The sequence below is a fragment of the Otolemur garnettii genome, unplaced genomic scaffold (genome assembly GCF_000181295.1).
Source record: "Otolemur garnettii isolate 467f Iridium unplaced genomic scaffold, OtoGar3 scaffold00043, whole genome shotgun sequence".
Taxonomy (NCBI): Eukaryota; Metazoa; Chordata; class Mammalia; order Primates; family Galagidae; genus Otolemur; species Otolemur garnettii.
In genome coordinates this window covers 9,024,095-9,091,157 of record NW_003852438.1, presented here as the reverse complement: position 1 = coordinate 9,091,157, position 67,063 = coordinate 9,024,095, and the positions used below count along the sequence as shown (strand labels likewise).

Below are 67,063 nucleotides of genomic sequence, written 5' to 3'. Positions count from 1 at the left end.
CTATGTCCAAGAGAGTAGCCACTAACCACATGTAACTATCAAATATTTAAAATATTGACATATGCAACAGAGGGACTGAATTTTAAATTTTATTTTTTAGTAATTAATTTTAATTTAAATACTTACATGTGTCTGATGGCTCTTATCTCAGACAGCACATGCCCAGGTCTGTATTATAACACATGGTATACTAGAGAATAGCCCCCACTACAAAGAAAGGAGAACGAACATTAGTGGAGGCTGTTTGGGCTGCAATCCCCTCCCATGCCACTGAACCAGCTGTGAGAATTACAGTAACATTTTTTTCTTTACACCACTCTGAGACTCATTGGTCTCATCTATAAGATTATAATTATACCAGATAATTGCTATAAATTTTAAAGAGGCACAGTACATGTATATAGTATTTGGGACTAATAATCACTAAACATGTTTCATTTGCTCCTTACAGATCTAAAATGGCTGGGAAGGAAATTGCATGAGCTCCACTTAGCTCCACTGAGCTTCCGATATTTGACAATCCAAGACTGACTGTATCTCTCCTATTGTGATGTAATTTGGTTTCTTTCTTTATATTCTTTCTTTAAAGTTGTTGTTAGGATTATAAATAGAATGACAGATATAAAATACTCTGCAGTTATCTCAGCGACCAGAACATGGTAATGCCCAATAAATGATTTTTTCTCCCCTCAACTACTTCAGGTAGGACTTAAATAATTTGTCTTTTAATGGGGGGGTGTGGTGGGGGGAGTAATTTACCTTTACTTCCTTGAGGTTAAAGGATAACAAATTCTTGCTGTTGGCTGGGGTATGTTCAATAAATAAGAGCTATATTGTCATTTGATAAATGAATACATGATGGAGTTGAAAAAAAAGTGTGAAAGTGCCTGGAGGGTGATGTGAAAAGGCTAGGCTCTAATTTTATTTTTATCTTAATCTGCTCTGTGGTAAGTCACTTTCTCATTCTGTGCCTGGATTTTCCATCTTGGAAGTGGATAGAATCACTTCAAATCTTCAAAATTCTGTTGTTAGGATTATGATATTTGATTATATGAATACTCTTATTGGTATAATTTATATTATCATATTAACAATCTCTCTTGATCAATCTAGCACAGCACCATACATTGTAGAAAGTATTTTAAAATACTTTTATAAACTGTAAAGAATTGATCATTCAATTCCACATCGTTGTACCAATGTGGAAATAGATTTTCAACAAATTGACTCATCAAACCACACTCAAGTCCAAAATCCTCATCCACACAATCACTAACATCATCACTCTCTTTTGGAGAAACATACTAAAACCAATCCACAGTGTGTTGAATGAAATTATTGATAGTAGGTTTAGCCTTTCACAAAAGTAACATGATTAATACCTCGAAAGAACTTTCTTAAATAAAAAGTGTTACAAGTCGTTGGACTCTAGTTGACTGGGGACTGATCAGGGAGGGTGGCTGGTAGACTGGCTGGCTGATGCCTGGTTTTTTGTTCTATTGGGTTTTGTTTTTTTCCTGGTCTCTCTCCCAGCATCCTGTGGAGGTTGAGGAACGGATTTTCCAAGGTGCAGTTCCCGAAGGCAGCCACTAGGTGGACACCCAGTCTGATCCTGCCGGGCTGGTGAAGACCGTGGAGGACTAAGGATTTTCAGCGTTAATGGCCCCAGAGGGAGGGTAGTGGGCCAGGGCTGCACGTGAGCAAACAGCTTGATTAAGCCCTGGGACTTAATCACTTGCTAGAAGCAGACTTGGAAACGAAACCATAGCAGACCCCCGTCCTTTCCACAATCCGGTCATTCCCACCACTGCAGGATCCTTCACTTGGACCCCAGAAATACAAATTTCAGAGGCCCCTCAGTGTCTTTCCAGCCCCAAAACACCAGCCTTCTAGAAATCCTGAGTCAGAGTCTCAGCCTGGGCCTGAGGGAGGTGTGGACCCCTTCCCAGAACTTGTGAGATAAGAAAAGACCCTTATGTGAAGTTACAAAAGGAGGCTGACCGGGAGGACACAGCAGGGACCAAGTAACCAGCCAAAGGCTTCTGAGGAGGGCAGGAAACGTGGAGAATATGACTTTGTCCAAGTAACAAGCTTTTCCAAGCTTACAAAAGCCTGTCTATAAAATAACCCATGATATTTATTAAGACACCATCCTTGGATCTTCTCCTCCACCCCGTAAGAAGGCCTGAGACTTGCCTTTCCTGGATTCCCCTCAGTGGCTCCCTCCTCCGACTGCTGCTGCTGCCCAGGTACACGTTCCCCTCACAGCCTCTGCAGCCCTCTCAGCAAGCTGTGGCCCAGGCTGGGGATCTCTGCTAAGGGGGGAGGGAAGAGAAGGAAAGAAGAGGCTCATTCTGAACTTCACAGAAGTAATAAAGATTGTAGACATTTGGTTCTAATTCAAATAAATATGTATGGAACAGATACCATGAGTAAGATTTTTATAAACTGGCCCCTACCCTTAGCAATCTGAAGTTATGCCCTTAAAGAAGGAGTTAGAAAAGACTAGAAATTCATAGCACTTTACCAATCAGTCAGTATGTTGGATAGCTAGCTGGAAATCTCAGCTCTCCTGGGCAAGGAGGACAAAGGCAAGGCCCACAGACCCCTATCTTGGTTCTTCCCACCTTAATTTTGTCCCAAGAGATTGCTCACACTGGGAAGGAGGGATCACCCTACCGAACTACCAATCAGAACTTACATGCCAACTGCAAAAAGATAAGAGGAGGCTCCAGCCTAACAAGGAGTGCACAGTCTCGAAGGTGACCCAGAACATCCTTAAGGCTGATTATCATGTCATTAGCTTAAATCTACATTGTGGGCCATATTACCCAACAGGCTCTCAGAGAAGCTCATGGAGGTCCACCTGCACAGTTAGACTCTGGTTCCAAGGTGACCCCTGAACCAGGAGGTAAGCCTGATCCAGACACTATAAAAGAGAACTGCTGGCCATAACCTTTGCCTCTTTGCCTATTTGCCATGGCCGTGGAGGCCCATTTGCTGTCTGTAGTGAATGTAATCGGCTTTGCAAACTTTCTTATTCTGTAAGCCTATGTTTCTCTTCCTCAATAAACTTGATCTCACACTTCCTTACTTTGAGGTGTCTGGTCATTTTTTTGATCAAGAGCATTCCAAGAACTAAGGATCCAGGCAGCCCCCTGACACCCTAACTTTTTAGGATGTAGGCAGAGGCTTTGAAAACCAACAAATACATGTTAAAGATCAACTGAATAAACCTCTTTAACTTTATATATGAATAAATTAAGATCCAAAGTTGGATGATGAAGAGATAATTCAATTCACTATATACGTGTGTACGTGTATGTATATGTGTGTGTGTGTACAGGGTGGGCATAAAGTTTGTGTTCAATTTAAAATAGTTTAACATAGTAAATTGTACATGAACTTTATATCCACTCTTTATAGTAAGGAGGGAGGAAAGTTCTCTGTCATCCCCAAAGGCCAACTCAAAATAAGGCAGATTAATAACAGAAAGAGATTACAAATTTATCTACCATATGCATAGGGAGAATAACAGGGTGATTACCCAATATCTCAATGAGATCCAGAAGTTTATATACCCTTATTTTAGAGGGGAAGGGGAGATAGGAATACAGGTAATTCTCTTAGGGCAATAAATGATTAGGGAGGGGGAGGATGAATAGATACTTGGGAGAATGAATGGGTGGAGGGGTAGAAACACATTGGTTTGTAAAAGATTCTCTTTGGGCATTAAATTAACCTGAGAGATAGGTATTGTCTTTAAAATTAGTTGGTTGGGCCAGATCTGGTTGAAGTCTTGATCTTCTTTTCTGTAATATACTGAGATAACAGGGAGGGGAAGGAAAGACAATTGTTCTTCTTGATGGGTGTGTCTGGTTTTTAAGATATCTGTCTGGTTTTTATCTGATATCTTGAAAGAAGAGAAGGCCCCTTCCAAAGTCGATCGATCTCTAAGTCTTGGGGGTCGGGGTTCCCCGAACCCAGCTGACCTGGTTTGATTACTCAGCTGAACTAGAAAGTTCAACCGAGGCATGGCAGGAACCAAAAGCAAAAGTGAGTAGAAACCAAAAGTAAAAGTGGAGCAGAGCCAGCAGCATGGACAGGAAGCAAAAGTGACTTGCACAAGCCTTGCCAGGGGGAAATTCTACCTATGAACAGAGAGAAAGCTCAGAGCACTTCCAAGGTGAGCTGGAAACAGATCCCTCTCATGAATGAGAAGAGGTGCGAGAGATGGAGACATAAAAGCAGTTAGAGGTATAAATACTCTTTGTCTCAGTTTGAAATTGGTTGCAACCCTTTCATTGGCCTCTCTGCACTATTGCCCTCTTCTATTGGTCTTTGGTTTCTTAGGTCACCTCATGCCCACATTCTTTTCCCTTTTTTGGTGAAAGTTGCTGAGTAGTGAATATTCCTATGGGCCCTCCAGGCTTCCTTGTTCAGCAGACTGGGCTTTCCTCCCATCTCCTTTGAAGCCCCTTTCTCTGTGTCCTTTCTTACAAAAGGTCAAATGCTCTATATGCCAAGGACTCATACCCTTCCCTTGTAGAATTTGTGGTGTAAAATACAATAAATGAGGGACTATTTCCACCACTTTCATGCTGATATCCTTAATGCTAACACCTGCATTGATGTATTGAGGATCACTAGCTATGAGATTGTTCTCTTTCAGTTTTCAGAGACTCAGAAATATGAAATTCTTCCCAAACAAAATTGTCTGTGACCTAGGCTAATAATTATATTGGTACGCCCTCATCCTTTATTAGCCTGAGCCACTGCCCATCCCTCTTGGTCTCTCTTCTGTTTTCCTATCCTGTCCTCTCTCAGGCATATGTGAAGGGCCAGAAACTGCCCTCCCCAATTGCTGTCCACACTGGAAGAAAATGAATAGGAGAGAGCAGAGCTATTCCCCCAGGGCTCCACATGGCTGATTTCCATAGGAAACAATCAACTTGACTCTGGTCTGATTGTTCGGGTGTTTAAGAGGCTGGATGCAGGGAGGTGGAGGTAACCCTGAAAGGGGCGGCCCTGCCCAGGCTCTAATGAGAGTCAGGACTGCAACTGGGATCATGACAGATGGGCTATGAATACCAGACTGGCACCTTGAAAAAGTTTCTCATAGGCCTGCAGAGGGATAGGAGTGGAGTCCAGATCAGGGGACAGAACACTGAGCCATCCCCGTCTCCAACCCACTCTTCATTCATCAAAGAGGCAAAGAGCAATCGTATCTCCCTACCCTGGTTTTGGTGAAAATATGCCACTGTTAGGACTCAACGAGCTTTCCTCAGGAAACCCTGGTTTGCTAAGAGCGCCATCACCAGAATGGATCACTCCCAGAGGCAGGATGCAGCCACCACACCCTTGACATCGTTCTGTATAAAGGTATCACAATGTCTCCCGGAGTCAGCAGGACCAGCTACAAATGTCTTAGGCTGATTCTATGTGGTCATAGTTTACCTAATCGCATCTTCAACCAGCCTCTTCCACGTGCACCCAATGTCTCCCAATCCTCTATACAAATCCCTTGGAACATTCCATTCCCAGGGAAGCCCAATTTCTTCCCAGCTTGTATTTCACCCTGCCATACTCACTGCATGCACTGCCTTTTTCCTATTTTCACTACTTATGTAGCACTTAAACTGCTTAATGTCTTTGTAATGTCGTCTTCTCTCTGTACAAACCTCCTCATCTGTGTCAGAGAGTCCTCAGTCAAAACTTACATTGTAGCAGATAACACATTCTTTCTGTGGTTAAGTAATGATCTGTTCTCTTAAAAGACAGAAATCTCAGGCAGTGCCTATGGCTCAAGGGAGTAGGGCGCTGGCTCCATATGCTGGAGGTGGCGGGGTTCAAACCCAGCCCCAGTCAAAAAGTGCAAAAAAAAAAAAAAAAAAAAAAAGACAGAAATCTCCTTGAAGGATTCAGCAGGGTCTTATGTCTTTATTCTAAGACTTGATCCCAGTGACAGTTTAAAAAATGCCTGTAAAATTGAATTTTTTTATTACAGCCGTCCCTAAAGATTCTAAGTATGTTTGAAACATGGGTTGTGCCATATTTTGAATTCTCTTTACTTTCAAAGCATAAGGCAGCTTATACAGTGGATGGTTAACAACTATATTTGCTTGCAGGCTACCATTTGCTTGGTAACTTCAGAGAGTCAGCTGTTTTATGTACAGAGTACAACCTTTATACTCCAAACCATCCTGTGAGGGTCATACCTCTCACAATTTACAGATGAGAAAAACCGAAGCATAGTGATGGAGCCTGCTTCCTACCACTCAAGACGTGACTATTAGGAGCATTTTTCACACTAAGAAAATGCCATGAAGGCTGTGTTAACCAGTTTGATGAAAACATTTCAAACTGTATGTAAAACCAGCACATTGTACCCCATGATTGCATTAATGTACACAGCTATGATTTAATAAAAAAAAAAAAAAAAAGCAGCAGCAGCATTACTGGAACCCTGATTCCAGCACTTTGTCCACTGACCCCCTGTTCTTACTAAGGTCATAGATTTACTAAAGAATTTATTCTAGGGCAGCACCTGTGGCTCAGTGAGTAGGGCGCCGGCCCCATATACCGAGGGTGGGGGGTTCAAACTCACCCCCAGCCAAACTGCAACAAAAAATAGCCAAGTGTTATGGCAGGTGCCTGTAGTCCCAGCTACTCGGGAGGCTGAGGCAAGAGAATCACCTAAGCCCAGGAGCTGGAGGTCGCTGTGAGCTGTGACACCAAGCACCCTACCAAGGGCAACAACTTGAGACTCTGTCTCAAAAAAGAAAAAAAGGAATTTATTCTTCACTTTCTATGATTGTGCTTTACATATGCCTCAGACAAAAGGGGGAGAAAATGTGAGGCTTTTAGTGAAATTTCTGATTGCTTTGAATAGCATGGAATGTTACATGGAGGAAGAAAACAAATGAGGACCAAATGTCCCGCCTTCACACTGAACTCTTTCTGTACAGGACAGGTAGATAAGTTGTAAGCACTGCAAATTTATAAGCTGTTAAAAAGTAACCAGAGAGAATATGAATTATGAAATAATTGTACACAGAGAGGTATATGAAAAGAATCCTGTCATGGGGTAAACGGTTGTATGGTATCGCTTTTTCATAAACACCTTGTTAAATATCTCATAAATTCATCTTACCCATCTTTCTCTACAGAAGGAATTCAACCAGATAAATTTATAGTAAGCCTAAATATATGACTGCTTTAAGTTCCAGGCTATTATATTCCAGTTACCTCCAATATATATTAACGATTTTAAAAGGGGTGATTAGAATAGCCTGACCTATATGTAGTAAGCATTAAAGAAGTATCTTTTGGAAGAATAAAAACAAAGGTAATGACGATAACAACTGATCCAAGTAAGTGGAGGGTACTGGAAAGTGAGAGTTATTTTGATGTTTCCTTGAAGAAATTAAGAGGAGTAAACAAACTTGTTTCAACTAAAATAGAAATATTTGGTGTTGGGTACCTATAGGGAAATGTGGCTGAAGGGAAATTCAGCAGAAAGAATAAAACAGAAGTATAGAGAGAAGGAAAATAAATTCTATTTCAGAGTTGCCAGAGCACCTGTAGATCCAGGGTCCCTATTCCCACCCCAGATTCTCAGGATGGAAAGGACCTCACTGTATGAAAAAGAAAAAGAAACCCTCTCACTCTTAGAGCTTCCTAAAATAAAGAAGAATAAAGAAGGTTAGATCCTCATCTGAGCCCTATTTTCTGCAAAGCTGGATGCATTAGACACTAATCCCCCAGGCCTTAGGGGGCTGCCAGGCTCAGTCTATGACCCCTAATCCCCTCTTTTGGGTCCCCTAGAGTAAGTGATACTGTGCTAACTGCCCGGATGGGACTTTGGCCACATCTGGTCCCAGGCCCCTCTGTTCTGCATTGAAACAGAAGGATGGCTAAACAATTTGGACTTTCTCTTATTCTCCCTTTGAAGGGTGCAACCTTATTACACAAAGTGCTGGGCTCCTGCCTCAATTAGTCTGTTAATGTGATTATATGCTAATCTGGGTTTTATTTTGCATCTGATTTTCATGTTATTTACTTGATTTTAAAATAACCAGTGGCTCTCCCATCCCTGGATCCTACTCCCTGATAGACTGCACCAGTCCTTACACCCTGCGTGACCCCAGTGCTCTTCAGCTCGAGTCAGATTAGTCTGATGGGAGTGCCCTTGTGAAGGTGCAGGTCTAACTCACTTTTCTAACATTTCATAAATCCTCAAAACATTGGTTTAGTCTCTGACATATATGTATCTACTGAAAGAAGAAAGAGAATTTTTACCCATTAAAAAAAAATTCTCTAAGGAAATGTGGGCACACGGTAATGGATTATGCATGACCACTATAGATTTTTTAAATGTTTCTGGTTTCGATAATGTTTGACAATAATAGTAATAAATACAGTAGATGCATGTCACTTGCTATGTACAACATATTCACAAAAGATCTATAAGAAAGATAAAATTATTATACCCATTTTACAGATAAGAAAACTGAAGCATAGAGAAATCTTGTATGCTCAAGATTATATTGTTAGTAAGAGGCAGAGTTGGGGTGAAGGATACCTCTTATGACTTGTTTAAAGAAAATCAAATCTTTAAAAAGTGTACAAAGATGTTAGATATCTACTGCTCCCTAAACCTGTATTAAAGTAACATTGGCATATAGGTGGATGAATATTGAAACAGTATCGTCAAAATTCATATGAACTTCAAGAAAGCCAAATATTGTTATGGGTATCCCCAGACTTGTACTTTAAATTAAAGTATCTCAGGTAAGAAGAATTGTAGGTAGATCAAAGATCAAGGGAAGGGTAAATGACATGGCAAAAACAAAAAAAAGAAGAAATCTTCATTTTCTAAAATTTACTTTGTTTCTTAATTGGATTGCCTAATGTTGTCTTTGAAAAGGGAGATCAGTCAAAGAAGCTAGAAAGAAGGGCAACAATGAGGCCAAAGCAGGCAGAGAAAACAATCTCTCGCAAATAGATGTTTATTCTTCTCCATAAGCCTGTATTTAATGACCACTATGCTAATTAAAAATGGGCTTGGTGCAGAAAATATAGAATAGAGATTAGTAAAAATTAATCCCTGAAATTGAAGACTTGATAGTGTAATAAAAAAACATAAAAGTGAGTAAAATAAGTAGGCAAATATCTCTAAAGCAAGGCAGAATATGATAGATTTCATTGACAGAGTTGGGAAGTGCAATGGATCCTTAGGAAAGAAAAACAGATCACACTCTGCCCAAGCCTTCTGAGGATGAATTCTGAGGAAATACCCTTCCTTGGACCTTGAGACACAGACACAAATTTGCACCACAGACACACAAGAAGAATGAGTGGCCGTGAAGCTCTTTGGCAGAACTCACTGGGGTTCCAACTGAATGAGAGTCTCCTCAAAATCCCGAGGACAGGCTACCCATTGTCAAATTTCACACCATTTAGGAAGAAATGGAGGATTAAAGGTGAGCATCCAGGGGGCTTCATAGAGATGCACAATTCAGAGCCGTGCAGGCTCTGGGGACACCTGAGGTTCCTCAGAGAAAGAGGGAAAAAAATCCAAGTGAGATTTCTTTCCTCTAGTCCTGTAAAAAAAAAAAAGACAAACTCTAACAAGTGAACACTTTTCCTCCTTTAAAAAAAAAAATCACTGATATGAGTACTGCTCTTTCCTTGTTGTTTCCTGTGAGGCTCTGCCCATCCCCTAACGGCAGACCTTACTAGCACAGATGGGGCCTTTCAATCCAGCCCGAGTCTCTATTCTCTGGCTAGCACCAGACTCCAGCCAACACAAAACTCCCCTCTAATTGTAATTGAATCCACACTTTTATAGTTCATTACCTCTCTGATAGATTAGATTAGATAGGCTGAAGCTGTGGTCAGTCCGGCCCTGGGCCTAGGTTGGAGCCCAGGAAAAGGGGGCAGGCTCAGAGAGAAAGAAGGCACCTGACAGAGTGATCTGTCTTTCTTCCCAGCCATTAATCCATTTCTCTCCATGACAACGACCCCCTCCCTGCTGCACTCCCTACCCAACACACACACACACACACACACACACACATACATACATATCCACATCCACCCTTTGGGTATCAAAGTTTGATGCTCTATAAAATCAGATAATGAAGGAGATGCAAAGACCCTAAAGATTTTCTACCCTTAACCACTGTGTTTTATAAATGAGGAAACTGAAGCCCAGACAAGGAAAGAAATTCCCCAAAGGCAAACGGTGAAGAACTGGGTTGTGGTGACCATGGAGATGCACCACTCAGATCTTCCGCAAGAGAACTTGGGCAGAGAGCACAGTTGACCAACAGGGCCAGCATGGCTTCCTCTGGACCTGCCTCTACGCATACAGCGCCTGTGCGACTCCCAGCCAATGGCACAGCATGCAGGACTCCTTTAACAGACAATTTTGGCTTAGGAATCCCCACTGGCATGCCCAAAAAGTTCTCAGAACCATGCCGCAGTCTGTGTCTCTCCCTGCACAATCTTCTTCCTTCCTCTCTCCTTCCTATCAGACCTGCATGATGATCTGAGGACTTCCCCCTGCCTGCTACACCCCCTCCTGTATCCTTCATAGGCATCTCTCCCCACAAAATCTCTCATTTGTCTAATCATACTTTGGTGTCTCTTTCTCAAATACCCAAATTAATATTCCTTGCCTCTTGCCTCACAGTTGAATAAGACCCTTTCTTTCCACACAAACACAACCAATTTTGTATTTTGTGATTGGCTTTATCATAAGTCTTCTCGATATAGATCTACATAAAAATAATCTTTTCTTCTTTTTTTAATGTTCCCTTTCCAGATAAAATTGTCTGGAAAGTTATGATCATTTTTATTTTTGCTGTCATTTCTCAGGGTCACATGTAAGGTAACTACAAATAAATACCTCCAGACACAAGTGGAAAGTGGCTGTCTCTAGACTCCTTCAGCCACAGGAGCCTTGAGTCAAGCAAGAGTTATCATTCTAACTCTTGTGGGTACGTTTACAGCACTATAGTCAGCCTGTTTCACCCCCTTTCAACTTCATAGTAACACACAGTCTTCCATAGAGATTGCTCTGATTGCAATTACTGGAGTGATTAGGTCAGAATTTAAAGAAAGGATTATTTCTGTACAAATTCTGATTAAAATGGGCTCCCCCAACCTCAGCAGGGAAGATTAACAACTGCCCAATCTCCTACAGCCAGCAAGTCTTCGTAAATAACTCCCAATCTCTCTACTGTTAGTTTATCTGCCAAGGATTAAACTGAGAGGCTGCTCCCAAAACCTGTATTAAAATAACCACAAAGTATAGCTCTCTCGTTCCTGGCAGCTGTTGAGCTCAAAGCAAGGGACTGAGAAATCTTTCTCTAACCAAGCCTGGAAGGATGGGCGTACAGGCTAGGTTGGGAGGAGGGTAAAGGGACACTGCCTAAATTTGATGGCACAGGAGAAATGTGAGTTCTATTTAGTTAGTGGGTACAATCGGGAAGATTGGGGGAGCTCTGTCTTCATATTACTTTCTGGAAAATACTCCAACATAGTGGGAAAAAGAGGAAACTTGTAATCAAAAGACCTGAATTCAAAACCAAATTCTGCCACTTGTCACTTACGTTCTAGTTTTCCCATCTGAAAGTGAAAATAATACTGACTGTATTACCTGTCTCAAGCTGAGAAGGTGCTATGAATTTATGTGCCGGCTTTTGGAAACTATAACCTGATTGTGTAAAGATTGCCAACGTCCTTTCATACCTGTTGTTCTGTTCTTATATGATGTACAAGGTGAAACAGGCACGTGGGTGCTCAGCAGCCCTGCAGGTACGTGGTCACTGACCGAGCTCAGGTGATTGATACACAGTAACTCACAGGACATAGTCTTGTACTGCGAACATGCCCACCCTCTCCCCTCTCTGCCCTCCTCCCAATTCCTGTCTTTCCAGCTGGAATGTGACTCTGGGAGTAACTTCTAGTCTAGACTAACCATCTGCACAAAAGCCTCATGTTTAAGATGGCAAAAAAAATCAGATGGAATGATCCTGAGTCCCTGATAACTCTGTAGTTATCCTATCATTCCTGATTACACTTTCAGGACTTTATGTAAGAGGAAAATAATTTATTGTGTTTGTGCCACAATTACTTTGCTTTTCTTTGATTCAATAACCAAACAGATGTTCTAGTACCCTAACCACATCAACACTTTGTAAATATAAGTTATTATTACTATTATCCCTGCGCATGAGCAGGGACACTGAGGGCCCTACAACCTACATGGTACAGAAGTAGAGTTCCAAGTTTTAGCCTCTAAGGTCAATGGCTTCCACTAACCAGAGCACTGTTTTCATTTTAATTCCACTTTAAATCAAAGGAAAACGTAACAGCATGATTTTGAAGTGACACTGCATCCTGGGCACTTTCCCATAGACAGGGACGGTCACGTCCCTTCACCTCACCTTTTCACAAGTGGTTCAGCTCTTTAACGCCCAGAATCCCCACTTCTCTTCTCATATAACTGCATGTCTCTTCCCTCCTTCCCCTGTCCTCTGCTGGTAATGAATCTTCCTATCTTTTCTCTACTTTTTTCTCCTCCAAAAATTATTTTAATCTGTTAAATAAACCTCAATCTAAATCCTTAGGAAATACGATGCAAGATGATTGTCATTGAGGTTTTCACCCAAAGTGCATAGCCAAGGGTAGCCATGCCTACTAAAGAAGAATCTGCTGATATGGCCCTTGGCCCTGCCCCTTTGCAAGCTCTCCCACCCTCCCCACATGAGCACATAAGCAGTTCTGATGCTTGCTAAAATGCAAGCACTACTGAGATCTCGGAAAGCCATCCATAAGTATTTTCCAATTCTGACTATCTAAATGTGAGACTGTTACTGAAAAATTGTAGGCTTGGCGCCTATAGCTCAACCAGCTAAGGCGCCAGCCATGTACACCTAAGGTGGCGGGTTCGAATCCCCAGCCCGGACCCGCCAAACAACAATGACGGCTGCAACCAAAAAATAGCCGGGCGTTGTGGCGGGCGCCTGTGGTCCCAGCTACTTGGGAGGCGGAGGCAGGAGACTCGCTTGAGCCCAGGAGTTGGAGGTTGCTGTGAGCTGTGATGCCACGGCACTCTACCCAGGGGGATAGCTTGAGGCTCTGTCTCAAAAAAAAAAAAAAAAATTGTAGGGGAATATTTTGCACACAGTATTGGGACCAGGGAGAAGGGTATGAGAGAGGGAGAGCATGAAGCAAGGAAGTGGCATCATTAGCAACAAATCTCAGATGTTTGACCTCATGAAATCATACCAAACAAGCCTTAGGTAAAAATGTTTGTCCTCACGTCTAACTGTAGTGCCTGCCGAGGCAGTCTGAACACGCTCCTTTCTGATAGCCCTTCCACCTGACAAAGAACAACAGGTTACTCTTTGGGCCTTAAAGGAGCTCAGAGTTGCTCCCAGGCCAAAGGATGAGATGGAGAGGCTGGAGCTGCCTTCTGGACGTGCCCTCAGAGGCAGATGCCATTTCCTCTGGAAGTACAGCACATGTGCTGGCAAAGGAAACCTCCCTCCAGGGCAAGCAAGGGAGGACAATGGAGCCATGTCACCACCCACCATCTGTCGTGAAAACAGACACCAGCTGACAGGGAGGGAAGCTCAAAATCATGCTCCCACCCCCACACCAACGTCAGCAACCTCACTGCCTGACCTCCTGAGATGGTGGCTGGAAAGAGAGGCAGGGATTAGCCCAAGGGCCTATCTGGATCAAGTTCGGGGTCACCCTGCCCAGATTGCTACAATTCTTTCATCAGGGCCCCAGAATCATCAAATCTTCACTCTCATCTGTGAGATGAAAGAATAAACCATAGCTGATAAGCAGAGATCAGTGTACAAGAGCCCAGAAAAGCAATTCCATTTCCGGTGGCCAGACAGTCTGCCCTGTCTCTGGATGTCCAAAGCCCCAAAGGGACACAGAGACACAGGGAGACAGCCTTGAATAACTGGCAACAGGAACAATTTAACACTGGCAAGGCAACACTTGAGCTGAACGGAGTATAATATATTTACGTTATAGAAGTCCCAGAAAAAGTGAGTTCCAAGTGAGAAGGCACTTCAAGCTGCTTCCAAGGGAAAAGGCTCAGCTTTTCAGTGAATGTTTTATGCATCATTGTGTCGTAAAAAGAGGCAGGAGTCCTAGGTACCGCTGCCACTACTTAAGTAGGCCCAAGGACAACTTCCTTACTCAAAAACTAAGTCTTCTCTTATATAAAATTATGAGGTTGGTCAAGATCACAAGGGGTCTTCTCTGAGTCATGAATGACACAGACAAATGCTCAGAAAGTAGCTCCCAGAGTGAAGAAAATATACTTGAAAGGGCTGAGACAGAGACAAAGAGCTCAAAAACCTTAAGACAAGAGAACAATTTTTAGTCCCTCCAACTGGTATAATAGTGCAGCGCCTTCAACTTACAAAGCAGTCAGTGATCTGATGAGATGAGCCCCCTGCAGTAGATGTCTAAAGGAGTAGAACGTGGCTGTGACTCTCACCCGTCCTGAAGGATGCTAAGAAAGGTAAGTAACATGGCCACGCCTCCTAGTGACTAAGAGAGGAGCTGTGTTAGATGGAAGCCAGCAGGACTGACACACCAAACACAGCAGGTGCCCCCGAGTCAGGGGTGATCCAAGACCTTGACAAAGAAGACCTTAACATCGCACTCAGGCCGGGTGAAGTGACTCACACCTGTAATCCCAGCACTCTTGGAGGCTGAGGCGGGTGGATGGGCTGAGCTCAGGAGTTCGATGAGGCAAGAGGATCATTTGAACCCAAGAGTTTGAGGTTGTTGTGAGCTGTGACACAGGGCACTCTACTCTGACTCAAAAAAACAATTGCACTCAGCTCAAGTACACTTCAGACAGGCTTCTTCCTAACTTTAGCTCCCTGACTTCTTTATTCTTATAGCATTTTGTTTAGAAAACAAAAGTCTTTCTCTGCCCTTTGAGATATAAATCTTTTCTATTTCAAGTTAATATGAGGGTACAAATTTTTAGGTTACCTTGTTTTCAATTCTAAGGCAAAGTTCAAATTGTAGTTAAGCTCTTGTCAGGGAGGGGGCGTGCTGAATACCCTCACACTAGGTACATTGGTGCATTATAAATCTTTTTGAAGTTCTTTAGGCAGTTCTTCCTCCTAGAATGTCTTTCTCAAGAGTCCTGGGAACCATCCTTCTAAATTATAACCATCACGAAGATAGTGTCCCTATCTCCCCATCTCTGTGGGAAGGTAGGAGCAGCTTGCTTGCTCCAAGTTGTAAAACTGTCTACTTTCTTAAATATGTAAAAAGCTTTTTTATTCCCTTTGGAAAAATTAGCAAGCACAGATGATTTGTAATGTCCTCCTATTTCCCAGTCTTTTTCCACTAGCTCACTACAGGGCTTAAAACCCCTCTCACCCTTAGCTTCAGAGGAGTTGAGCTCAGACTGAATTCTATTCTCTCTCCACTATTGCAATAGCCTTGAATAAAGTCTTCCTCATCTTCCTTGCCTACTTAACTTTGTTCAGTGAAATTTCTGCTTTGAGAACCTCTCCAATATATTTGCTGCAGAGAACTCCATTTCTCTTACATTGAGTTTATAATTTGTTACACAAATAATATATGTAAATTTTCATTTGTTCAACAAATTTATGTTAAGCATCTAGTATGCGTTAGACATTGAGTTAAATCCTAGCTTGGCTGGTAAAATAAAGCATGTTGAAGTAATTGTGAGTGTACTCTATGACAGATTCTTTAAAGTTAGGCCAAGATTTTCACCCCTTAGCCAACATGGACAATGCCTAAAAGCCCATCTAACCAGTATCTACTGAATTCAGAAATTACAAGTTACTTCTTCTCTGCACCATGCTCTGTGTTAGATACAGACGTAAATATATGAAAAAAATAATACTGAAGCACCTCTCTGTCTTGCAAGTGCTCACAGTGCAGAAGAATAAACAAATATAGGTGCAAATCTCTTTAACCCAAGGAGAGACACTAAATGCTAAGTGGATCACAACAATCTCCTCATTAACATCTGGCAAAATAATTGTCACTCAAAATGTGGAGGCATCTAGGTACACAAAGAGCTGTTCCAAACTCTGAGCCTGCTCGCTGAGGGTCAGGTGAGTAAAGAGTGGACATCCAGATAAATAAAAACATTAAACTGTCTTGGATAGATACTGTATCAAGCTGTTTGTTTCGCGGAGAATTCAGGGGCTAGACTAAGATTTGAAGAAAGGCTAAAGGAGTCTTGTGTATAAAGTGGGAATGGGGAGTAGAAAGGAGGACGTGAGAGATGGCCCTCTTTTATCAATTACTTTGTAAATGTGACCTTTTCTCAGCCCTGTGGAGGCTGGAGTCTGTGGAAAGCACAACATTGATATCCCTTCTGTGATCTCCTGGTTGAAACTGTGGTCATGATGTTTCAGCTGCAGAACCTGAAGGCACCATGAGGTGCACTTTTCAGTTCTCGTTTCCCTAATCCACTTTCTTTGGAAGATGCAACTTCCCACCCCCTATTACATTACCAGGTGGCTGAGAGGAATTTAATCTTAGGAAAAACGTGTACTTTACGGCTTCATTAGATTTCTGTGTGTGCAAGTTGTGTCCATCTATTAAACTTACTTCAAGTAAGCAGAAAAGAAATATAAATATTTCCAAATGCAAACATTTTGGAGTACCAAATATTATAAGAAAAAAAAATGAAAGAAAGCAAAGATATAAACCTGGGATCAGGAGAGTCTTAAAGAAGCACCACTGTATAATCTACAGTGAATGTAAGAAAATATAGAGCACAAATTTCCCCCAATGATCTTGAAAATGTACTTTTATGTCCCAGATTTCTGTCTCCTATGTATGTATGTTAAGGAATAGAAAAACATGACATTTTATAAATGATATCAAAAACCCAGAAGAAGTAGCAGATTGGTGGGAAAAAATGGCTAAGAGTCTGGAAAGGCTTATGGGGTCAGGTGAAAGATAAAGAGAGAAGAAAGGACTGATTCTTTGCAAACCAGAAGGAAGAGGCAAGATGTGTATGTGGTGTATGTGCATTCCCATACCAGCTAGGTTGTAAGTAGAGTCCAAGTCCCAGAATGAGTCACAAGATAGCAATGTAGTAAACTGACAATCAATAGCTACACAATTAACTAATTAACTGGTGTCCAGGTGGCTCCAAATTTCTGATGAACATCCTTGGAAGTATCTGGCACTAGTTTCAGAGCCACTGTGAGTATCAGGGGAATGAAATTCCAGACACGAATGTGATCACTGTGGAACAGAACAGAAAACTTACATTACTAGAAATTTGGGTGCCAGACAGAGGAATTTGAAAACAGGCGAAAGGAGGGAATTCAGTTATAAAAATTAAATCCAACTACTCAAAGCAGGAAAAGCTCAGAAACCAGAGGGTCTCCAGGAAGCACATGCAGAGGATCTGTTATTGTTCTTGCCCCCCACTAGACCTGATCCCAGAGAGGAGAGATTGAGGACCCTATAGATGAGCATTATATAGACAAAGATGCTCAGGGCATCTCTGAGAGGCAGAGAATCAGGTAGACCCTCACATGAATTAGAAGTCAGGGGGCGTGGTTCTAACCCAGCCTTGACTAACTGTGTGATAGTCACCCCTTTCTTTGCTTCTCTAAGCTGAAGTCCCCTTCCAGCTCTGATATAGGATTGTAGCAAAAGTTTATGAGGGCTGTTACCAACAAACACCCTAGAACTGAGATGACTCTTTTTTAAATCTCTTTCATCTTTAGACAGAAAGCCTAAAGAAAAATATGCAATATCTAATCTAAACTCTAGAAAAAAAGAGTTAGAGACATTTATAGCATAGTGAGAAAGTGTCACAAAATAATCAAACTCAATCAGAGAGGGCTGCTATGAAAAATACAGAAGCCCCCAATTTGATAAGTCCCCCTTCAAAGGACTGACCTTCTTTGAAAGGTAATAAAGATATTCCCCCAGACAATCAGAGCAGATTGATTTTAATTCACATAAAAGAACAAGCCAGAAAACAAAAATACATTGAACTATTCCTGTTATCAATGACCAAAATAAACTTAGAAAAATTACATCCCCTTTCTAGCCCTTAGCTCCATCACCTGTAAAATAATATATATCGTAATTAGTTTCTAAGACTCCAATACAATCAGGAGACATCATCCTTTAATTTGTTTGCCATCATCATTAAGTCATAACAATGATGAGTTGCAAATTGTCTGCTAGGTGCATTAGTTTACTTATTCATCATAATAGATTTTTGAGGGAGGTACTTTTTTTTTTCTGAGGCAGAGTCTCAAGCTGTCACCCTCCATAGAGTGCTGTATCATCACAGCTCACAGCAACCTCAAACTCTTAGGCTTAAGTGATTCTCTTGCCTCAACCTCCCAAGTAGCTGGGACTATAGGCACCCACCACAATGCCCAGCTATGTTTTGGTTGTAGTTGTCATTGTTGTTTGGCAGGCCCAGGCTGGATTCAAATCTGCCAGCTCCAGAATATGTGGCTAGCGCCCTAGCCAATAAGCTACAGGCGCCAAGCCTGGAGGTACTATTATTATGCCTATTTCACAGATGAGAAAATTGAGTCCCCAAAATGCTAAATAAATTGCTTATTTCCTACAACCAGTAAAGGGTAGACTCAGGATTTGAACTCAGGAGTTCTTATGGCAGACACAGTGGCACTTCTCCAAGGTTGATCTCATGGAAATGACTACTCTCCCTGCACCACACCCAGTTTGCAGATTTTACTGTTTGCCTGAATGCAGTTAATTAGCAGAAAGCATTCAGTGAGTTCGGGACTGCCTACTTTAACCTATGCTTCAGGGAGCACAAGTCAGGGCCTCACAATAATGGTGGTCACACCTGATCCGGCATCCCTACGTCTAACTAGTTTTATATCTTACATGGTACTTTCTATATGTCAGAAAGCACTCATGGCAAAATTTGAAAGGGAAATAAATTTTCTAGAGGAGAAGCTAGAAGCACTGAATGAAATCTGGTCAAGGTAGATAATGAAAGGGCTGAAGCTTAGTGTGAGAGAAGATGCAGAGCAGAGAGGCTGGGGAGCCTCCCCCCTGCTGCCCACAGAGGTGCAGCTGCCATGGAGCCAGCCTGAGAAGAGTCCTGGACATTCTGTCTTGCCCAAGTCTAGACCTAGCCTTTCCACATACCCCTAAAGTATCTCTGATCCTAAACAACTTGAGAAGATATTCATTATGTCCCCCATGAAATAACCCCAGTTAGAGACAGAGGTAGAGTATTATTTCCTGGGGGAACTCAGTGCCATACAAGAACCGTAAGGCACTGTCTTGTGCATGGAAGGGCAGAAATACAAAGGAGACCTCATTCATGGCCAAGGATATCAGAAACTAAGCTAAGCTCCCCACGGAGCAGTGTGCCCAATACTCCAGCCATGATTCAGTCAACAAAGTAAACTAAGCCAACTGCTAAGAGTTGAGGGGAAAATACCAGCCTAGGCAATACCAAAACCCCATCCCATCTCTTAAATTAGCCAGGCCTGGTCGTGGTGCACACCTGTAATCTCGACTATTTGGAGGCTGAGGCAAGAGGATCTCTTGAGCCCAGGAGTTTGAGGTTGCTATGAGCTAAGATGATACCACCGTACTCTAGCTGGGGTTACAGAGTGAGACCCAGTCTCCTCCAAACCCCCAAAAAACATTAAGGGAACGTAATTACAATCAGTAAAGGGAAGAGGTGAAGAGAGAAAGTGGGCTATTATTCATATGCATAGGACCAAAATGACCTCTCCCCCCTCACAAAAAAGAACCTTAAAATCATTGCTGGAAACAGAGAAGAAATTCAAAGATCTCTTAAATATCTAGATAGAATATTATCTATAGTCTGCCTCCTTTTTGGTTTAAAACACACACAAACACACACACACCCCCTACACACTAGATATCTGCAATGGGTATTGGATTAAAAGGAACTTTTATTTTACACATTTCTTTTCTTAATTATTTACAATAAAATATGATATTCTCATTCTTATAAGACCACACAGTTGCACAAAATACTTTAAAATCTGAAATCATTCTAATGTCAATAAAAAAGCAAGTCAAGGATTCAATCAAGATTATAAACCTCGTATGTATCAGAACAGGATTTAATTCTAAGAGTACAAGTCCCAATTCCAATTCTCCAGGTTTACAAACAATGTAACAACAAGGACCCTTTGAAAATCTCAATTAAAAACACAAATATGATATTTGGAATAAGGTGCCTGTACTTAAGCTTGTTCACAGAACAGTACTCTGACTGCTGATACCGAGCAGGAAAAAGGGAGAGAGCAAAAAAGGAAGTTGAGAATGTGCTCAGGTTCACAGAAGAATATGAATAAGAAGGTTCATCAAGTGTGGCCCAGATGTGGTGATGCCAACAAGTAGCAGAGAGAAGACAGAAGACAAAAGTCTGGAAAATATAGGAAAACAAATATTTTAAAAGTCAAATTAAAACTCATGCTAAGATAAAAGACTATCAGAGTGCATTGTACGTTAAAAGAACTCAAGCCTCAGAGATAAATGACTATGGTAGTGTCAAATGAAGGTAAAAATATGTAAGAAACTTTGGGGATGATAAAATATGACCACATTTTTTTCCCATTCAAATTTCCTTTATTATTTCTTATAGCATAACTGTGTACATGAATGCAATCATTTTTTAAAAGAAAAACTTCTGTAATGTACAGACGGTGATCTTGCCTTTATTCTATAAGAATCTAGAAAACTGAACAGCACAGTTTCAAACTCCCATTTTCCTTCACATCCTGACTCATTCAATGTTTCTCACTCAGCTCTCGAGGAAACCAGGTGTGTTTGGCTTTAAGTCAGCAATAGCCACGTTTTACTCTACTTGCCCAGACCTCAAAATACAGAATAAAATACAGCTAGAGCTTGGAGGAGTTCTCATTTTTGGAATAAAAAGTTTACATAATTTAAATCACTATGGGTCAAATTAATACAGCTTATTAAAATTTCTGGGTAAAACAATTCCCAAGTAAAAAGGTTATTCTATAAAAAAAAAAAAATGAATGGTTTACCATACTTTATAAACTTTGAAATGATTAGAAGCTTTGATGAGAAGTCAGTCTGGCAGATGCTGTCGGTTGCCTACTCCGCAGTCATTCCCAGTCATGTGAAGCCACCTCAGGTGACACAGGGTGAAAAGTACCAAGGACTCATGTTGCTGGTCTCTCTCCCATCTAGAGTGGGCAAAGGATCCATTTGCAACAAATGCAACAGAAAACAAATGCTAGTAGTTAGTTTCCTGGATTTTCTTAAACTAATTAAGGAAGAAATAAGACAGTGACACACAAGAAGAGCACTGTTTGTCACCAACACCCCCTTTCTTTCCTGATATTGGCTAGAATTATGGAGAAAGTAAGTGTTTAGATGCATGCCGGCCATCTTCTGATCATCCCAGCAACAAAGATTTGATCAAGACTCACCCATATCAAGCATTTTGGTTGTGGAGGAATAGAGAACTAGGCCAGGGAGGAGATTATGGCTCATGAAATATCAGGAAACTGGTAATTATTTTGAAATGCCTGAAATCTATGGCATCGTAGATGGCTTAACATACAAGGGCAAACCAGCCTGTCTTAAGGGACAAGCACACACATATTCACACACAAAAACATGCTCACATGCTCACGCACCTGTGAAATCAAGAGTTTTAGGATCCGTCTGAAGGATGGAGTATATCCTTGTTTAAAAAAGAAAAAAATTAGATAAAGAGGAATTATATTGGGTTTGAGAGAGAAAATGCAGCCTGTAGCCCTTTCATGAGAAAGTCGCTTTCCTCCATCCTTACCTAAATGCCTTTCCTTATGTTTCTGGGGGGTTTTCTCCCTCAACAAATGTGCATAAGCAGTAATTTATGTCATGTCTGCTAAACTCTGTGAAAGTGGCAGTCCAAATGAAGGAAGGATTGCCTCGCCTTCTCAGGTGCCTAGACCGGGTAAAGCAACCACCTTTCTGCTCTCCCACCACCATTTCCTTCTCTCTAACACCTGAATTCAGGATCTAGGAGTTAGAGAGAAATCTGCTGAATTTAAACTCAGCTTACTATGTACAAACTTTTGGGGAGTAGACTCTTTAGTGTAAATTTTATAGCTCATTTATATGAGATTATAATTCATAAAAGTTGATGAGTTCCTTTTTCAAGTCTCTCAAGATTGAAAATCATCCTAAGAGGATGTGGTTAATTGCTAATAGAAGAGCTTTTGGGTGTTTCTTCTGTCTCAGGACTGTGGGCCAAGCATAGAAAGGAGAAGATTCTTTGGATGGGAGATCGTACCCAGAAATAGGCTATACATTGATATCAGGGTAGAAAGTGAGATTTCTTTAGCTATATTTATCTTCAAAACTAATAAAAAAAATGTTAACTCTAGCAGAATATACATTTCCAACTTATCCACAAACCCTCTGTCTAACCCGTCTAGTCCTTCTTCCCTTCAAGGTCTTAACCTTTGGAGGAGAAAAAGGGGGAGGCAAGAAGAGAGATGAGAGAACGTTTACTATATCCACGTTACCTGTTAATGGTAACACATTATCACTTTTAATTCAGATTTTAAAAAAGAACTCTGTAGAAAATGTTATTTTTATCCTTATTTCACAAATGAGAAATTAAGACCAAGAGAGATATTGAGTGAATTTTCCCAAAAATGTACAGAAGGAAAATTCAGAGGCACACAGCAATGTCTTTCTCACAGTTACACCTAACTAGAAGAGTAACGCGCCAGAACCTCTTCCTCATTCCAACTCCTAGCCCTCCGGGTTAAAGGAGAGTGGCTCATGTCTAAGTACTTTACTGAGCCATTATGGGCTGTATTTTTTCCCTGAAGGTAAAGTTGCATCCATTAATTAGATATTGATGCAGAATTGGACCTGTTTCTTATTGGCATACCCGAAGGGACCAAATTTTAAATGTAGGTATGGTCTTCCTGATGATGCTGGCTTCTATTCTCTGAGAATTCTTTCTTACATGTCTTATGAAATGTGTGTGTGATATGCTTGTATGAGCATATGTAACTTGTATGGCACAGTACCTGTCCCACAGTTAACTGCTGACAATCAGAAGAATTAAAATTGTATCATAGCACACACTCCTAGGAGATTTTCGTTTTGAAGTGTGTTCACCCTGAATATTGTCAAAAAATCTCCATGAATTGACTTACTGGAGACTGACTTAGGGAACTGTGATAGATTCAAAAAACTAGAACTGGCTTTTTGAGGTATGCTCTTACATAAGGAAGACGGATCCCAGACTGGGATTGGCCCATGCTGGTGGAAAAAGGATGTGTAAGGCTGAGCTCAGAGAAGAATTCTCCTCACAGACACAAGCAGAGCAGAGGACAAGCTCAGAAACAGGGACCACTGAGAAGGGGGCATCCAGGGCAAGCCTTTGGGACACTTTTCCTGTAGCCTATGAGAACACTGTTTGGGTGGATAATTTTAATTTTTCTTTATCTAACGTTATGTTAATTTATCTCAGATCTTTAGGAGGCGATCTTAGGAGAATGGTGTGGTCTGGGGCACATTACGGCCTCTCTGATATCAGTCTGGAGGAGCAGACACAGGTGGTGCTGAGTACAATGAGCTGTGAATTGAGAGACTTGTGCTTCTAATTAATTTTAATACCACTTCGCATTTCTTTACGTATATGTTTAATTATTACTGGACCAGTTTCTTAGGCAGAGAAAAACAAAGATTCATCCCCCTCCCTTCTTATTTTCCAGATATGGTTATTAAGGCATAGGAAAATGATGCATGTATAACCCAAATCACCAATCAATCTTACTGGAATAAAAACATTTGGAAAGCTATATTAGGGATATTACAAATATATAGGTCTGGTCATTTTAAGAAATAATTTTAATCATAATTTAAAAGTAAAGAATCATTCTTCAAAAAGAGAAAAACATGGGATCATTATTGAGAGAGAAAAAAAGAGAGAGAAATAAGAGTGAGTTGCTTTTGAAAAGTTTGCATTCAAAAATGTTTCAATAAAGAAGTCATTCAAATGTACGTTAACTGCTACCCATTAAAAATATAATTTGGTTTACAAAACCACATTTATCTACACTACACTGGGGCAGGCATGGGAAATATCTGAGAGAAGGGTTATACTTAGGGACTGAAGCTAGGGAAGAGGCCAAGGCCGCTCTTAGCTGGGGTAGAGATACATTTCCTCCTACCCGGAACCCCTTGCTACCAGCTGTTATCTATCTTTATAACTCCTCTTTTTCCCCAGGGGATCAACAAGTGGTCTATTTCTGACCTCTGGGGATATGATTCAAATCTGAGACTGGAAACTGAACATTTGAGTCTGTGAGCCCAGATGAGGCAGTAGCCTTCCTCAGAGGACAAATTAGAAAAGAGTTTCCCAATTAGCTGCGTGGCTATCTCCTTGAGCCAAGAGGAGTTTGTAGGCGGGACTAGGACCCTGCAATCCCTTCTGCTGAGACCTGGAAGAGAATCACTGAGATCAATTTCCTGTTTTCGTCACTTCCAGTGGAAAAGAATGACATGTTCATTGCATTTCATTTTTCCACATCCCCCACACTCTGGTCTAGTGTCCACGATCTTGTGGTATCAGATAAGGAGCAAGAAGAATCATGACTAACTGTCCAGAGTGCAAGTTTAGAGTTGAGTCCTGACTGGCAACCTTATTCAGACACATTAGTGCCTTGAGGAGGCTTGGAGTAAACAGTTTATAAACCAGACATATTTCATGGGTTAAATCCATTTTAGCAAGTATCACTTTTGCCAAATAAAAAGCTCTGTGAGATTCAGAGTGCAGGGTGATGTAAAGGATAGGATGAACATAAAATGAAAGTGTAAAACTTGTTACTTAATGACAAGCATGAGAATCACTTATTACTTGGCATTGGAATTGCTGCATTGCAGGTGAGAAGGTGCGAGTGTGGAGAGTTTAAATGAGAAGCGAAAGAATAAAAATAATGATCTTTCCATTCATGAGATACTTTACTAAGAAGAATGCATTTCAACCAAAAGCAACTGCATACCCACAGGAATGATAAAACACAAATAAAATCTAGCAAGGGGGAAGGGGGAGGAGGAAGAAGGGAGGAAGGAGGGCAATTGGCGGGATCTCACCTAATGTATACAATGTGAGGGTGTTCAGCACACCTCCAGGATGAAAGGCTTAACTACAACTTGAACTTTACCTTAGAATTAAAAACAATGTGACCTAAACATTTGTATCATCATATTAATTTGAAATAAAAAGGATTTTAAAAAATGATTTTCTTTTTTTTGTTTTTTTGAGACAGAGTCTCACTATTGTCACCCTCAGTAGAGTGCTGTGGCATCACAGCTCACAGCAACCTCAAACTCTTGGGCTTAAGCAATTCTCTTGCCTCTGCCTCCCAGTAGCTCTGCCTCCCAAGGCACCCGCCACAATGCATGGCTATTTTTTTGTTGGTGGTGTCCTTGTTGTTTAGCAGGCCCTGGGCTAGGTTTGAACCTGCCAGCCCCGGGGCATGGGGCCAGCACCCTAGCTCCATCCAACCCTCTAACTTCTTAGATCTCTACTTAATCTACCAGCTCACAAATTTCCTTTTTCTTTCTCAGAATTCATAAAAAGATAAACAGTTTTCCCTCTTGTAATTAGGAAGCTCTTCCTCATATCTAAACTTCACTATTCTCCCATTCAGTCTGTACTACCTTTAGACTCAACATTCTATTATAAAGTTTAGTTAAATATTTAACAAACTTCAGTAGAAAGATCAGGTGATATAAAACCACAAAAATCAAGTCTTGGGTCTACAATTTGTTGGCCATATAACCCAGGGCAAATAATAAACTCAAAAGCTCAGTTTTCTAATCTTTAAAATGGGGATAAGCTTCCTGGGAAGTGTTATTATGAGGACCAAACCAAATGAAATTATAAGGGCAAACTTCCTGAACTTAACTGTCAAATAGTTGATGTTCGGTATTTAGTTTCTTTGTGTCAAGCATGCAACTGAGTTTGCTGGGTACCACCCACCAAGGCAATGAAGGAACAGTGGGATCCATGCTATACAAAGGCATACACAATGTGCTGAAGGGGCCAATAAGGGCAAAGCTGACCCTGTAGTTGAGAACGTCTACCTTGTGGAACAGAGCTTTGAATGACCGGATCAGCTCAAATGAGGCAGCAGTGACAGTTTTGCAGAGGGGGAGTTAAGAACAGTGGTCCTGAGTTGGAATTTGGCATTTCAGTACACTGCTCTCAGGGATTCGTAGCTAATAGCACATAGGATGTCTGCTGGAGAAGAGATATGCAGAGGAGTGCAAATAGCCCAGAGAAAAGAGCAGACAGACCGTTTTCTCTGGTTTGCCTGCACCCAGCCATGGTGCAGGCAAGATGCTCACGGCTGCTCAGCCTTCCCCCGAGAGAAAGAGTTAGGGTCTGTGGGAGAGGACAGGGAACCTACGGGAAGAGAGAGGGGGGTGGTGATAACAAGCCTGGCTGCTGAATATGCCAGCACCTGCTAGGGATGCCCTGGGGACGCCAGGCCTGCCCTGCTGGGGCCCAGCTGTCACTCGGGTCCTCCTGACATCTAACAATAGGCTGTTGAGAGGTCAGGAGGGAATAGGGCAGGGAGGACAATGAGATTCCAATGCTATAGAAAGAGGAACAATTGGGACAGAGGGAGAAAGAAGGCAAATGTTTTGGAACTGTGCAGGATTTGGGGGTGGGGGAGGCAAATGTGAGGATAAAATTAGAATGACTGGATTTTTATGGGGGCACCAGGGAATGAGGAGGAGTGAGTCTATCCTTGATTATTCTGTTCAGAGCAGAAAAGGTCAGGCTGGCCAGGGAACAGGCTCTTTTGTTCCTGACCTTGGGCTTGGTCTGTCAGTAACACTGATCTGCTCTGCCACACGAGTCTGATCTTGTCTAGCTCAGTCATTTATTCTCCTGTCCACTCAATGAATATTTATTTAACTCTTGCCATATATCAAGCTCTTTGCAAGGTACTTGGGACAGCGATGTGTAATTTATCTCCCTGCTATTGATGAGCTAAGACTTTCAAGAGACAGATTTAGAAACAGTACTTCAGCAGAATGAGTTAAATGCTCCATTGGTAGAGGTGTGAGCAAAGTGTTTTGTGGGGTTGAGCAAAGGAGCTATTATTTCACAGAGTAGGGGAACCTCACCATGCCTGGGAGATGTGTGCATTGGGAGCAGAATTAAAGAGGCCTCTCAGTGCAAGTGGCATTTGAGGTGCTTCTTGAAACGCTAGTGGGAGTTTGACAGGCAGCATGAGAGAAGCCAGGAGAGCCGGCAGGACATTCCAAGGAGAGAGAATAAGTTAGTTTGGAATCAACTAGGAAAATACTGGTCCAATAAGGCTCTGGAACTTCCAGAGGCTCAGGCTGATGCTAAGGGTGAGTTATTCAGGGGATCTTCAGATTCAAAATAAAAACTCTAGTTTGCGCATTATATGGAGAACTATTGCTTCCTGTGTGTTTGCAGGAATGGGCATCCTCCTGGTCTTTGATAGTTCTTGACAGAGAAATTCTTCAGCTATATTTTTAGAAGAAACAAGTTTCTTTGTGTCAGTTCACATCTGCTGCAAAGGACACAGGTGTCAGCGCAGCAAAAGTGACTTGATCAGGCCTTTTGGGAAAATCAGTTAAAATCTTAAATACATTTCAAAAGTGAATCGCCCCAATTTATACTTAAGCCTTGGGGGAGGCATATTACGAGAAGAGCACAGATTGGGGAAAGGAAAGCAGAGCTGCTGGGATGAGAAGGGCTGGGCGTGATGCTTCTGAAGGGCATCCCTTCCTCCATCCTACACCTGGTCATTTCCTCGGAATTCCCATCTAGATCCAGAGGTGGACATCACCTTCTTCTCGGATGAAGGGTCTAAGTTCTGCAAGAGACTGCCGAGAGTCTTCTGTCCTGAGGGATACTGAGGAATGTCCAGGCTCAGTGGGAAGAAGACTCACACTTGATTCCTGACGTGTGTGTGGGCAGGGACAGAGAAATCGGTGGGAATTGTTTCCCGTATTTCCCATCCCTGAGTATACATCCCACAACTTTCAGATAGTAAATAATGACAGAGTCCCCAGAGGTAAAGCGATCTGGCTCTTTGGAGAGATGATGAAAAGGTGTGCTGTCCACCACCTAGCACCTAGCCATATGAGGTTATTTAATTTAAATTAATTAACATTAAATAAAATTTAAAATTCAGTTCCTCAGTTGCACTAGCCAAATTTCAAGTGTTCAGTGTTATAGACCATTTCTGTCATGAACAGCTGCTGGACAGCTCTGGGTGAAGGTGATGGATAAAAGTGCAGGCTCCGCAGCCAGACTTCTGGGATTAAACTTCAGCCCTGCCTCTTGCTAGTGATGCAGCCCGGTAGAGCCACTTGACCCCTGTGTGTCTCAGATCTCATGACACTATAGCAAGAGTTACTTTATTTTACAGACGTAAAAGCTTAAGAACATCTCCTGGCACCTGATCAGTGCTCACTTGGTGTTAGTTATTGTGGTAATTGTTGGCCCAGGTTTATGTAGCAATCTAAGGGCATAAATGGCTAGTAAGGTCCTGATCCCCAGTCCAGCTCTTTCTCTGTGCCCATCAGCCTGCTCTGTCATCCCATACACCTCTCTCTTTGCCCTGTTCCCTTATTTCTGTGCAGTGGAATCTCCCTTCCTGGCAACCCAAGGTATTATTCCGTGCTTGTCTCTCCCTCCCCTTTGCTCTGCCTGATGCCCACTTTCCCTGGGAATCCAGGCTTCTAAGAACAGCTGCAGCTGCTAGCTCTGCCTGCAGCTGCTGCTCAGAAACAGGGCAACATGGTTCAGCAGTGCCCCCTCTCAGGACTGATTTTTTTTTCATTTATCCTTGAAAATCTTGTTGGACTGTGCCAACTGTAGGCACAGTATCAGCTGCCCCCTGTCTGTCCCTAATGCTTCTGCTTAGGGACCCTTTGTACTCAGACTCCAGCTGAGTCACACACTCCATATTGCAACCCAATAATTCCTTCCGATGATTTGAGTCGTCATCCAGGACTGCTTGTGCCCTCATGGGTCACCTTTCTCATTACTCTGTCTCTGCATTAGTCTCTGTTTCCACCAGCTCGACGTGGGTGATGGAGATCTTCCCCATGTACAATGGAATGATGTTGATGATGATGAAGATACTAATGACTACCAATTACTGGACACCAATAAGGAGTCAGGCTCCATGCTACATGGATTGTGTCAATTATATTTACTGCCACAAAACCTTGCAATGTGCTGCTGTCGTCATTTTGCAGATAAAGATTTTGGAGTTCTATGAGTTTATGAAACATCACCAAAGTCAAGGGTAGTATGTGGAAAACTTAGCGTTCACACAGAGTTTGTTGGATTCACAAGCCCAAAATAAGTCATAAGACTTCAACTGTCTGTGGAAGCTACAGAAATGTTTTCAGCCACATCATCATTAAACAGTGCTTTATTTGCTTTTTAATGAAGCTATATCCAGGGACCAAATGGAAACTTTCAGGTTGCAACATAAGTCTTCCAGTGAATGGGAGAACTGGGGAAATTTGCAGTCATTATAGTGATTTTCTGTTGCTGTGAAGATAATCAAGGGCTATCCTCAAGCAGGCATGGAGGAGAGCATGGAGGTGCCCAGGGTTTGTGCAGCAGGAATCAAGACATGCAGCTCCCATCAAGAAATAGGCACCTTCCCCTCACTGTCACAGAGTCCCCTGGCCCTCTCGGACAGGATCAAAAAATGCTTGAGCTGTCCCAGCTGAAGAAGTTGCACCCACAACCCCCACAATTTGCCTTGATTCTGTTCTTCTTTCAGACTTCCTCTTGTGGCTCTCTGCCACCTCCCTCCCTCTCACTAAGTCTCATTCAGTCTTGACATTGGCTTATTTTTACTTTTCTGGTTTCACCTCTAAAGGTCTGCTTCTTCAACATTTTTTACTTGTTTCTGTATTTTGCTCTGTATTATTTCACCTGTTTCTAGATAGAAAATGTTTAAGCTAAGCTTTTGCTGTATTCAATAGTTTAGTGAATATTGGGCAGACAAAACTCATGGAATGTGTAGGCTTTTTCATTCGTACATATATTAGTGCAAAAATTACTCTGACCAAAACACAATCCTAGATAAGATTTCCCATCCCTCCTTCTTATGAATTGAGTAGACTCAGACATTATCTGAAATTCTTTATGACCTCTAAAATAGGAAAAAAATCTACTTTTCTCCCAAGTTTTATGAGTTTGTTAAAATGTAAAGTTAACATCACAACTTCCAATGCACATTTAAGTGCTCCCTGAGCCCCTGACCCCAAGATTTTCCTTATCTCTTCCTTACCATATACCCAGGATTGCACAGGGAGTTGTCAAAACAACAAGGGGATAAAGCAGCCTCTCTTCTCAAGGAACTTACGAACAAGTAGAGGAGACAGACAGCTTCATTCTTAGAATCAATTATCATGATTCCCTTCTTCTCTAAAGAAGGAGGCAATAATTATTGTGAGAATCCTCTGTAAAGGCTTTACCATGGAGGACTCTCAGCTAGGCCTCAAATGATCAATACTGTTTCAGTAAGTGAAGATGGAGAGAGCCCTCCAGGGAAAAGGCATTGCCCAGAGCAAAGGTAAAGGGCAATTTTGCTTTTTATTGATTACAAGAGCAGAAATCCATAGGGGCTACCCAAGGGTTTATATAAGACCACAAAGAAGGGAAGGGGAGTGGGCTGGGTGGCGTCGGATGAAACTGAGAGAAGAATTAATAGTATATATATAGAAATGTAGGCCAAGACCACACTGTGGCAAAGGAGGTTAAATATTAGGTTGAGACGTCTGGACTTTATTCCATAATGTTCAGAGAACCAATGCAGGTTTTTGACCAAAGAAATGACATAGTCAATGGCTTTATTTTAAGACAGTCAATCAAGATGGATTTGTAAAAAGAAAACACTAGGTGTGAAAAGATTGGAAGTTTGGAAGAATGCTCTGAGTCCGGACAAAATAGATGCTGAAAGCCTGAAGCAGAGCAGGGGCCGAGAATGAGAAGGCGCAGCCATCTCCGACTCTCTATACCGGCCTTTCCAAAGCTCTGATTCTCCTCAATTCCCTTTCCCTCAGGACCCTGTGGCCAGTGCCCTTTCCCACATGGTTCACCAGCACTAGGGGAAGGACTAGATCCTTTCTTCCAGAGCTTCTGTTCAGGTGATAAAACAGCAAGCCACTGACCTGCTTAGAGAAAGGAAACTTCAGGACTGCCCTGCAAGCCTGGCCCAGGGAGTAAAGCTCGTCTCCTTTGCTCCTGCGATACTGAGCAGTTCTGAATCCCCCTGGTCCTCCATCTGTCTGCATGTGTCCTAGATCTCCCTGGGCAGGGATTAAGTAATTGTGCCATTCCCATCAGCATGCCCAGGGGTCTAGCAGGAGGGAAGCTGCCGGCTGGCAGCAGTGGGCTGAGCAGGAGCCAGGGGATACTCTGCCCCAGGAGTCTCCGAGCAGCTTGCGGCTGTGCCTGGCCCTCAGTGGGCCAGCCACGTGCATGCCTGCCTGCCTGGATCCGCCTCAGCTCAGAGGCCAGCTCTCAGAGGAGGAGGGAGCACAGACTTAGACCCGGGAAGAATGTTTACCATTGTCAGGCTGCCCCTCCAGGGCCAGCCTAATGGAAAAACCAGACCTTCCCCCCAACTCCCTTCCTGCTTCTCTGCATCCACTCCTCTCTTGGAGCCTAACCTTCTGGTTCAGTTATTGACATTGAGACAAAAAAGAAAAGCATCTAGCCTACAGATTTGCCAAAAAATTAAATGATCCCGAAAGTATTGACTTCAGAGTGCATTCAAATATACATATATGTGGGTTCTACATGTACCAAAAATATGTGTTCAAATATTCATACCTTCAAACATGTATGCACAAGTACACACCAACACACACACATACATATATGTTTGTTCAAGTATTTAGACATTCACAGGTGTATTTACACACAGACAGACAAAACACAAAAATTGGGAACATGTCCACCAGCAGGAAGAAACAGCTTTATATGAAATATTTTTCTGCACAGTCCTCAGCAGAGATTATTCATAGGATGACTGAGAATATACTGTGTTTGTAGTTGAGTAAACAATATAGTAAGCATGTTCCTGTTCCTTCCCATTGAGGAAGAGAAAAGGGCAATTGCACAATTTCTTAATTTGACTTTTGATAAATTTTTTTTAGCTCAATGTACATTATGGAACTTTTAATTGCTAAACATATTGCAGTAGTTGTCTCTAGAGAATAAATTCATTGCCTAGAAAGTTGCCTTCTAAACTGATAACAAATTGAAAGTACCCCAGCTCTTTAGAGATAGCTGACCCGCAGGTGTGAAGCCGCACAGCACCCAACATGACCTTGATTTTAATGTTTTATGGTCTATTCTTGCTTCACACATCAGCTTTTGTTCAAATTCACTTATTTTTTTCCCAAAATACGTGCATTTTTTTCTCTGTCAGAGCAAAAGTGAACATCAGCTGCTCATGGGACTATGAAATATTATGATAAAACAAGCTTCAGTAGTCGATCTCATGGCACAATCATCGCACTTTATAGACAGAATTTACATGACTTCTCCCATATTCTCGTATTTATTTACACATTCCTATATGGGTTTCTACAACAGAAGGAACCTACTTCAATGGTTTATTTTAAAGATTAGAGAACTTTGTGACATATACATGGTGAGGAAGGCCAATAAATGGCACTTTCCAGTTTTTAGCTTTTGTTTTCTAAAATTTTCTTCTCTTCACATTTAGTAAATTAATATATTTGCTACAAATATATGAGCTATTGACCAAACATCGTTATTGTCATGAAAATTATTACAGTCACGATGGAGTGCCTTTGATTTTATGATCAACCATCTCCCTGGCTTCTAAGCATCTGCAGTAAGCCTTGGTTATTTTCTTTTCTATATTTAATGTGTATAGTAATTTATTTTAGCAATTTTAGCAAAGCAACTCAGTCTTTGCAAGTTTAATTAATTTAATCAAGGGTATTCAATCATTGAGTTATCCAGAACTGTCATAATAATCCATTGATCCCATAAAGCAAGAATTTACTTATCTAAAACAAACAAACAAAATTACATTAGCACCGCATACTCGGTGACTTAACTCCTCACTAATTGCTTGACCTGTGAGTCAGTAAATGTCTCTGAATATCGGTTTCCTCCTCTGTCAAACAGTATCTGTAATACTTGAACCACTTGGCCCACATTGCTGCCAATATTGAAAGATAACGGCAGAAGACCATTATGAATTTATAGTCTGACTGTAAACCCTCAGTACAAGCTCCTATATTCATTTCTATAGAGGTATTTCCAGCGCTTGGCTTAGTACCTGGTCCACAGTAAATGCTCAAGAACCATTTGTAAAATTGAATTGAAATCAAGAACAGGAAGTCACTGAGTTACAAATAAGATAGGTTCTGTGGATTTGGTCTCAAGTTGAATTTATATATAAGCTGGAAAAGTCACATATACCTATTACCTCTAAAGGTCTCTGTAAGTGCCAGCTATGTAAGTCGGATGTTTATAACTTGGGGACTGCTTGTAAAGAGTATCATATATTTTGAGGTAATTCTTTTCTACAATATCTTAAGCCAGAGACAGCAACAAGGCACCAAAAGGCTCTTTTTAGCTCTATGCCAGTTTCTAGAAACAAAGCAAATTTCAGTGTTTTCTATTTTCCAAATTCAGAACGTCTGCCTTTGGGACTTTCTGTTTAAGTTGTTCCCAAATGGCAGATCCAATGTATGAATTACTGGTCAAGAGTCTTGAATTTTGGCTCAGCGCCTGTGGCTCAAGTGGCTAAGGCGCCAGCCACATACACCTAAGGTGGCAGGTTCGAATCCAGCCTGGGCCCGCCAAACAATGACAGCTGCAACCAAAAAATAGCCGGGTGTTGTGGCGGGCACCTGTGGTCCCAGCTACTTGGGAGGCTGAGGCAGGAGACTTGCTTGAGCCCAGAAGTTGGAGGTTGCTGTGAGCTGTGAAGCTACAGCACTTTACCCAGGGGGATAGCTTGAGGCTCTGTCTCAAAAAAAAAAAAAAAAAAAAGTCTTGAATTTTGGTGTTGGCTCAAGTCAATGACTCACTCTATAAGTTCACTGGTGTTCTCGCTCTGGTCTTCAGTTGCCTCATCTGTTCTCACTGTGCTCTCAATAAAAATAATAACAACAATAAGAGTGTAGTGCCTCCTTGCTAGCGGAACCTGAGATAAACACTTTGCTGCCATCATCATCACTTTTAATCTTCATAGAAGCTCTGGGTTTGGTGGTATTGTGTACCCCTTTTTACGGAAATAAATTGAAGCAGAGAAGTTAAATGAATTGTCTAGGGCTATTCAGCCAGTTAGCTTCAAATCTAAGTCTTTCTGATTCAAACTGAAGAACTTCTAAATTGAAGAATTCTATGGCCTCCCTAAATCTGCTGCTGTCACCCTCAGCACTCCCCCAGTCATATATTGGAGGCAAAAAGAATAGTTAACATCTGTGTAATTAAAGTTTCTCATTATGAAATTGGAACTAATTGGTCAACATTCGCGTGCACATATGAAAGTAAAACTTGGTGGAAGTTAAGCAAGTGGGAGTGGAGAAAGGGACAGGTGAGATCACGGCTAGCAGGTCATGCATACTGCCTGGGGGATGGGCACACGTATTATACCTCTGACTCAAACTGTACAAAAGCAGTTCATGTAGCCAAAACATTTATACCCTCATAATATTCTGAAATAAAAAGAAAAATTAAAAATTTTTGTAAAGAATACAGAATGGGGCTCAGCACCCGTAGCACAGTGGTTATTACAGTACCAGCCACATACACCTAAGCTGGTGGGTTTGAACCCAGCCCAGGCCACCTAAACAACAGTGACAGCTGCAACAAAAAATAGCCGGGCATTGTGGCGGGCACCTGTAGTCTTGCCTACTTGGGAGGCTGAGGCAGGAGAATCAAACTCTCTTAAGCCCAAGAGTTTGAGGTTGCTGTGAGCTGTGATGCCGCAACACTCTACCGAGGGCAACATAGTGAGATTCTGTCTCCAAAAAAATATTGGAGAATAAGGAATGGTAACATAGGTGGTAAAAATTACCACTTATCAAATACTTGCTAAGTGCTTTGGATGTTATCTCAACTAATTCACCATAATAACTCTGTAAAGAAGGCATTATTCTAATTGCTACTTTTATTTTGATCATTACATGTTGTAATACATGTATCAAAATATCACTCCATATCCTATAAATAGGTGTAATTATTATATGTCAGTTAAATATAATAACAAAAGGAAAAAAGTGAAAAATTATATTAGCACGAATGAAATGCCTTTTTTAAATTTCAGATTAATATGAGGGTATAAATGATTAGGTTACATTGTTTGTGTCACTTTTTGTTTATAATAGCAAAGGCGTTTGAGGAAACTGAAACTTTGCAGGTTTAATTAATTTAATAAAGTTATTCAGTCGTACATAGCATAGCTAAAATATCATTTATCTGATTCTGATGCCAATAATTATAATTACTGAACCAAACTATAATTCAAAGTTATATGGATTTTTAAAAAATCTTGAAAATGTTTGTATGTTGATAGAAGATGTTATTGTTTTACATTTCTAATTTCTTGTTAAAACATTTTTTAATGGCTGGAGATACATGAGATGACAGCATGAAATAGACATAAGCCCTCTGAAGGCTGAGCACTTCCAAGCAAATAGGCACTGGTCTGTGTGACCCAGCCTAGAACTATGTGGTCTACACAGGCAAAGCTCAACAGAAAGGTTCAGCTTCTGTCAACAGAAAGAAACTCTTCTTTCAGTTTCTACTTCAGTGGGTAAGTAGAAACCCACTGAACCATCTATGGACCAGTGGGTCATAGATGCTGCAGGATGTCACACGTAGAGGACAATTTGAAGGGTTTTCAGCAATAACTCCACTTTCACCAGCTGTGGCATTACACAGATATGATATCCTCACGTGTCTACCAGACAACCAACCCCTGAGAACCATTTCAAATCTCGTTGGTAAATCAATTAGTTCAAATTCTGACTCCATCACTCACTTGCCATGAGCGTGGAGAGATTATTCTGTGCTTTAGCTTCTTAATCTGTAAAATGGGAAGAGTAAGAATAACTACCTTAAAGGAGAAGGGTTAGGATTGAAGGAGCTAATATGTGTAAGTCACTTAGGAAAGTGACTGTACTAGTTAGCGTCCAATAGCTGCTAGAAGGGATTATTGTTATCTGTCAGTTTATTTTTGACCCTCTGAAACATTCTTTGCAAAGTAAAAATTCTCTGAATACGTGCCAAAGGATAAGTGCACCTGACTATTCACTCAGTATTGCGAAGGATTGAAAAAAATCTAAATTATGTAATTTAATTTCATAAATTATGGTATTTTAATATAGAGTGCTCACTAGCTATAACAAAGAATTAAGAAACTTTTTGTTAAATATCAAAACACCCCATGATTTGTGCTTAAATATAAAGCAAGAATATGCAGATCTATGTCATATTATCGCTTCCAGAAGAAAGAGGACAATGTACCTTAATATTTGTGCCTAATATACCTTGTATTTGCTTATCTATGTATAAAAGGTCTCTGGTAACTAAAAAACTAAAAATTTTCTTAAGTAATTTCTAGCTAAAAAGCAGGAACTGGCAGATAAAGATAGCAATAGGAAGATGACTGTCATGCTACATTTTTTGTTTCTGAACTATTTTAAACCAAACCTCTTTCTTGATTAACCAACTCTTACTTAGGTTTTTTATTATTATTAACATCATCATTATTATTTTTTTATAATCAGCACTTTAATGATAGAGAAAACTGAAAGAAAATCTTTAAGAAAAGAGGTACCAAAGAACATACTTTATGATTTTGTGAAAAGCTGGAGAGACCACCTAAATTTGGGATAATAGTTCATTTTCTCTTGGTGATAGTTTAGGCTTCGCTTATAACTCTAAGGATTTCTGTAAACTATAAGACTTTGTTTCTTAACTGTAGATTCTATGTGAATTGGCAGTCATTCCCAAGCTGCTAGCTACTTAGTTTAGACCTTTCAAATCTTCCAGCAAGATCAATTGAAACAGGGGATGTGTAAATCCTCCTGGTAGCCCAGCTCGTGATCTGCTAGCTGCCTGTAGGACACAGAGCCCAGGAAAATGAATAGAGAAAAGTGAAGACAAGTTTGGAAAACTAACAACACAGCACAATGTCTAGTAAGATGCATAGCTTTATTTCTGCTAAAAAAAAAAAAAAAAGGAAGAAAAACAATCACTTTTTTAAACAAAAGATTTAAACAATTGCTTTTTTAATCTAAAAATAAGGTCTTCAGAAGAACAAGGAAATTATCCTGGGTTGGAGAGTAGGCTCTTTCCAAGCATACCGCATTCCTAAATTCAATTATAAAGCCTTCTATACAATCCCAGGGAGGCCTGGTTCATGGGTACTATATTCTCCAAAGGCGAAAACAACAGAGTTCCCACCGAACAACTCTGGCTCATTTTAGACAGAAGGAAAAAAATCTAAAAACATTAACTTGCATAGCCTTTCAAATTATTGCTGCTTTTTATAAAATTTCTATAGGTAACTCTTTACTAATGTTCTCTTTTCTTTTTAGAAAATTTTCCAAAATTCGGGGCTTTCTTACAAAATTATGAGCTACTTTACAAATGAAGCTTTAGGAAGGTTTTGCAAGCACATCTATGGGGGTATAAGGAATTTGCATGAAAGGAATGGAGAAATAAATTAAATAAATAATCTCTAATAAATAACTCAGGCAACATTCATTATCTACAAACTTAAATGCCAGAAAAGTCTAACTTCAAGGGCAGATTCCCCCACAGTCTTCCATACATCCAAGTGCCAGTATACCAGGGGTCCTCAAACTTTTTAAACAGGGAGCCAGTTCACTGTCCCTCAGACTGTTGGAGGGCTGGACTGCAGGCCCCAGGACGAGTTGGCTGCTAAGCAGGACAGGCAGCTGTGGGAAAAACACCCAGCAGGCCGGATAAATGTCCTAGGCGGGCCATAGTTTGAGGACGCCTGCAGTATACCCTCAGAAAGCACTTAGGACGGTATTTAAATCTTTTTACTCGCCTATTCCCTCTGGAGTAGATCATATAAGGGGAACCACATTGGTGGCCAGTGAGTTTAAGATCTGCAAGGTACTCTCAAGTGGATTACAAACCAAGGGTGCAACATAATGGCAGGGTAAGCGCTGCAAGCAAAACGGGGAGAAAATATCTTAGACTCTGAGGTGATAATAGATAAGAGGGATAAAAAACAAGATATGTGTATAGTTAGGCAGATTTTAGGAGCTAGCTGAGCTGTAGAAAATGATATACTAATCTGATTTATCAATGTTATTCATTGGCCTATTGGTGAACTCTGCACCCAGAAGTAATCTCTCTGGCAGGAACAGAACATGACCCCCTACCATGAAGGCTCTGGTGTGACTAAAATAATCATCCCTGCAAATTGAAGAGGATAATAAAATTTCTCAGATCTCATTTCTCTGACAAAAAAGATGAATTTGACAAAATTAGTGTTGCCATAAAGGAAAGAGGAGTTACATGGAGAAAAATTGCAAAAATTTCTACAAATTGGATTAAACCCATGATAAAGACATAGTTGGTAAAATTATTCACTGACTTTGGATTCTATTTCTGCATCCCTAAGTCCAGTCACTTGAAATTTTATGTACAATATGTAATAACATATTATACTTTAGAAGTGAGAAAGAAATAACAATTGCTGGGCAGGAGATATAATTGCATATACATTGGAAAAATTCAAGCTTAGTTAGTAAATTGATTGGTGCTGTGCTTCTAGAAAATATATTGGTGTGGAGAGAGGTCAGTAGTTTTAACCATGTATACTTTAACCAAATGAAATTCATCATGCTAAAAAAAAAAAAAATCCAGTGGTTTTTCTATTGGCAAGTGTGAACTGGAAAGAGTTTCTGAGCTGTAGCAGTTAGTACAAACAATAGCTATTGTATTGCTCTTTAATATAAACCTGGGTTGTGTGCTGATTCCAACAGCAGCACCTGAGCTTCCTCAGAATTTCCAGAATCTGGTTATGGAAGCCATGAGGGGTCTAAATGACTTCTCTATGTCCCATTGGTTACACACATACAACTCTGAATGTAGGTGACTTGCTTGCCCCACTTGTAGTATTGAGAAAACTGCTTTTGAAATATTACCAGGAATAAAGTTGGCATGAGGCCTGGATCATGGACCTCAAATCACGAAGGAAGAAATGTTCAACGCTCACTCCAGTGAGAAACAGAGCTAATGCCTGAAAGAACGTGCTTTGTTACTCACAGTGACAGCCAGGTTAGAATTTTAGCCTCTGGAAGCGGCTATTAGTTAGATGCAAAGAAGACCTGGCAGTAAGTTCAAACAAACTGTGCATTCGGTAAAGCAAGAGACATATACTCTATGTTCCTTTGAGCAACTCCATTTGATCATTCCACATATAGTTGTCTGTTTCCTATTATTGCTCTATTCTTTCAGTTTTAACAAATTTATGAGTGATCATCAAAGTTATAGAATTTTAGAACTGTAAAACAGTTTAGAAAACATCTAGACTCAGAACAATTGCCTCTTGCCTCCTATCACCAGTAAATAAACAAATACCCCAAGTGGAAACCTAATTGGCATAAATTATTCAGTAAGTTTTGGCACCACCGGAATAGGGCCCAGGTCTTCTGTTCTATTTCCATATAGTTGGAAGTCACCATATAATTTCACCTGAAGACCCTCTAGAATCAACAGAATGTGAGAAGTTGATGAGAAAAGAGGGAGACAGGTGAAGGAGGGCCCACATGGATTAGGTCTATTGTGTCTTATATATATCCACAGAGTTCCTTTAAGGTCATCGAAACTTCAGCTCAACTATTGAATTATAGGAAATGTGTCCACATCATTTTCTGAAATGATGATCTTACTGCCCTATTCAGTAAAGATTGTATTGAGTTGTGATCCAATACCATGGTGGGGGTAGGAATCATAGGACATGTCTATGGGAACATCATAGCGAGGAGTACCGGCCTGAAAGGGAGCTGAATGCACATGCCCTGAGTTTAAGCTTGCAGAAGGGTAATGTGGCATGAAGGTGTAGGATTTTTCTAGGTCAGGAGAGCCATCTTGCTTCAGGGAGAAGTTCCCACTGATGCTCAGGGGCGGAGTGAGTGGGCCCTCATAAGGTGGGGTACCACAGTCAGGTGGGTGGCTCCCAAAGGACGATTCTCCCAAACTCTTGAATACTTGAGGCTTAAGATGAAGAAGATGTGTTTCCATATGGCCATAAGGAGGGCTGGGGAGCCCTGGAGACTGATAGTTGAAGTTGTGGACTGAGATGGTAGAATCGCAAATAGGAGATTTCTCGTCGTGCTTCTCCTGGAGGACAGACTGAGGGCCCAGCTGAAGGCATCCAGCCACCAGGTTGCTTGTAGGCTGAGAGAGCCCTTTACAAAGCATCTCCACAAAGCCCTTCCCTTCAGGTGTCTGGCCAGTCTCCAGGACTTCAGACAAAGCCCAAATATAGTTCCTGGCCAGTCTGAGGGTCTCTATCTTGGAAAGTTTTTGTGTTTTAGAGTAGCACGGCATGACCCTCCTCAGGTTATCCAGGGCGTCATTCAGCCCATGCATCCGGGTCCGTTCTCTGGCATTGGCCTTGACTCTTCGAGCCCTGAATCTCTCAAGGCGTGCTTTGGTCATCTTCTTTTTCTTGGGACCCCTTCTCTTAGGTTTCTCTCCGTCTTCCTCCTCCTCTTCTTCCTCCTCAATACTGTCATGCTCTTCAGTTAAGCTGCCAAGTAACCCATAAGCACCTGGTCTTCTCTCCTCCTCCTTCATCTCATTTTGAGAGCCGAGACCTTTCTCCATCCAGGATGGTGTGTTGACCAGCTCCACCATCTCCTTGGATTTCACATACGCTTTTGCCATTTCCAGATTCTAGACAGGGAAATATCAAAGGTTAATTCCCATGATTTAATTTAAAACTAAACTTTCTTTTTAAATCTTGGCTATAAAGCACAGACTTTGCATTGAGATTTAAATAACTTAGAATTATCTTGTCCCAGTCTTCCATTCTAAATGAGTAATGCAACATTCAAAGAATTGCCCAGGGCACTCATTCATTTATGGTGTGTTATAAGAAAATCAAGTACAGAAAAAAGAAAATTGACTATTCATTGCAGTGCTGGTGCCTAAATCTTTTTATTCTTAGGTTCTTTATCTCATGTATATTTGATACAAAAATAATGAGCATACCATTCCAGACATATATTTTTCTTTATTGGCATAATTCACATCATAAAGGGGCATAAATAAGATAGAAATATAAATTATTTTCCAAAAAGAGAAATTTCTGAAACAGAGTGTTAAAATAATTATTGTAAATTTTATACAATAATATAATATGTTTTATATAATAATTATAAAATAACCCTAATACCAACCCTACAATTATAATACATAAGTATAAAAAATATGATTATATAATTATGTTTAATTACATGTATTATATATAATTAGATATAATTAAAATATATTCTATAATACATAATATTATATAATTAAATATAATAATTATTATAACCTATATATAATTATTATATAATACATATATTTATTATTTGAAAATTAAAAGGATATCAAACCATTAAATAAGTAAATTACTATATGTTTACACAATAAAAGTAATGAAAAGTTATAGCAAGGTCATTTAGACTACCTTGTATATACTCTAAAAAGGACTCCTCAACCTCTATTTAGAGGTGTTTCACATAAATCTATTATACAATATCCCATGTTTCCTACTGATACTGCTAACTGGTAGTGTCCTGTATCTCCTTCAAGTTAGCCATGGTAAACGGGTGGGTACACCACACGATCATCAAACGTTTCTCTCAGCACTGGCAGAAGAGCATTTTGTTTTTCAGTAAGCACATTGTGTTCTGTCTAGTGATAGTGGTGTTAGAGGTGTTAGCAACATGATGTCTTTAGAGAATCAGGAAAAGAAAGGAGCGTTATGCCTGATCATCTTTCAGATTTGCTCAGACATTAAAGTGAACTCTTTTCACTCTACACACATCTCGCACCATCAAACAAGACCACAGTATAAGCCAGTGGTCTACCAAACCCATTCCAGATTATTTTAGTGCAACTATTATGCTCATGCTCTACTAAAAATGAAAAATTTAAAGTAAGTGCTAAGGTATACAGAACATAGTGACTGCAGTCTAAGTCAGGACTACTTCGGGCAAACACAGAAATAGCCTGACTGCTTTAATTCACTTGCCTAACAGATACTATGTAATCAAAATTTTCCAAACAAACCATACTATTTAAAAACTATCTGAAAAACCAAAAGAGACTAGTGGGTTAGTAAACATTTTCCATTCAATTCTGGAAGAATTGAAATTGTTTTAAAATTCATCGAGCTATTTGTAGGTACATAGTTTACCAGATAAAAATACCTGATAAGCTTCATTGAGACATCCTGATTAACCGGCAAGTCCTCAAAATGTTAAACCCTCTATCCCTCTTGATTATGAGAAAGAAGAGAACATGATAAATATTCTTTGATCTTTGAAGCTTGGGCCTCAGATCAATCAATTCAGGAATTAGTATGTAGCTTTTAAAAATACAAATATAAGATTTGATTTGTTTGTAGTAATTGGAGCTTGTTTTCCTTGTAACCTCATTTACCTCTTATAAATAATTAATGTTACTGCATTGCGAAAACAGCCTAGGTTTCATATTAATCAGCACAGAAATCATGTCAGCTTGACTTACTCACTTAATAAGGCTTCCTGGGTAAGCAGCTTTATTGAAAACACACATTGGAACCTATTGGTCAACTTGGCTGCCCAGGCCAACTCAGAAAATCCCACTTTTAATATGGATGATGGAGCTTGTGTGCTGAGCTGCACTTCTAACTCAGGCAGATATCCAGAGGGAGGGTGGAGGACCTAATTAACTTTCTGTTAAAGCCACACAGATCTTCCAGAGGCAGGTGCACTCTGAGGCCAAAGAGGATGGAATGGGCTTGGGAAACCTAATGCTCTCCATGTAATTATAAGAACATTTGTGCAGCATTTTCAAGTTTACAGAGCACTTTTGCATCCATTCATTCATAGGTTCCTTAAAGCAAACCTTTGAGGGAGATGGGGATTACTATGCTCATTTTATAGTCAGGGTCACCGTGGCTCAGATACTTTAAGTGATAGAAATGCAAAGATACAGAGCTGGTAGAACACGACATAAATTCAGTTCTTCTCATTCCAGACTTTAGGTTATATGTTTTGTTCTCTTTTCCATTAAAGCTACAGGAAGGAAAAAAATGCACTTTGACATCAGGAGATGGAGATCAGCAGAACTAAGTCGGCAGGAGTGAGCGTTCTCTAAAGGGAGGCTGCCCTAGATGTTCTCTGAACTGTCTGTGGACTCTCATATTCCAGGATTCTTTCCTCTTCCAAATTTTCTTTCTAATTGCTTTCACTTATTTATTCCTCCCACTCCTCACCCTCCTTTTTCTCCTCCTCTTTCTCCTGTCTTCATTATAATCATTGATAATCATTATCATCAAGGAAGAAACTAGAGAGGAGAGTATCCTGGCTCTGACTTCCGTCCTGGCCTGGGTTTTGGGCCTTCTTTGCTATACACATCTTTGCACCTCTGGACTCTCATCAAGATCTGAAATACTCACCCCCATCAATGAGTTAGACCAGGAGGAGAGAACAGACCACCCTGTACCTTTAATATACTTGACCCATGGCTCTTGTCACAGTCAAGGGTCTGCTTTCAAACCAGATTGACAGTAGGTATGAAAGGAAAGAATCAACTTTAGCTTTAGCCATGACAATGAAGAGGGCAACCAAGTTTCACCTTTGTTCTCTTACTAATCACAGAAAGGACATAGACGGCTCCAGTTTAACTTCCTCCCTCCCCTTAAGCACTGGTTCATTAGCTCTAAGAGAATCCCACAAGTACATGGTGTGGTTCCAAAAGAATGGTAGCTGGAATAAAACAGATGTGAACCACATTCTTCTAAGTCCTGTGTGTTGATTCCAGACACATTATGTAATCTCTTTCTGTTCTTTCATTTTCTCTTTGATAAAATAGGAATAGATATATTTTATGTGATTCTTGTAAGATAAACAAAAATATAAGAAAGGATTTTATAGCTTGAAATCCTACAAAACATTATCCATGTATATGGACATATGGATATGGATATATATAGTGTTTATTCTTGGGTTTTCTTATCTAATCTGTGGGCACATGTTTGCTTATTCAAAAATAAAAATTGTTTCTCACAGGTGAGTAATGAAAATGGTCAGTACTAACTTGTGATCTGGATGTTACCTCCTCTGATTGGCTCAGAAGGTCAGGTGACAATTGCCCGGTAGCCTGCCCTTTTCCCCATGGCACACTAGAGAACACAGACTCTAGTATCAGATTACCTGGGTTCAAATTTCAGCTCCACTACTTCCTAGATATGTGAACTTAGGCAAGTTTCCGAATCTTTATCTGCTTTAGTCTCCTTCAAATGATAATAATAACAGTCCTACCTCATAGGATTATTGGGAGCATAAAGTGAGTTACTATATTTGAAGTACTTTTAAGAGCACCATATATCATAAATTTCATATAAGTGTTAGTACTATTATTCCTAAACTTCACTGTAAATTTTTCTGACCACTTAAATGAAAACAGGCATAATTATACTCTATTCATAATATTGATTTCATGTCAACAAATGCCAATGGCTTCACTTCAACACCCACTTCAAAAAATTCCCTGATATACTTACTCCCCCAACCTCCTAATGAAAGTAAATACCAAAGGCCCCGTCATGTTGCAAAAGGTGAGGAAACCAAACTCTATCGCTGCCTCCATTAGATTGACTAGAACTCTTTCATCATATTCAAGAAGGAAGTTAGCTTCCAAACCTCCATTCTGTTTTATAATTGGGAGAAAACAATTGGTTGGACACTCCTGTTCAGTTACATACACGTTCGGGTTCATGAAGCTGCTGGTAGAATCCAGGCAACCATTGGCATGTGAACTTTTTTACCTTTGATCAAACAATCCTAGGAATATGATTTTCCCACCAGTACAAATAACAATGATCTGAAGAGACTATGAAGTGTCTCTCATATACAGGCAAAAGCCAAGACTACTCAAACATACAGAATAGAAAAGTTTCTCTGATATTTTCAACCTAAATCTTTTCAAGGCATCAAAAAGGTTAGCAGAAAAAAGGAGAGACGAACATGCTGTTTTATATTTAAGTATTGGGAAATGTGTGTGGTGTTGTTCTGAGTTTTGGTCAGAGACACCAAGAGGCTTCTCTTCTGAACAGATACCTAAATCTAACATAGCTTGTTAAGGACCCATCTCAAAGGTGTACTGGAATAAGCATAAGTCTAAGGCCTTCTTCCATCACTCACTTATTAAATGAGCACAGAAAAATTATTTTAATTCTCTTACCCCGAGGCAAAATGAAAATAATATTTTTGTCTTTTCTATTTAATTTAGAAGTTTTCATGAAAAGCAAACAGGTAATGAAAGTACTTTGTAAAATTGCCCTGCAGATGCAAATGGTGGTAATTGTATAGAGCTGTGTGGGAACGCCTGTAGAGCTATCTCACAACGTATCATGATATACCATCTTTAGGTTTCCTCAATTTCTAGGAAAGAAATTAACTCGCAAAAGATATGGCAAGCAGACTCCAATATGACAAAAATCAATGGATACTAGCCCTGGAACAGAATCCAGCCCTTTCTCCCTTCACATACAAACACATTCTGATCTCATAAAGCCCATTTTAGTCGTTCATGACAATATTTGGATTTTCTTATGTACCTATGTGATATGACAAATTTTCCTCTTTCTTTAGGATCTTTAAGTGAAATTTCAAGTTGAACCTTTTCTCTTTAACTCAAAATATCTCTCCCACTTATTTCATTTTTTAACCTGTTCTAAAAGTATTTGCTTGGTAATGATTGTGACTACCTAATATTTTTACCCCTGGGCCCAAAGTCATTTGGCATTACTACCATGTGGAGCTGTTCTGGAATTCTTCCTACACTTTCACTCATTTTTTATTTATTATGGAGAAGTTTCAACTGATGAGTAAGTAAGGGGCATTCTTATGGTGTTTGTGGTGGCTGGACAGGGTCTTTTCTCTTAAAAGCTGATGATAATCTCCTCACCTCCAGATTCTATGACTCTAAATACAACAGGAAAAAAGAATACCCAGCCCAGGTTGGGGGAATCTAAGGCCCAGATAAACTAATCTTTTCTCAAAGCCGCACAGTCTTTGCACTGAAAAGACAGAACATAGCCCAGGGTGCTCACAAGTTGCACTACTTGGAAAAAGCCAATTGGGCTTTTCTGTACTCTTGCATCCAATTTTTATACTCTATTAGCTCTACCTCCATTAATATGTGTGCACTCTATTAATATGTGGGAGTACACACATCTTATCCAGCAAAACCACGTCATACTTCACTTGCCATAGCCAGATCTTAATAGTGGGCTTTGTAAATAGAAGTTACTCAGTCTTTCAATGCTCCCTCCATGTTCTCCAGCAGTTCAGCTCTGGTCCCTCTGTCAAAACATGAGGGGGTAAGGGACATTGTACATGTGTTAGTATTTTCTGCATACACTTTTTTATGTGTAATTGATGAGTGTGAGGCAGAGAAGGAAAGAAATATCTTCGACAATCTTTCTTTTCTGATTTCCCACCTGGAAGAGCTAGAGAAAAGGAAATTTCCCCCACCCATCCCAAATATTCAAAGCATTTTAGCAAATGGGTAATGGTGAGAATCTACCCCCACGGCTTTCCCAGATCTTACCGTGTTCTTGATTCTATTTTCAATTCCTTTCCTCCTCCTCCTCCATTCATTGCATAGCCCCAAAATCCTGTGAGCAGAGTGGTGGGTTGGGTCAATCCCTCCAACCCCCTTGCTGGGCTGCCTTGGAAAAGCAGTTAACCTTTTGGATGTTTAGCATTAGTAAAAGGAAAGAGTGAGCTTGACGGGGATTGTGGAAGGGTGATAATCATCTGTAATCTCCACTTTTTCAAAATGATTCAGTGTATCTACAAGTTTCATTTTGTATGGCAGGTGTGATAAAATTAAATAAAATTATAACAAATGTTATATCTGTCCCTAAGTGTTATAACTCCCTCCGCTTCTACATTCAAGTTTCCTAAATCCCACTCCCTCCTCTTTAGCCCAAAAGAGACTTACCTCACCCCAATCTCTTGTGTATGTCTGTGGGAACTTCCCACAGAAACTTTTTAGAAGCCCCCTCACCACCCATCTGCTGGCTCACCTCTGTCACTGGCCGCTCCTGGAGTGCTCTCTGTGAATTTGTGTCCTGGAGGACAGTCAGAGAACCCACGTCCCCCTGACCATCCAGACTGACCATCAATCTCCGTGGGAGAAAGAGGTCCTTTCAGCCATCCATGTTAAACGCGATGGCTCCCTCTTAGAGCTTCCGCCGGGTCTGGTTTCTCTGACTGCTACTTCTGCTGTCTACTCCTTCCCTGGAGTTCCCGTGCGCTCCTTAAGGACGCCCTTGGGCTGCGGCGTCCGTTGCAAGTGGTTTGTTGGGTCTTCAGTACCTCTTCTCCCCGGTCAGCTCCCTGGAGTGGCGCTTTCAGGACCACGGCTCTGGGCAGCTCCTGGGCTCTGCCCTGAGCCTCGGACTCGCAGCAGTTTTGATTGCTCTCGCAGCGGACCGGGGAGGAGCGAGGCTGCCAGAGCCTGACTCCTCCCCCTGCCCAGCCGAAAGACACGCCCACTTCGGAGGTTCTCCTCAGGCCAGGTCCAGCTTTGCACCGGGTCTGTCTGTTTGTTAAACAGGGATGGGAGTTGCTGGAAGGGGAATTGGGGAGAGAGTTGCTGACGTTAAGGGGTAAAGAAAAAGGACTTAAACCTTTTTGGTTAGAAAGGTAAGAAATGATAGTGGAGCAGAATGGGCAACATAGGGAAAGAAAATTGAGGATATAGATTTGGAGAGAGCTAAGATGGGCACATCCCACATCTGAAAATAATCAAAATTTGAGCAAGGCACATGCCGAGGACACAGCACCGTTGACTGCGACCTTATACGTTGGGGGTTGGTGTCTTTGGCTTTTAAATTAGAGTTCTAAGAGTAGAAGTATCTGCTGCTCCCTTTTCAACACATCAAACGCATTCCCATTGAAGACTCTTGTTTTCATTTGTGAATATAGATGAAGCTGTGTCTATATTTGTTGTCCTGTCCTATCAACTTTCTATTCATTTGAAAGTTATAAAAACAAAAAGCAAAAGAATAAAACCCTTCATCTTAAGGGCATTTAGCTCCTTGAATTACAAGCTGGGATCTACTATTACTTTTCAAATCACATCATTAAGCGTTTCAGGTAGAAAAAGTCTAGTTGAGTAGTTATGAGCTTGGAAGAAGAGAGAAGGGTCATAATAATTCTTAAAATCAATTTGGCATTATGAGGTGAAATTTAGTTGCTAGCAGGTAAAAAGAAAACCACACCTGGAATAATTTAAAGTAAATATATGAATATTCACTCTAGCTTATAATATGACCAAGGAGAAATAAATTATTGTGAGTTCATTTTAAGATGTCAAGGATTTTGTAATTGTCTACTCTTGCCAAGAAAGAGTGATTGGATTAAGCAAATGACTGAATAATTTTGAGTAAGTCGACTTTATTCTGGGCATCAGTTTTCACATCTGTAAAACGAGTTGATTGCTTACATGTTTTTATGAGTAGCATGGTAGCATCCTGAGTCCAAGCTCAACTTATTTTTTTTAATGGACTTGAAGGAAATGCCACAGGCTTTTGGAGAAGCTTTAAACAAAAGGTAATTTTACTGCCAATCAAGTTGAAAGAGTATCTTATGTCTGAAATAGTATTTTTTAATTCTGATATGGTGTCATGTGACTCTTACTCTTCACAGAAAACCAGAGAATAAAAGTAACACTTTTGTTTCCATGAGAAGTTTTTATTTTTAGCAAATATTTAATCTCTTCCTAATGTTTTTGTATCTCTAGCCAGAAAATATCTGCTCAGCAAAATAAACGTCATTTTCAGAATAATTGAACAGCACACAATAGGAATGATGGAATTCTACAAACAAATCAGAATCCACTCCTCAGACACAGGAAACTTATCTATGGGGTCGTTTGTGTCCAGGACACAGGTGCATAATAGCTGTTCAATGATCGCTTATAAATGAATTGATCTCCTGCTTTGTGTCTTCAAAGCCGTGTCCATGGATATTTAAAAGTTGATGTTATTGGTGGTGTTGGCATCCTGCCTGTGAAGTTTTTAGGGGCAAGGAGGAATAGTGGATTAGCCGAAAGGTGAACATATTGAGACAAAGATGAGGGTGGGGACAGAACAGGGCTCCTTGCTTTCTCTGACAGATGTAAGAGACTGGACACAATAGGATTAGCCTTCAGAACACATTCAATTGTGTGTGTGTGCGTGTGCCCGTGTCTCCACACTCTCTCAGTCTTGGGAGGGATTTGAGGACACAATTTTCTTTAAGAACTGCCTTTTGAAGAAGGATAGGTGGAATCTATTTCATCAAGGCCACCCTTGTCACAATTCCTTGAGTAGTGTACAGTTGGATCCTGAGAGGTCAGGAAGGAGCAGGAGTTGTGTATGCCGTCAGCAAAGGGAAGGGGTGGTGGCTGCCCTGGAAAAGGCAGCACACACATTTGCATTCATTCTCCTCCCCCATGTGGTTCCTGGGCCAGAGGGCCAGTCCCTAGCCTTCCTTCTTTCTCTGCTGCTCTTTGTAAAACTCTGAACTAACCTGTTAGAACCATCTGCTGAGTGGGGAAAGGGAGACCAGTACTCTACTGCTGGCCCACAGGCCTGACGCCCGGGAGCCATTGAAGCAGAGAGAAGAGAGGCAACAGGCAGATTTATGGGCAACAATCTGTTTCCCCCCTCCAAGGCCCCTCTGCCAAGAGACAGCCTGATAATCCATCAACCCCACTAATGAATTAATTAGTATTCCCAGTAATCCTGACCCCCAAAGGAGACCTGCCTGTGGGCTCTAAGAGGAGGGGGGATTGGGTAGAAACTGCCTTCCTCGGCCAGACACTGAAGACCTGGGACCAATGTCTGCCTTGAGGCCCCAGGGTGCTAAGCCGCACGCCACAGATCCTGTTGCTAAGGGTCCCCAGATGTCTCTCTTTCTCACCTTCCCTTGGGAGATCACTAGTTTCAGCTGAATTAAAACCACTACCACCAACAAATGGAGTCCGTAGGCATAAATCAGGAACTATAGAGAGTGGGAAGGTAAACTTCAAAGAAAGAAGTGATTCAAGCTGCCCATATTCAGTGTAAAACTTGAGCATATCCTAAAGCTGCTCTCCAAGGTTTAGGCACGGGGACCTGGGCCCGGGGTGGGAGTGAGGGCAAGGGGCGGGGAAGAAGATAAAGAAAACACAGTCTCTGACTTCAAGATGCTTGGGGCTTCAGTAGGGAAATGATACAAGTTGAAATCATAATCATGAAACAATTAACACAAAGTGATTTGTGACATGAACCTCTCCTGAATAAAGACCCAAGTAAAACACAGAGGTGTCAGCTGAGTTTCTGAGCTTTCAGGAAGATTTGATAACTCTCCCCTAGACCTGCAAAGTGCTTCATTCTTTTCAAAAGCTCTGAGATGCAATGGTGAAGAAAAAAGAAAAGTTTAGAAGGAAACTTGTGTTCTAAATCTAAGTCTGCCCGTATGTGGCCGTGATGTGGTCTAACTTCTCTGGGCCTCATGTTCCTCATTCATCAATGATCATATTTGATTATGATCTCTCTGTATGTTCCAGCTCTAACAGTCAGTGATGATGACACAGTTAAATGTCATAATTCCTGTTTGAGGGTGAATAATCCTGGCCTATTCACAGGTACTGCAATAAAATAGGTCAGTGACAAAAGTGGAACTAGAAACCAGGTAATAACAAATTTGAGCATCCTCTTTCCACTTAGATCCATGTTGAGAAGGACACTTGATTCCATATTCTTCTGCCCTATTCATTCAAGGTCGGCATGTCTAGGCCCTCACAGGGTGTTCCCTGACTCATTCCAGCTACGAAACTACCTGAATTTGTTTAATCAGCTGGGAAAATTCTGGGCCTTTGAAAATTCTGTAGGATCTGAAATTCTTGAGGATCCTGCTCTGCACTTACTGTCCCCAGTTCCTAAGATCAAAATCCTCTAGGACTCAGCTGAATTCTAACATTGCTGCTTACTAACCATGTGACTTCAGACACGTCATTTATCTCAGTGTCTCCATCTGTAAGTTGTAAATTCACCTGTAATACATGCAAAGTACCTACTACAGGGCCTGGCACTTAGCAAGTGACCCAGAGACAGTAATGATTATTGATTGATTATTGATATTTTGTCTTAAACATTGAAGTCTGATTTTTTTATCCCTTAGAAATCAAAGAAAAATGAATATCAGGATTTCCATGTAGAAAGCCTGTCTCTGTGCTCCTCTCTCAATCCAAGGATTCCTTTATTATAATAATGATAACACTATTATTAGTTTATCCAACAATTGTGCTTTATGAATATATAAAGTCCTAGGCACTGTGCAAGAATCTGGAAATAAAGAACTGAAGAAAACTTCTCATTCCTAATCGACTCTCAGGATAGGCCGGGTGCAGGGGCTCATGCCTGTAATCTCAGCACTTTGAGATGCCAAGGTGGGTGGCTTGTTTGAGCTCAGGAGTTAGAGACCAGCCTGAGAAAGAGCCAAAACTCCCATCTCTACTAAAAGTAGAAAAATTAGCTGAGTGTTATTGTGGGTTCCTATAGTCCCAGCTACCAGGAGGGTGAGGCAAGAGGATAGCTCAAACCCAAGAGTTTGAGGTTGCTGTGAGCTATGACACTACAGCACTCGACCCAGCATGACAGAGTGAGACTCTCTCTCAAAAAAGAAAAAACCTCTCAGTATAGTGGCAGAGGCAGAAATATAATCCCCAAATTCAAAGTCTCTGTGTCTGATTTTCCAACTTTTCCAATCATATGTGTGCCCAAAGAGCCATGGTGGGACAGAGATGTTAATTGAAGCATTGTTATTAATAGTGAAAAAGTACATTGTCAATATATTGAGTAACCAACAGTTACCACTTAATTTTTAAGAGATGGTCTATATACACTAACAATAAATATATGTACTAATATGCTGTGGGTGGATATAAAATACTTTGTAGAAACACAGGTTCAGGCTCGGTGCCTGTGGCTCAAGTGGCTAAGGCGTCAGCCACATACATCTAAGGTGGTGGGTTCAAATCCAGCCCGGGCCCGCCAAACAACAATAATGGTTGCAACCAAAAAAAAAAAAAAATAGCCAGGCATTGTGGTGGGCGCCTGTGGTCCCAGCTACTTGGGAGGCTGAGGCAGGAGACTTGCTTGAGCCCAGGACTTGGAGGTTGCTGTGAGCAGTGAAGCCATGGCACTCTACCCAGGGGGATAGCTTGAGGCTCTGTCTCAAAAAAAGAAAAGAAAAGAAAAGAAACACAGGTTCAACATAATACACTTAATTTCCTAAATGTACACACATGCAAATAATACATATATTTTAAAGATATGTATCTGATTTTATATATATATATATATACACACACACACACACAAACTGATAACACTGAGTCTATATCTTGATATATCTTAGAATTGGGATAAAGCAGTTTGAGACTGGGTAATTATCAAAGGATATTGTTTTCTTTTTGTACAAGTATAATCTATTCATATATAGCTGCACTTTAGTATAAACAAGGAATTGCTTCCAGGACCCCCGCATCTATGGAAAGTCACACATACCCGAGTTCCACCGCTGGCCCTGCAGAATTCACTCATGTGTATGAAAAAATCCATACATCTGGGATTCACATCCTGTGAAGACTCTATTTTTGAACTAATTTTAGTTGAAAGAAGCCTGTGCATAAGTAGACCCACACAGTTCAAGCCTGTGCTGTTAAAGTGTTAGCTGTATAACTTGTGAAAGCGAAATGGATTTTAAAACACAATTAAGATATGCTATCTTTAAAGTCCCATTCCTCACTCATAGCCAAGCTTATTTTCAGGAAGAGATCTGGTAACTGCAGTGCACAGCACCAGACACTGGAGCGCACATGCTGGCCTGACTGTCCCATGGAAAGATGACCACACGAGCTCCACCCTCATGCACAGAGCACCAGGAGCATTTTTCCTAGTCTTAGGAGAAAATTTTAAGTTGAATTTACCAAGCTTCAATCATATGATTCTTAATTCCTGGGAAATACCTGAAGGAGGACAGGGAAAACTCCCTGAGAATTTAAACTTAATGTATACCATTGAAAAAAAAAAAAAGTAGGATAAAAAGATGAATAAAACCAAGTAGTAGGCTCAAGATGCATTCAGTGCCCCGGGGGGAGAGGGGGCACACAGAGCACTGCCCTGAGCACTCCCAGATCACAGTCAAAGATCTGCTACTCCAAGTGGGCCCTATAGTGTTACGAGGACAGTCGTCCCGTGCCAGGGTAGCTGTGAGTGGTCTGCTCCATGAGGCCAACACTGGAGTGAGGTCACTTCTCCTAGGCATCCGTCACCGAGTAAGGGAAGAACCACTGAGAAGAAACTAATTACAACTCTAATAATTATAGCTAATCCTTATACAACACTTACCATGCGTCAAATGTTGTTTTAAGTGTTTTGCATGTATTAATTTACTTTATCATCACAACAGCTTTATGAGTCGGGTATTCTTATTTTCTCCACTTTACAAATAAATTAATGGAATGCAGCGAGGTTGATTCATTTGCCCAAAGTCACATAACAAGTGATTACCGGTGACTGGTGGGTGCTTGGGTTTGGATACAAGCAGTTTACCTCCACTACACTATATCGCCGTCCTAAATCAGGTGCCTAATGGTTCACTATGAATCCAGAATCTATTCTCCAATGTTCTGGTGGGAAGACTGAAAGTGAAGGGATTAACAGGGTCTTTCTGGTGATTTGGCCTAGAGCAGCTGGCCTGCACCCTCCTCTGGCTCCCCATTGCCCAGGATACATTCAGAAGTACCATGTTTTGTCTACAATATGCTTGCCTGAGATTCAGTTTCCCAGAAGACTTTTTATCACCACAACTGATAATGCAATATGGGGAGATAGTAGTATCTTGGCCCCTAGAAGCTCTAACAACAGAAAACATATCCTCCCACTTATCTGACCTTTCCTGAGCCCAACCTTACCCCAGATCTCATGTTCTAAGACGCTATATTATGAATCGAGAACATAAAGAATAATCTCTGTCATGAAAATGGAATACAAAACCTTTTAGGATTTGGGCCAAGCAGTGTTGAAAGGAGTCCACTGTGGAAGCTAGCCCAGAAACAAACAATATACTGGTCACCAGCCTGAGAAGCATCTTCCACTATTGCCCCACTATTGTTTCCTATTGTCCCACTAATTTTAAGAGAAAAAAATAGCAAAAGAATATGAGAAATGTCTGCATAGCCCAGTTCTCCAACTCCACCTTGCTGCTTTTATGATAAGTCATTCTTCAACCACAAAGGTCTGGTTGAAATTCTCAAGCAACTTCACCCTTCTTCCAGCCTCTCATTCAGGCTTAACTATGGCACTCTGCTAAGAGCCTCCTACGACAACTTATAGACACCTTCATTTCTAGACACTTCACTGCCAGTATGAACTAGGAAGGCAGGGAGTAAGACAACACTGAGAATATAAAACTGTGCTAGCCTGTTGGGATTCAAAAGTGAATATTTTAAAACACCAGAATTACAGTGTGAGGAGAAAGGTAAATGAGGAAACCGACATTAGCTAAGAGTCTGTACCACTGAGTTGTTGCATCAATAGTCTGCAAATGCCATCTGCTTTAGAAACACTTACAGCCAGCACTTTGTGAGTTTCTACGTTAAACCGAGCACATTACTTCATTTATTTACCTGCATTACCTCACTAAACTGCTATGACAACTCTTTGGGATGGGTGCTATTATTGTCACTTTTTTTAAAAAGGGATGAGGAGAATGAGGTCCATTAATTCATCCAGTCAGTTAATATCTGAGGGCTTCCTACATGTAACAGGCAGTGGGCAAAACAGAAACAATGAGTGAGGCGTTCGAGATCACACAGCCAGGAAATGGATGGTACGCTATGGGGCTTATTTCCATCCCCCTTATTTTGTTTTGATTATTATTCTATTCCTTTTATCCTTTCAGTAAAGAAAGGAAAGACTTGAATAAAATATAGTAAGTTAATACCCCACTCCTGAATAATATCCCATCACCTCCAGGGGGTAACATTGATTAGATAAATGGTTCTAGACAGTTACCACACCGAGGGATTCTTCACGGCAAGTTCTCCTGCCCTCTCCCAAACACATCCACACTCACACAGGGGCAACACATAACTGTGGATTATGTGCTGAGTTTGTCACAGCTAGAGTGACCATGAGTTCAGGTTTGCTTAGTATAGTCATTCTTTGCACCCATTGTAGATCAATTAATGTCTGTTATTTTTAGAGCCTCTTTCCCACTTCCGTGTATCACAGCTTGGACGAGCATCACATGGTCACCCTACTCACCTTGTTCTCTGAAGCATCAAATTGGCCCATTTCTTGAACTTCAGACCCCACCTTTCCCTTGTTCCTTCTAGTTTACTCTACCATTAAAGGAAAAAGACCTCTCATCTTTCCTAAGCTGGAAAGGAGTAGCATTCAAGGGGTGAAGAGATATTGGGGGCTCAGGGTTTCATAAACAAAAAAGGACTAAAGTGAGAACTGGAAAAGATAAAGTGAGGGAGGGGAGGTAAAAAGACAAAACAAAAACAAAACCTCCCTCTTCCCCCCCTGGTGACTCTGAATATATACTCCCAGGCTCAGCCTCTTGACAGTAGCCCCTCTCCCTTCCCTTGGATGAATCCCGGAGTTAGAAGCCCAAATCCAGATTTAGGGGTGAGAGTTGTTTTTTCCCCAGGCTAGAAAGGATTTAACATCTTTAAATTAGGGCCCTGAATATTTTCTGTGAGTGCCAGCTGAGGCCAGGCTTAACTATGGCACTCCTCTAAGAGCCTCCTACAATAATTTGTGGGGAGATGTTACCACTTACTATTAGGGCTACCAGTGGAGTCTTTGCCGGTACATTGTCCTCCAAGCCCCATACACAAACACAGAGTTATTTTTTTTGCAGTATGAACGATTTGGCCTTGCCTAGACTCGTGAGAATGAATGAAATCCCCAGTCAAGCCCCCTGAGGCCTTCCCCATCCACATCTTCCCCCTTACTCTCCAATTGCTTCAGAAAAACTGCTTGGGATGTGGCTTCCTTTCCTTCCCTAACTCCTTCTTTCTCTCTCCTTTAGACTCAAAGGGCTCTCTCCCCCTCCATCCCAGCCTCCTCCCTGCAGTGTGCCCCTCCCCCTTCCCTTCTCGCCCTTCTTTCCTGCACATGTTACTTGATTTGATTTACTTCTGTACATTGTGTGGCTTTGCAACGGTTGGTCCTCAGAGAGGGCTCAAAGGGACGACTCCATCTGTCAGCCTCTCAGTCCCCCTCCCTGGCCCCCAGCCACCGGCCCCTCCCCTTCCCCTTCCCTGTGGGCAGTTTCTAAGGGAGCTGAGGAAGATTTGGGTAAACTTCCTTTTCCCCACTTCATCCCCTCTCAGCCCTCACTGGAGGCCTCTATTTTCCCCTCCCTCACTCAACTTCATTCCTGCTGTCCCCTCAAGGAAAGCCTTTGAAGTCACATAAGTCAGTGAGAAAGTACAGCCCAAGGAAGTGGCTCCCCTAGTAGGAGGATGCCTGGTGCTACGTAATTAAGACCTACTGATGGAACAGCACAGGGGTTATTGGTAAATTTAGGATTAGGCACACTGATGGCAGGGAGCAATGGTGCAGAAAATATTAATCAGCAGATAATCCAAAATTATATCCCGTTCAACAAATATCTATTTGTTCAAATCCTATGAGATGCTGAGGACACAAATGTGAATAAAATAGGACACACTCTGGGGATTCCAGAGCTTCATAGTCTAATGGAGGCTAGCCCTACATATGAATAACTTTAATAGAGGAAAAAATATGAGTACAAAACGTGCTGGGACTCTAAAGAGTTGTCTCACAGCTCAGGGCATGGTTCCATTAGGACGCGGGGTTTGAGCTGTGCTTTGAGACAGATGCAGCTGTGGACCGTACTCCCATTAACTCGGTACCAAATATGGACCGAGTTCGTGGCATTTTTCTCTAGTTTCACAATAACCTATTTTACATACCATGCATAAGGAAACTCACGGGGGCTTCGTTAAGATGAAAAACTTAGGTGTTTTTATTTTTATTTTTGGAGTGGGGGATGGTGAGAGCTGGGAAAAGCCAGCAGATTTGCTTGTTCTATCACTTTGACTGGAGTTGACTGATAACACAAAGACTTGTTTTCTGGGAAAAGAACTGCGGAATAGTGCAGGCTTTTAAGGTTCTATTTTGGAGCCATGGAGAATAGCAAACCCTTATTTACAAGGAGCTCTGAATGTCTTCCTTATACTTAATTTTTCCCCCTTGGGCAAAAAGTCCAGATTATTTTGCAGATGGGAATAAAAGAAAAGATAAAATACCACAGTGACTTAAATGAGGGTACCCGCTAAGGTAACCTCACTCACGTGACTAGAGCTTGTCTGGAAACAAACAAGACTGAATGTAAGTCACTTTAGAGTTAAGATGTGACTCTAATCCTTTGATTCCATAATTTTACCTCACACACTTCTACTTCATAGCTGAAGAAACCAATCCATGTTCTGAATTACCCTAGTGTACAAGTAAACTCATCCCTGTGTAGGGAGGAGAGATTTGGGTGAAGAGCAGGAGCTTAACACTTTGTATAAATTAAAAATAAGAAGTAACCAAATGAAATCATTAATTCAATTTGTGTGAGTTTATAAAATCCATCTTTGCAGCTTTTACTCACAGTAATTGCAGTAGATATATGCAGCACAGAAAATGTCATAAAGTAAATAAAAATAACATAACATACAATATATATATATTATGCATACATAACACATAAAATTATGATCATAATTACTTACAATGTATACTAAGAATTAAAACCTTTCTAGGCTCGTACAACTTACTGTCTATACTAGCAAGGATTCCAGAAAGCTCTTGCCCAGGAGAAAAAGATGGCTTAAGTAACTTTATTTTGGGAATTTGCCAAAACAAAAAAATCCTTTTAAGTCAGTGGTTTTCAACCTTCCTAATGCCACGAACCTTTAATACAGTCCAAAAGGGTCATGGCCCACAGGTTGAGAACCATTGTAAACATCAAATGACTGTTTACCATTCAAGACTCTTCAAAATTCTTACCTCTTACCTCTCTCGCTCCTAAACTATTATCATACTTACACAATCCTGCTCATTCCTTATATTGAAAAATCTTTCTGGGAGGTTGAGGCAAGAAAATCGTTAAAGCTCAAGAGTTTGAGGTTGCTGGAACTGTGACACGGCAGCATTCTACCCAGGGGGACATAGAAAGACTCTGTCTCAAAAAGAAAGAAAGAAAGAAAGAAAGAAAGAAAGAAAGAAAGAAAGAAAGAAAGAAAGAAAGAAAGAAAGAAAGAAAGAAAGAAAGAAGGAAAGAAAGATCTTTCTTAACCTGTGCCTGCAAACCTTATAAATACCTGACTCCTGTCTTTCTTCATAAAAAGTCATGGTAAGACTCTAACAAGATAGTGAACTCTCTTTCCATAGTAAGCAAGAAATTCAAATTTGTCTTGTCAATAAGTTATTTTAGTACAATTTTCAGAAACTTTACATTTGGAAATATACAAAGAAAAAGGGTGGGAAATAAATACAACGTTTTTTTTAATGCTTATCACTTAGGCTTCTGGTTTTGTGTGATTTTTCTAATTTTTTTAGTATCTTTTTAGTAGAAAAAGTATCTTTTACCAGTTTAAGATAAATTAATAGTCAACTGTATGATTCCAATGAACCACCTGCAGGTTCCTTGAGAGGTAGTCCATACCCTTAAAGCACAGAGAACATTAAACTCATTTTGAAAGCAATCCAACATGATGGTGCAAATCACAGAATTTGAAATCACAATTCTATCTTCCTTCTGTAGCTCTATACGATCACCTAACTATATGATTATGCTCTAAAGCCTTCTTTGCAAAAAATGATGATATCCAAATATGTATCTCAGCCTAGATAACACCCTAAACTCAAGACCCATATATCCAACTGCCAACTTGATTCCATCAAATAACGATGACAAAGATATATTCCAGCTTAGCATGTCTAGAGCTGAGCTCCTGCTCTTCACCCAAGTCTCTCCTCCTCAAAGCTTCCAGATCTCAATTACTATTGACAACCTCCTCTTCCCAGGCCAAGAACTTGAGGCCATTCCTGAGTGCTCTTTCTCTGACACTGTCAATCCATCAACACATTTTTGTTGGTCCCACCTGCAAAATTTAAGAATCCACTAGTTTTGCTATTGCCCTTTCTGAGCCACCATCATCTTTCCGCTGGAATATTCTTTATGGTCTCCTGACCAGTATCCCTGCTTATGATTGATTCTTTTAGCCTATTCTCAACACAGCAGTGATAGTGATGTTTATGTCCCCCTTTTGCTCAAAAAGTTCTAACAACTTCTTATTTTACACAGAGTAAAAGCCAATGTTCTTACAATGACAACAAGACTCTACACATTTTGTACCCCTCCCCTCCATCATTCGGACCTCATCTTAGACTCTGTTTGTCTTGCATACTCTACTCCAGAATCACTGACTTCTTTGCTGTTCTCAAAAATCCTGATCCTATCTCAGGGCATTTGCACTTGCTGTTCACTCAGCCAGAAATGCTCTTACCCCAGGTAGTCACATGCTCCCTCCCTCATCTCCTGAAGCCCTTTTTTAATCTCCAAATGATATTCTAATTAGATTATTCTGCTTTGCCACAAATACTTTTCATTCTCTGTTAAAATCCCATTTTTTTAACTTCATACCAGATCCTCAATAATTTTCCTTCCCAGGCTCAATCAGCCTTCAGTCCTCTAGTAAGTGAACAGAGCACTTTTTATTTTTCTCTCATAGCATTTGGTGTGTGCAGTGTCATCACAATTAATGTTGTTTGTTCATTTCTCCTACAGAACACAAACTCTTCTCATGCTGGAAACTTGTCTTACTTTTCAATGTAGTCTCTCCAACACAAAAATGCAAAGCATTTATCACACATGTTGAGCAGAACTATGGTCATCTTGACAATCCCCACATTATTGGTGTGACATCCTGATGTCACTGCTTTTACATAAGAGTTCTTATCATCAGGCCCTGGGAATCTAGTGGGGGAATGGGACTTACAAGTTTCTTTCCAATTATGTAATATTATTTATGATTATTTATGTTCAAATGAAATGTAGTGTGGAAATTCCTCAAAGAACTAAAAGTAGGCCTGCCATGTGACCTAGCAATCCCCACTACTGAATATTTACCCAAAGCAGGGAGAGGGGAGTCATTTTATCAAAAAGACACTTGCACTAGAATGTTACTGCAGCACAATTCACAATTGCGAAGAGGTACAATCAGCCCAAGTGCCCATTAATTCATGAATGTACTGATAAAATGTGTTATACATACACCATGGGGTGCTACTTAGCCGTAGAAAAATGAATTAATACCTTTTGCAACAATCTGGATAAAACTGGGGACCATTCTCCTAAGTAAAATATCACATGAATTGAAAAACAAACATCATATGTACTCACTATCAAATTGGAACTAACCGATCAGCACTCATGTACAGAGGGAAGTAAAACTCAGCAGAAAGCAAGCAGGTGGGAAGTTGGGGGAGGGGGTGGGTGTAATCATACCCAGTGGGTACAGTGTGCACTATCTGGGTGATGGGTACACTTAGAACTTTGACTCCAGCAGTACAAAAGCAATCCATGTAACCAAAACATTTGCACCCCTATAATATTCTGAAATTACAAAAAAAAAAAAAAAAAATTCAGAAGGAAAGAACACACACACACCAAAAAAAACAAACAAACAAACAAAAACACCTAGAAGACATTTCACAGCTTTTCTCAGGAGAAAAATCTGATATTTAAAGTCAGAATGTTCTAATTTGGTTTCAGCCTGTTCTAGATTCCTCCCATGATGGGAGAAATCCTATTTCTCTTTTCCAGTGAAAAGTTCTTGTTAAGAATACTTTACTAAAAATAAATATCTTTTTCCCAGTCTCAAGGAGTTTATGACCTTAAAATGCTTAAAATACTGTACAAGCAATTGGATTACATGCGTTGTAAAGCGTATATAAGTACGGCAAGAGAAAACTGAGAGGATGAAGAATTCTACAGAGAGTTAGCCTAGAACACAAAAAGGAGAAAAGAGCAGGGTGTAAAATAGGGAAGACAGAGGTAGGAAAGGAGACGAAGTGAGTTCTTCCCTCTTTGTCTTCTCTAGAGCACTCTCATTAGCCCCCTTGCTTCTCCTGGAAGTTTTCCTCCCTCCAAATCCCTCTACTCCTCTCCACACCTGCTCTTGGATAACTCATCCTCCAGCTGGAATAGATATATGTAAGGGGAAGTGGCTAGAAAGAGCAGTGAAGATGCACAAGGAACCGGTGATGAAGCAGCCAGTCTAGTAAATGGCTCAGGCCCAGGGCAGCTTCAAATTTAGGCAAGAACTACATTGTGTGTTCCTTTCTTCTATCCTGAAAGTAGTGCCAGTTGTGTGAGCACATAATCATCTTGGCTGTTTTCGTAACTGTTTTGTTGTTGTTGTTGCAAGTTGCTGTTATATTTGTTAGCACCTTGGAAGGCAGTGCCCCCACACATACTTTTGGCAGCAGGGACTGGTTTCATGGAAGACAATTCCCACTCCCCTCCACAGACCTGGGGGTGGGAATGGAGTGGTTTCAGGACGATTCATGCACATACTTCTCCATATCAGATCACCAGGTGTTAGATTCTCATAAGGAATGAGCAACCTAGATCCCTTGCATGTGCAGCTTACTGTGGGGTTTGTGGTCCTATGAGAGTCTAATGTCACTGCTCATTTGACAGGAGGTGGAGCTCAGCCAGTGATGTGAGCAATGGGGAGCAGCTGCAAATACAGATAAAGCTTCACTAGCTCCTCCTACCATGGTGAGCCATGGACCAGAGCTGGTCTTCCGGCTGCCAGGCATTGGAGGAAGCAGTTGTTAGGTATGTTCTTGTGGAAATATTTTCAAACTGCTTTTAGTCCATCAGTAAGCACTGTGGGCCTGCTCTGAATCAGGTCCTCGGAAAATGGTTACAAAAGACTCCTCCAAATCATCTTTACTCTTAAGGAAATGAGAAAGAAAATTGACGAGTCATGGGCCAATTTCACACCATTTTCTAATTTAATAATCGATATAAACTGTGAAGAAACATCATGGAGTCTTTTCCAGTAAGGACCCTGAGGAGCTGAGAGGAAGGTTAATGACTCCAGGTGCACACCTGCTTAACACTATGGCAGGACCCTAACCTTGTCCACCTGACTGAAAAGTTCGTGATCTTTTCATTACTTAGAGCAGTTGGGAAGATAGGTAAGTGAGTGAGAAAATGTTTTAAAGACAGCATAAAAGATAAAAATATGCCCATACAAGGTATGTGCTTAGGAAGTTTCAAAATCCTCAAAAGCTATGAAATTCCATACCTAGATCACTTCATTCTGACTATCAGTGATTTATTCTGAAGAGGGGCCTTAAACACAACTCTGTTTGGTCCACTATCTCTTTCTCAGAATAGTGGTTCATCCTCCTTAGAATTATAATACCAGCCTTGTGCAAAATTTAAAACTGTACAAGGGAGCTGATTGGACAAGGGTCACAGGAGTCTTTGTGTAGTACAGGTTTTATGAAAAGACCAGTCCCCTCTGAAGGGACCTAGGACAAAACTACCCCCAACAGGAACACTTAACCTGGGGTATTGGTGAGCAGATCTTATCAGATCCTCTCTGGGGAAGGACCTTGGGGGTACAAGGAAGGTGAGTTAGGAGAGTCCAAGTTGCCTCCTTAATCACCTCATTCTCCATCTCTGTGCATCACTGCCCTGGAATCCCCAAGACTCAGAATAATTAGGCTGCTGCTGCCAAGTACTCTCATGCTGCTTCACCTCCCCTACCAGCTTGTAGTAAACCCAGACTGCTAAAGAGTTCTGTGAGTCTTTCTCTACCACCCACGAGATGCTCCCCCAGCAACCTTACAGGTAGCTAAGCAGGGAGAAGTGAAGCCACCTGGATGGGTAAGTGGCATGGACGTAGGTACAATACTTGGTGGCAGAGTTTTCCTGTGCTGAATGTACTTTTCCATCTATTCATCCATCCAGCGATCTAAATCCAGCACTAGGCCAGCTGTTGTGCAGAGAGCTAAGAATATGTGGATAAATAAGGGAGAATCTCTTTCAGTTGGAATTTATATTTCACAGGGAAGTCCAGAGATGATGCCTGTGCCCACTCCGGGAGGGAAGAAGGGGGGGACAGGAGAGTCATTTCCACCACTGAGGACAGGGAAACCTCCCACTTTCCCATTCCAGCATCACACTCCCTAACGCTCAGGCCCGTTTTTTGTTTGTTTGTTTGTTTGTTTGTTTGTTTGTTTTTATGGAGGTCAAGGCAGTATGTGGCAAATCCATAAGCATAATATAGGCTCAGCTAATATCAGGATAGGTAACCACAGAGCCTGTCACTGATCCAAAGACACTTCTCACATCTCATCATTCACCACTTGGCTTTTGAATATTTTTCTCCACAGCTGCAGGAAATTCTTCACGCTGCCCTGACCTACTCAAGCCTTTCCACACCTTCAGGCCTCTTCTCACATTATTTCTTCAACAGGAACATCTTCCCATAAATCGCTCTTTTAGATAATTCTTATTAGATTTTCTGGATTTAAACCTTAGTTCAATCACTCCCACCACCTCTAGGAAACTGCTGACACACCTGGGAAGAATGAGTCCCTAGTACAAGTTAAATTCTGAATTGTGTCCCCCAAAGAGATACACTGTCCTAAAAACCTTCCCTGTTCCACCTGTTCATCTGTCCCCCCTTCCAACTAGGCTATAATGTATTATTTGAAGACATATCAGTCCTTAATACATTCTTAGCACCTTAAAATGTAACCTTATTAGAAAACAGAGTTATTGTGGATGTAATTAGATAAGTTAAGATGAGGTCATGCTGGAGTTGGATGGACCCCAACTCAACAAGACTGGTGTCCTTAGAATATAGAAGACGACCACAGGAAGACAGAAGACACATACAGAGACTCCTGCATGAACACAGGTAATTGAGGTGATGCATTTGTAGGCCACGGAATGTCAAAGATGGTCAGAAAACCACCAGAAGCTAGGAGGAGGTAAGGAAGGATTCCCCTACCAGCTTCCAAGGCCAGCTAACACCTTGATTTTGGACTACCGGCCTGCAATAAGCAAGCTGCTGGGTTTGCTAATGGCAGCCCTCGGGAAGGAACACAATGTCCCTCCACTAGGCTCTCTGTCACACTCTTTCTAATTACCTATGTATCAGGTGCTCTTCCTTTCCTGTGGACTGAGCTCCTCAGGGGGAAGGACCCCCTCCCCATTTATCTACCCTGGGCCATGTCTAAAATAGTGCTTGATATAGAATAGTACTTGATAAGTGCTGAAAAGTCAGCACTGGATAAAAAAGGAATGGATGAAGAGGCAGAGAAGGTCACTGAGTGTACGGAGAACATCAGAGATCCAGGCAGAGGTTTTACTTGGTGCTTGGAAATTCTACTGTCAGAATTTTTTGCTTTGTTTTTTGGAAATATTAGATTCTTCCTTCCTTAAATGTGCTTCCAAAGGAAATAGTCACACAAGCATTGGACAATTCTTTATGGGAAGGATTGTTACAGTTCAATTCAAGGAGGGAAGATGATAGCAAAGAAAAGGGCCCTAATTTGAGTAGCTCAGGTCTTTTGGAAACAGATCTGATCTCCCTCAGCTAAGAAGACAGGAATGTGGAGCCCACAGAGCTCCAGACATAAAGCATCCCTGCGATCCTTGAGACGCATCTCTGGCTGCTCCTTTTGTCTTATCCCTCATGCTGGCACGTCACGGAGTGCCACGCCTTTCTTACCTCTTATCTTCCATCTCTCGGCCCACAATTTCTGTCCTCACTTTACTGGCCTTCTGAGCAATGTTTCCATACTTGACTCCAGGCTCAGGTCTTCAGCAGAGCCTGTCCTGATTGTGGCCCAGCCTCTGTGCCTACGCAGCACTCTGCAGGTTTCTTGATTTCTGCACATCTACACACACCCATCCTGAGGCCCAGCTTTACCACAGCAGGAATCATGCCCTTACATTCTTTAACGCTCATCTCACTATGTGACATACCATAAGTGCACAGTAAATGTTTGTGGAGTAAAGACAACTTTGTCTCTAGGCAAAGTGAAACTTTTACTATGCAACAGCCATAAATAGGAAAAGATGAAACTGTGCTGTGTAAGGAGAGTCACCTTCTATTCCGTGTGAAACGGAGGCAGCAACGATCACTGCAGGGCAAGTGGCAGTGAATATTTGGAGGAAAGGAAGGAGGAGCTCGGGAGCCAGCAGGGACTCACGAAGGTGGCAGCAGATTCTCAGTATTAAGAGTCACCTGCCATTTCCTCTTCTCTGGCCTGATGATGGAGGCCAGGCCCAGCGGAGGGAACCTGCAGGAAAATGGATGGAATCTAGGAGGTTCCTTTGAGTAACCTGGTCTAATCTAATTCAAGGGGCCCAGATTGGTTGGGGAGGACCAAACCACCCAGGCAAGAGGACTCAAATGTCCTCAGCAAATATTGGCAGAGCTCATTTACTCTTTATTGGCCCCATACCCCAAAGGTGGGGAAGACAATTCCAACCCAGAAAATATAATTAGTCAGCCCGCTGGTTTGGGCTCTAATTTAATCTGGGCAGCTGTGCCAGGAGCTTGTATTAGCATGACACTGGGAGGTGGAGAATATAATTAGGGAGCAATAGAGAATGGGAGGAGAAGTGGGAGGGTGACAGGGTGTGCCTGTTAGAGGATGGAATAGGGGGAGGGTTGTCAATGCAGGGTGAGGACTCCCTTGGGAGAAGGGAAAAGGGAAGGGGCCCTGGCAGTGGATGGACCGTGACTTGAATTTGCTCTGGAGAAACTGTGTGTGCAGTTTGTGTGTCTGAGGGGGTGTATGAGGGTGTGTGTGTTTGTCTTGATGTGTGTGTCTGTTGAGAGGGGGGATTTGTGGCTTCGGCCACTCTGCATGACAAAGGTGAGTTTGGGACTTGATGGATGGGCTGTGTGGGTTGCCTGGAGGGGATGGGAGAGGAGGGTTGGAGGAGGTTAGGGCTGAATTTGGGACAAATATCCTTAGATACTTTTTCAGTGGATCAGTCTAAATGGAGGAAACTCTATAAGGATTGGAAATTTGCACACCCATATCTCCTTTTTGTTTCAGGCAGAGGAAATGTGATTAAAAGAAGACTTCTTAGGTGATTTCATTCATACTGAAAAGCTACCAGCTACCAATTTACTCCCAGGGCACTTATTTTGAACTGGGCTCTGGGTTAAGCAGCTTACACTTACTGTCTCCAGTAGTCTTTACGAAGCTCAATAAAGTATTAGGTAGTATAATCCCCATTTAATGACTGAGGAAACTGAGGCTCAGAGAATTCAATAAAGTGCCCAAAGTCACGGAGCTAGTGCATGTGAAAGGTAGGATTCAATCCAGCCCTGTCTGACTCTAAACGCTATGCTATTAATCCCCAAATTGGTATCACTCTGTCCATACGTGGGGAAGCTGAGGCTCAATGTGGTAAAGTAATTGGTGATAGCTCAAAATGTGACTGAGTATCGAAACTAGAAACAGAAGTTGGATCTCACAGAGTCCTTCCTCTTTGCTGGAGGATATATGAGGCAAAAGAACAGGATATTGTTTGC

The 67,063-nt window shown here is 41.1% G+C and overlaps 1 protein-coding gene across 1 annotated transcript; it reads right to left on the bottom strand.

The window, feature by feature from the left end:
• Positions 1-40,033: 40,033 nt before the first annotated feature.
• On the bottom strand, positions 40,034-47,741 carry NEUROD4 (neuronal differentiation 4). The gene is made up of 2 exons (XM_003790469.1): positions 47,436-47,741; positions 40,034-41,038 (listed from the first exon to the last, which is right to left on the bottom strand). Exons 1-2 carry the CDS (start codon positions 47,529-47,531, stop codon positions 40,034-40,036), a joined length of 1,101 nt encoding a protein of 366 aa, XP_003790517.1. The 5' UTR covers positions 47,532-47,741.
• Positions 47,742-67,063: the final 19,322 nt, after the last annotated feature.

Coding starts and splice junctions, on each gene's coding strand:
- NEUROD4 (XM_003790469.1), bottom strand. CDS start 47,531: ATGGTCAGTCTGGATGGTCAGGGGGACGTGGGTTCTCTGACTGTCCTC. Junction 41,039..47,435: donor AGGAGCGGCCAGTGACAGAG/GTGAGCCAGCAG, acceptor TTCCCTGTCTAG/AATCTGGAAATGGCAAAAGC.